The 72089-nt window shown below is 32.4% G+C and overlaps 1 protein-coding gene across 3 annotated transcripts; it reads right to left on the bottom strand.

Moving 5' to 3' along the window:
• Positions 1-30958: 30958 nt before the first annotated feature.
• Positions 30959-58608, bottom strand: JTBR (jumping translocation breakpoint protein JTBR). 3 transcript variants are annotated; one of them, XM_076449156.1, is made up of 4 exons: positions 58262-58608; positions 56319-56481; positions 35277-35359; positions 30959-31951 (listed from the first exon to the last, which is right to left on the bottom strand). In XM_076449156.1, the coding sequence occupies exons 1-4, from the start codon at positions 58315-58317 to the stop codon at positions 31789-31791; spliced, it is 465 nt and encodes a 154-aa protein (XP_076305271.1). In that variant the 5' UTR covers positions 58318-58608; the 3' UTR covers positions 30959-31788. The 3 variants fall into 3 exon arrangements, with proteins under 3 accessions (XP_076305271.1, XP_076305272.1, XP_076305273.1); XM_076449157.1 differs by having other exon boundaries at positions 58289-58588; XM_076449158.1 differs by having other exon boundaries at positions 58243-58582.
• Positions 58609-72089: the final 13481 nt, after the last annotated feature.

Raw genomic sequence — 72089 nt, 5'->3', positions numbered from 1 at the left:
CAACGCTCAAGTCAGGAGTTCGATTCCCCTCGGTGAACTCAGCAGATAGCATAATGTGGCTTTGCTGTAAGAAAAACACACACTTATATAAGCTATTGCATTTTATTGCAAAAGGACCTTGAAATATACACGGGCAGAGAAATCATATTTGCTTAAAGTTTAAAAGTTATTGTTGTTCCGATTTTTTTAGGAAATTGTTTTTTTTTCAATTTCGCGCAAAGGTACACGAGGGCTATCTGTACTAGCCGTCCCTAATTTTGCATTGTAAGACTAGAGGGAAGGCTGCTAGTCATCACCACCCACCGCCAACTCTTGGGCTATTCTTTTACCAACAAATAGTGAGATTAACCGTCACATTATAACGCTCCCACGGCTGCAAGGGCGAGCATGTTTGATGTGACGAGGATTCGACCGCGCGATCCTCGGATTACGAGTCGAGTGCCTTAACCACATCACCATACCGGTCCTTTTTTAGAGAATCGAAGTTCATGCATTATAAATTCTTACCGTTATCAGTTAATTATGAAAAGTACTTCCAAATAAAAACATCCCAAAAGCAAAGGAAAAAGCGCAATAGACCTATGTTTAGCTTCTACCCTAGAATTATAAAACAATTTTGACTAATAGAACACAGAATTAAAAAGTAATTTGTAAATTAATTAATTTAATTATACGTATGTTAAACTGACTGGAATTATTTAATGACATAAACAGATACATAAAAGACCTGTAATTATTAGAATCATCATATAGGTACCCTCGTTGTTAACAAAAAATATGTTCAACCATAATCCCAAATATGTTGACTCTCAATAAAACCATGAAGGTCTAACGCAATGGAAAATATGAGCTTTTTACCAAAAAGCTATAAAGAAATAGTATGTATTCCCAATACACAAAGAAACAATTGTACACCACACGATATTCTACAATATAAAGAAAATGTTTTTTACTGTATTATAGTCTTGTGGCCGCTACAGTCTCGAAGCTTCTCAGAGTATAGTATATTCTGTGATGAGCAAGTAATATCTTCGAAGTGATTCTCGGAACGACACGCCTGGGGTTCAATATTAAGGAACGGATGTAATAAAACCTATACTGATGGGAAATAAAGAGAGCTTTCCAGTAGTTTATTATATTATTAATAACTTCTGGATACAAGGAATCTCTACACCTCGCAACTAAGATGCTACTTTGGATGTTATATTCTCAACCTCAAGTGTTTCTTTATAGTTAGTAAACTACAACCTGACAAATAAAAGTGTTACTGGAAATATAATTTTTATACATGCCTTACATGTTTTCTACTATCGAATTTTTCTTTAGATATAGCGACGTTCTAGTACACTGTAAACGTGTTTCAATCGTTAGCTAACGATTCTTTTTTTACGTATATTCAAGCGTTCAGAGCCGTAATACATTGGATATAAAAGTAACAGCATTTAATTAAGGTAAACTAAATGTGAGTACATTACTGAATTGAACACTGTAGTATTATACGAAGTAAATGTACCATTTTAAATATCATAAACACAAATTAGTTAGTTACATATGCTTTCATACAGACAAAATTCAAACAATCAAGGCTTTCAAAAGTGATAAGAAACATTCTGGGGATTTTGTTATACAAATTGATATTTAGCATGAGTTTTGAACAAACTAAAAATTAACTCTAAACTTTGGTTGAGAGACATCAGATCTATAAAAGTGAAACCATTAAACACGTTAATGCCAACCTCTCGAACACTTACTAACAATATGTACTTCGCTCTAAACTAAAATACGTTCTCGAATAGTTAATAATGTTCAGCAAATACACAGGACTGCGAAGTTAAACTTCATACAAGTTGTTTTTGTTCTAATGACTGATTTTGATTTTCCATAATTCAGTTTTGCAAATTTTGAAAATGATATTATTTATTTTTGCTTTCACGTTTGTTTTGTTTTTTGTTTACAAATTAGGAATAAATAGAACTCTTGCTTAGATCACAATATTATTTCGTTTACCATAGTGAACATTTTATATTATTATGTTTGGGTTCTAAAGCAGTTAATAAGAATCTCACGTCGCGATTGGTCTGAATAAATCTATAATTAATGGTTGTTAACATTTTAAGCATAACAAAATGTAATCCAAGTTCAATGAAATGATTTACTAATGTAAAAATACATATGAGGTTTTGTGAAAAATGTGTACGTTACGGAGAAAAATGGATATAATATTAAAATTTAGCATACATTAATTACTATAAAACATGTAAAATAAATCAAAATAATAAAACCATCGCAGACCTATGTTATTTTCCATTAAAAAATATAACTGTAAAATGAAAGTTTCTTTGGTAAGAAATGTATCTGTATCACCACTGTATAATTATTTAATTTATCTCTCACTTTGCTATCTTAATCAGACACTTGCAGATCGGGTCATTTTGTGAAAGGAGGACCAACCAAACTGATTGATTTGAACAGTTGGGATTCAATAAGATGGTACACACGCTGAGCTTTGTTATGATACAAACAACTACAGGAACTTGAAGAATAATATAAAATATCACACATACGTGGGGAGCCAACGTGTCTCACGTTGCTAGTAAAACTCAGTTTGTTGAAGTCAGGTAAGGCTCTAACAGTTGTAGAGATACAATCGTCACTCATGAACTATACTAACGGTAAGTTGAACTATAATGATAAATGGTGACTACAGATCCAATTATTTTATTTGTGCAGACCTATAAAATACGAAGCGATAAGTTATTATTCCTTTCACTACAATATATAAGATCTTCTATATAAATAAAAATTAAAATAAGGATTTTGGGTTTTTGGTTTTACTTTATTACTTTAGCAAATATATATTGAAAACAGTATTCAAAGGTAACTATATGGCGTATTATCTTATTTCAGCTAGTTTAACGATACTTCACAATAAGTTTAGCTTTCTTGGGATCATATTGCTAAAGTATTTGAGTTAGAAGAAGAAAAAACGTGGCAGATATTTTGATTTAAATATATCTGTCTCTAGAACAGATATAACCGGTGGTGCTCAGAAAGGTTTTCTTTTCACCCGCTTAAGAAATTTGTAAATCCTACATCTGAATTAGAAGTTACCCTAAACACCTTTATACTGGTATGATATTCAATGACTTTAGCATAATTACACGAAAATAAATTAACTATAACATCAGGTGCGTATTACTTGCATGGAAATAAGGTTTTATTCATTTATTACTTGCCATTTATCATGTACTAGTTGCTCGTTAAAAGGCACATTCTGAGATTTCAGAGGAAGTAAATTCGATTTAAGGTAACAATGAAAATAAATCATAATCATATTTTACTTTGTACCCAGGAACTTGTTTGTTTGTTTTTGAATTTTACGCAAAGCTGCACGAAAGCTATTTGCGCTAACCGTCCCTAATTTAGCAGAGTAAGACTAGAAGGAAGACAGCTAGTCATCATCACCCACCGCCAACTCTTGAGATACTCTTTTATCAACGAATAGTGGGATTGATCGTCACATTATAATGCCCTCACGACTGAAAGGGTAAACATGTTTGGTATGACAGGAATTCGAACCCGCGACTCTCAGATTACGAGTCGAGTGTCGTAACCACCTGGCCATGCTGGGCCTAGCCAGAAACTCTATTCAACTGTTTAACACTTGACAAAATCAAAGTAAGAGTGTTTGTCATATAGGCTACATACACTACCAAACCATGTTAAAAATGATGGATAATATAATCATAAGTTTAGGGGGAGTTTGTTTATTTTGGGGGGGTAAAGTACTTACCTCGACAAAAGCTTATAATATAATTTAATATTTTGCTCGTAAAATGCTTGAAACATTTTATTCTTTAAAATATAAATGACTATTACAATGATAGTCAAGGAATGGGAACACATTAGATGATACAAATGACGTTAAAAACCAACTTTGATATAGTTTTAATAAAACGTATCGAGTATGTTTGTCTTGAATTCCGAAATGTACTTTTCAAACTAGAAATTATGAGGATCGAGCCATGCATAGGTACAGACGTAACACGCTATCAATCGAAAAGAAAATTTCTAACTCAAAATCCCATTAGCAAACCTGATCGCTAGCACGTCTAAGGCTTAAGAGTCTCGCCAAAACTCACTATTTTCCGGTTATACGTTTTGAGAGAATTCAGTAACACACAAACAAGCACAAAAATGGGATCAATTACTTAACACATTTCAGGGGGTAGGGAATAAGCAAAGAATGGATACTCCCCACTGTACATTTATCACTCTTATTCTTCGTTTCATTGTCTTCTTTTCCGATTAAATACTCACAAAAAATAAAAAAATACTAATTATCAAAAGTGGCTTCACTTTAAAACTTGAGTTGAAAAACATCTGTAATTCTGCTAGATAGAATTTTTCGGTGTGGTTTATGACATTAAAAAGCTCATTGGCTCATACGCTAATTTAAAAAGACACATAAGCAAATACGTCAGTGTAATTTGTGTTCCAAAAACATATATTCATAATAATGTATTCTTTGTGTACGTGACGTTGTTGTTTTTTACATATATGAATATATTATACCATTGCATTCTTTTACACTAAATAAAATTCACGAAAACAAACTAATACAATTATCTTCCTCTAATGTGTTTTTCTTATTTTGGAATAATTTACATGTTACTTCATTTACAATATATTTCTAAAACTTTACATAAATTTGTTTCTTGGTTGGATGTTACTTGAAATATTTGTTTAAGCAACAGTGAATGTGATACTATATATATATATATTACAACTATAAATGCTAAAGTCAAAACAAAACACATTAAAATTTAAAAAAAAATACCCCGCAACATGGGATTATAAAATGATCGTGAGTTTAGAGGGTGACTGAGAAGTAGGACCCACATTGCTGAGGGGATACACCATCTATCAATATATATATATATTGAACATATTAGAAGTATGCTTGCAGAAGTATCAAATGTAGAAAAGGAACATCAACATACAGTGTTTAATTTCAATGAACATATAACACAAGAATTTCTTTTTATCTATGAAATATAATAAACTCATGTTTGTGTAAACAGAGCATACATAATCTTGTTTGAATAAACGGAACATTTCGGTTGCAGTAGATTTTTCATTGTTATATCTTTATTTACAATAACTAGTTTGAGTTGTTACCGTAAAATCTCATGAGATATGATTAGGATTGCGGCCGAAAATATCGTTAACAGCGAGGGTACACAACTGACGAAACGATGCGTTCTAATCTTTATAAGTAAAAAAAAAAAGGTATATTTAATTAATTATACTGATTACCAATTTGATTTTGAGTTTTGCTCGAAGTATACAGATTACCCTAATAGTAAATTATCATTATCATGAATCAGATAATTTCATGACTGTACTTATTTCTAGTTATGCTCAATTTGTTTTTACTGTTTTCTAAAATAGTTAATCTGTTTCAGTTGTTTCCTGTATTGTCTTAACGAAACTATTATTAAGTATTATGATTTAACATCTTTCACACTATCATTTTTCACTTGTCGTCAAGTGTCATTCTTTATTCACGTTCATGCTCTAGTGAGACTGTTCGATGTAGTTTTGCTTATAAGCCATTCTAAAGTGACTGATTTATTCCTATTTCTCGTGTAAATTTGATACTTCAGTCTCTTCTCAGGAAACGAATTACATTGTTATGTTTAAGATCAATCAAGATTGCTAAAAATTCTTTCTCCACTTCGAATGTTAGTCAACACCAAATCCCTTAATACTAAAAATTTTTTATAAAACTTCCTATACCTAAGAATCTCTTGTGATGAGTGAAGCTTTATAACATTTAGCAAGTGATTGATCAGTTTCTGTCTTCTCCATAATGGAAAGATTCATTACAAAGGTTTGGTTTGGTTTCAATTTGGCGCAAAGGTACACGAGGGCTATCTGCGCTAGCCGTTCCTAATTTACCAGTGTAAAACTAGAGGGAAGGTAGCTAGTTGTCACCTCCCAACTCTTGGGCTACTATTTTACCAACAAATAGTGAGATTGACCGTTACATTATACGCCACCATGGCTGAAAGGGCGAACATGTTTGATGTGACGGGGATTCGAACCCGCGACCCTCAGATTACGTCATTACAAAAAAAATATTGTTATTGAAACTTATTCAAACTATAACTCTAAAGAAAACTCTTCTAGTTGAAGCATTTTTGCAAAGCATTTACCCTAGTGATGAATGAAGTCCAAAACACAACTAGGTTTCATTATACTTATCTAATTTCGACTTCTTTTCAACAAAATTTAATATTAATTCAAATATTCATCTAAAAATAACTATATTAGTGTTTGTATTAATTAATCAAAAATGTAATCTTTAAGCAATGAGTATCAGGTTGCAGAAAACGACCTCTAAGACTGGTATCTCATTATCTGCCCCCAAGTGGATAATCTGTAATGATTCAATAGAACAAATAACATTAAACAAGATAACGTCAAACATGTATACCCAAGAGTGAAATGTCTTCTACTAAACAAAAAGCTGTATATTTCGAATGGCGACAGCTCTATACAATCAGTGTATTGATTTTACTGCACACTGATTCACTAGTAGATGCGACATTATTCAAGTCCTTTCAAGCGTTTTACTTTCCCATGTTTGGCGGTAAATGTTTTAATGACTTAGTTAAACACAATAAACTAAATACGTTAAATTGAAAGCTTGCTCAACATCAGCATTTAGCTATGCAATGTTTTTCTTAACGTTAGGTAAGCCTCATAGGTATTCAAATCAAGACAAATAGCAAAAACAAAAACTCGAATGTTTTAAATAGTTCCCATTTTCAGAGTCCTTAGCTAATATGCAAATTGTTTTATCGAATTACTCTAACATTTTAAATCTTTACCAATATGCTAATGCCATACATATACCATTATTCGCTTTAATGAAGACCACTTAAATATAGTGTCAATGTAAACGTATTGATTCTGATTCGTACTGGACTGAATGACAAACTTTTGTAGATAGAACTCAATATTTTCTTCAAATTCACCCAAGTGATAAAAACTAATTTTTGATATGCATTTCATTTATAATTTACTTCTTTTACATCATTTTGTGGCATAAATATCATGTTATCAAATCACAGTAATGAAGGTATTTATGTAATGTCAGTATCCATCTTTATTTATCAATAACTGTTGAATTTAAAACTCGATTCTTCCATGCATACCATTATATTTGTTTTATTCTTATCGGTTCTTCCATGCATACCATTGTATTTGTTTTATTCTTATCGGTTCTTCCATGCATACCATTATATTTGTTTTATTCTTATCGGTTCTTCCATGCATACCATTGCATTTGTTTTATTCTTGTCGGTTCTTCCATGCATACCATTATTTGTTTTATTTGTTTTATTCTTGTCGGTTCTTCGGTTCTTTCCATGCATACCATTGCATTTGTTTTATTTTGTTTTATTCATTGTATTTGGTCGGTTCTTCCATGCATATTCTTGTCCTTCCATGTATTTGTTTTATTCTTATCGGTTCTTCCATGCATACCATTATATTTGTTTTATTCTTATCGGTTCTTCCATGCATACCATTGCATTTGTTTTATTCTTGTCGGTTCTTCCATGCATACCACTGTATTTGTTTTATTCTTGTCGGTTCTTCCATGCATACCACTGTATTTGTTTTATTCTTGTCGGTTCTTCCATGCATACCATTGTATTTGTTTTATTCTTATCGGTTCTTCCATGCATACCATTATATTTGTTTTATTCTTATCGGTTCTTCCATGCATACCATTGTATTTGTTTTATTCTTGTCGGTTCTTTCATGCATACCATTGTATTTGTTTTATTCTTGTCGGTTCTTCCATGCATGCCATTGTATTTGTTTTATTCTTATAGTTAGTACCGCCATTCTAATACCACATGAATACAAATATCCTAAATTAATTATAAGATTTTCAGGCAATTTTAATATAATGCGCCTCCAGTGGCACAGCGGTATGTCTGAGAATGTACAACGCTAGAATCCGGATTTCGATACCCGTGCTGGACACAACGTAGACAGCTTCATGCTTAATTACAAACAAACGTTTAAAGTTATGTAATAACAAAAAATAATTATTTGGTTAAATCTAAACATTTAATTAAAGTACACCTTCACTTGCGCAATAATTGAAAGTTACACAAGGCACCAAAATTTATAGTTATTATATATTGGTGTTGAACATATTACAACAATAATATTTTTCATTGGCTCATAACAATGCTTCAGAATTATCTGATTTGTTGTAGAGCTAAACAAACCAACGTAATCTACTATTGTGTACTGTTTTAAACATTTGCAGTAAATGATTCCCTGTTTATATACTTCCAAAAACTGATTCTCTGTTTATACATTTCCAGAAACTGATTCCCTGTTTATACATTTCCAGTAACTGATTCCCCGCATCTTGTCTTTTAGATCAGAAAAAGCCCGAGCGAAACCTATGACTTACAGTATGTGACTGCAAATCCAAAGGTCTTGGGTTCGAAACGTGTTACCACCAAAATGAGATTAGCACTTTCTACTGTAAATGCGTTATAAGAGTGACAACCAAGCCCGTTATTCGGTTAAGAGTATGTTTCAACACAAGTACTGTTGACTTATTGCCTTCCTCTGATCTATGTGATAGATTTACTTGTATATCTATTTTAATATCTATTTTTGGTTAAGTTAAGTTTGCACTTAGAAGTTTACATAAGTTAATTTCTACCTATAAACTAAAACTGTAAAAGATTCCCAAGTGTAAGAATCAACGATATATGCGTGTACGTAAACACTGGTTTATCGTCTCTATTGCTGTGCAAGTTAAAATTTCTAAAAACCTCCTCACACCTATAAATGTAACCAATGCTATCAGCGATAACACAGAATATATTATTGGTTTGCTACAGCTGGCACATTATAATAAAGCTATAACTGTGATTAATGCTTATTGATCGGGAATTTCATATATATATGACCAGAGACTTTTATAGGTTTCTAACATTATACACCACTTTACCTCAGCAGGTTCACGCCGGACCTTAGTACTTTTTCAAAGACATTATATAACGTCTGTGGTGACAATCTCGGCGTGTGATCAACGAAGAACGCACAGCTAGCTAGCTCTCTATTAAGAATAATTTGATCAGCTGCAACCCTCGATAACATACCAAGAAAGTTCCAAATCAGACATAGGACTCAATATTGTTTGTAAGTTTCTAAAACTATTGTATGTAGATTATTATTGCTCTTCATTTGTAATTGCCATTATCATAAATTGTGTTATTGTTTGTATATTAAAGTATATTTGTATTTAAAAAAATTGTGTTTGTCAATCTTATTGGCAAGTATCATAAATTGGATACATAACATTTATTTAACTTCTAAATGTAAATTATCCTTTAACTCAATTACAGGCTATTTCAAATTGTAATACGTAACATAATGAACTGGAGGCTCATCCGAGATAAACAGTAAATCGTAACATCTGCAAATCATATTACTATAGCCTGAATCATACGTCTCTTATCTGTTAAGCCCGTTGTGTGCATAAGGAATCATTCACGTGAACAAACAGAACATTTATATCATAAAATATTCAAAGGCTCTTGCATAACACCTTAAAGGGTAGGACGTTTAATTTCCGGATATACCTGGTATATTGTAGTATTATCGTTCACATAATATGAAGAAATAATCTAAAACGTATAATTATAGCCTACTCGGTAGTGGAAGGCGTAAGATATACTGTTTTGTTTGTTTTAGCGCAAAGCTATCTGCAGATAGTCCATTATGTAACTTTGCGCTAAAACACTGTCCACTACTGGGGATCTAACCCAGAATTTTACGATCTTACTATTCAACCACCAGGAGAATTATACCACTTCTTTACCTTGTTCACTTGAGGTTTGTTTCTTCAAAACCAGAATTTTACGATCTTACCATTCAACCACCAGGAGAATTATACCACTTCTTTACCTTGCTCACTTGAGGTTTGTTTCTTCAGACACTACAGAGAATAAGTCAGAAAGAAATGTGTCCATCTTAAGTGCTCCTCTGGTAGCCAACGAAAAGTCTGAAAGTCAATAACGTTGAACAATTGGGCTTTGGATGCCTGTGGTGGGCACAAATAAAAGACCATTTTAAGAGATTCGCTACAAAATAAACGAAACGTTGGGAGAAATTATTTATTACTTATTGTTTTTTTTCTGTTTTACTACAGGCCCAGCATGACCAGGTGGTCAGGGCGCTCGACTCGTAATTTGAAGGTTCGAATCCCCGTCGCACCAAACGTGCTTGCCTTTTCAGCTGTAGGGGCGTTATAATATGACGGTCAATTCTAATATTCATTGGTAAAAGAGTTACGATGGATGGTGATAACTAGCTGCCTTTCCTCTAGTCTTACACTGCTAAATTAGGGATAGGCCAGTGCAGATAGCCCTCGTGTAGCTTTAACCCAAATTCAAAACAAACAAATGTCTCACTAAAGCGATATGTTCTTTTAGTTAAATTATCGTATGGAAAGCTCACAATGTTTTGTTTTTTTAAGCCTCATTGTGCATTACAAAACAAGAACTCGAAGACCTAATAATATTTCTGATAAATAAGAGAAGTTCAAATCTCAGCGACGCAACAAACAAAACAATGCTCAGTCGGTAGCATCTCTTGTTCCATAATCTTATGGAATGGCTTTGAACTGTAACAAAGTTAGAGTGACTTTTTTGTTAATTTAAAATTCCATTCTATGAATAACAAATTATTCATTCAAATCTCAGCTCAATCTTCCTCGTCGTGTTTTCGATTTCCACAGCAAACGTATCTATATAATTCGATGTTCGTGGCGCAACAGAAAAAATAATACGAATTCTGCCAATGCCATTTGTGTTTTATTTGTTTTGTCAAAACATTTTATAAAATGTAACATACGTAAAATACATGACCTTAGGGTTTAGTAAACACCTTTAAACATGTGAAGTATAACTTTAAAACTATTAGCAGTTCATTACATAATCACTTAAGTGGCTCCAGCTGGTGGCTTATAACACAGCACATTGTATAGCTTTACGATTTAAAAACAAACAAACGAACACTTCATTTTCTTAACAGCTTCCAAAAATCATTTGAAAACAGTCAACTTCCTAATTTTTGTTTTCCACATTTTGCTAACTGATATATGAAAACGGACTAAAATCCCTATACAGCCGGAAAGAATGAAGTTTATATCACGAAATAAGAAACCCAAAAGCCCAAGCATTATCGGAAGGTAGATCTTTTTCCCATTGCTTTCCTGTTGAAAAATGGGTTCAGTTTTGAACGTGCTAAGATTGTTTAGTGCTTTATCTTTGTCTGTATTTTTAATCCTGGATGACTTCGTAGTAGCACGAAGTTTATTTCAGGTACTTTAAATGAAACAAATAACTTTGAAATGGTAATTTTTGTAACATATTAAAAAGTACAATTTTAAATATAATTTCATAAAAGGAATATATTTTTAAAGTATTATACACTGCAATAAGGTCTAACTTGTCACTTAATATCTACATCCAAGTTTCTCAATAGTCAAATCCCTTTGTAGTATAAAAAAATCATTTACGAACAAATAAAAACGATAAAGATTTTAATTTGTGTTTATCGTATGGATTTCACACCCACTTACAAAGTTTCAGCCAATTTTTCGACATCAACCTTTTCCACACAACTTACAACATTGAAGAAATTTTATTCCACTAAAACTGTACTATGGATCAGTCACTGATTTTCAATTTGTTCTTGTAATTTGATAAAATTAAGTGTAAAATACTAAAAAATACATTAATCTTCATTACTTTTATTCATATTTTGTTGTAGCTTTTTAATAGCAAGAATCTAAAACATTCGACGTTATATTAGCAATACAAACTTGAAAATGAGCATATAATCTTCGGTTATGCTGTTGTACTCTGAGGGAAATTTAATGTTATTAGATTAACTTCTGAAGCACCTTAACTTGACGTCAAGTTTTACATTTTTTTTATGTTGTGCACTTTAATTGAACGTTTTAATCTCGCTTTACTTGACGTCAAGTTTTACATTTTTTGTTATGTTGTGTAACTTTAATTGAACGTTTTAATCTCGCTTTACTTGACGTCAAGTTTTACATTTTTTGTTATGTTGTGTACTTTAATTGAACGTTTTAATCTAGCTTTACTTGACGTCAAGTTTTACATTTTTTATGTTGTGTACTTTAATTGACGTTTTAATCTCACTTAACTTTCGTCAAGTTTAACATTTTTTGTTATGTTGTGAACTTTAATTGAACGTTTTAATCTTTTTATAGAAAATATATGAATGTTGGAAAATATTCAACCAAACGTAAATTAAATTCCATGTAATACTTTGATTTTAACAAAATACCAATTTAAATATACGACAGTCATTGGTACTTCAGAAAGTAAAACATAAATCCTTTACTATGGACTTCAGATACGACTAGTGGCTATATTGTACACTTTAAGAGCTTTAAGGTATCATGAGAAGTTGCTTAGTTTTTCTGCCTCTTTTTAATACCAATGAAGCAATAATGCAGATACTGATTCTAAGCAGACCCATTATATTCATAATACTTGTGCTTACATTCCCAGGTTAACCATCAAAAACATTATAATAATTAATGTCTCATCAATTTTATTTTTTGTGGTGAAACTGGAAATAAAAATAACAAAGAGATTGGTACAAAATCAATTACTGTTCCGTCTCTTATATCCTTGACATACAATATTGATTTGATATTGTCGCGTTGTCTCTAGACGGTTAAGTAGGTGGATAGAAATGGATTTATGTTTCATGTCTTATATCACAAACGTGTTTAACAAGAACGAATAAAATCACCTTGTGAGTTGTTATTAATAACTAGAAGTATGTCTAGAAGTAACTTAAAACTTACTCAAACTTTCTGTACAAGGTACATATCACGAATGTGAAAAATTCATATTCAATAAAAGTTTTTTCCCTTTATATATTATTCCCGGTACAAATAATTATGTATTTGTTATATTTATTAATATAATCCGCTGTTACAGTTTACATTTAAAACAATGATTATTTTTATATTTATTTATCTCAAAATACCAGTTACAGATAGAGAGGGGCCTGGCATGGTCTAGCGCGTTAAGGCGTGCGCTTCGTAATCTGAGGGTCGCGGGTTCGCGCCCGAGTCGCGCCAAACATGCTCGCCCTCCCAGCCGTGGGGGCGTTATAATGTGACGGTCAATCCCACTTTTCGTTGGTAAAAGAGAAGCCCAAGAGTTGGCGGTGGGTGGTGATGACTAGCTGCCTTCCCTCTAGTCTTACACTGCTAAATTAGGGACGGGTAGCACAGATAGCCCTCGAGTAGCTTTGTGCGAAATTCCAAAAACCAAACCAAACAGATAGAGAGATTAAACTTTGTATATTAGCATAACTCAATGCATAACATTTCTTTCTGTCACTTTTGCAATAATCTGGTGGCTTTTGATTTACGAAAAAAAGCACTGCTGATATTTGATGTAAGTTAGCTACATCATACATTAGAGAGTGCTTTAGCAAACAGCTGAAATCAAGGAGGAACAATTTATTACATGAATCGTGTTATTTCAACGTTACAAGTAAAATGGTGTATTGGTCATTTAAACTATAGCTAGAAATTTGGATTATGTTGTTGATCGCGTGCCATAAAAGTTTTCTAGAAAACGAGACTTTATGAGCTTTCTGATTGGATAATCTCTAAGGAATTTTCGCTGCCTACGTGCTTATGTGAACCATTGGAGCTTTGTTCAAAGCCAGAGGATAAACTAGTTTTATGTAATAGACACCAAGAATATCAGTTTTAAATAAATGACTGAAACGAAATGGTTATTGTTGTTTCCGGTATGGAGAATAATAACTGCATTCTTTAATACTTTCTTCCAAACTAATTAAATAAGCACTTATAGTTAGTTGTAGAACAACACACGAGTCTAGTCATAAGCATATTAACATTCTGATTGGATTCTAAACTCGGAAATTAGATCATATTTCAAACCTCATGACGCTAGCGCTAGCTGTAATAATACATTTGGTAATGTAACATATTTTCTCTTTTGAGGGGTTTGTTTCACGTGAGATATTAAATAAGATTAAAATACTTTCGTCATTTCATTTTCACAAATAAAAATTGTTATATTATTTACTCAGGTAATTTTATATATGTGTATGAGGATTTGGTTCTGAACACCAAATAGAAACAATGATTTACTTGTAAATTTATGTCCGTTTTTTAATTATATATGGAAACATATCAGATATTCATTCAGTAACACAAAAAGCAAATTGAGTAATCATTTGGATATCATGCGAAATTATTGTTTGAGTTTTAAACACATATATATTTGTTTAAGAAATAAATTAAAACATGCTTTCATCTTCTGTTAAGTCCTTTAGACCATACAACACGTTACTATTTATATACGTAATATATATATATGTATATATATATACATAGAAACGTGCACCGTTTTTGAAAGTTACACCGTACGTTTTTGTTGTTTTTTTCACGTAAACCAAAAGAAGAGAGGTAACCACTATTAGTTTATTTGCTCTATGAAAACGAATCACGCGGCCTTTTTCGATTTTTTGTTATGATGTGTTAATACTCATGATTGTATAATCTGTATGTTTTTGTTTGTTTGTTGTTCCCAACAAAGGGTAATCAAAGTACAATATTTTTACGAAAAATATTTTGGCATAATCTACTAATCAAGAGAAAATATATATACAAAGTAAATAGTATTAGTACCACTTCATTATTTCACAGTAAATAATTTTGTTAAAGGTATAACTTATTAATATTAACTAATTAAAAGAAATTCATCAATACATTTTTATCAATATCAATACTCATGGTAAACATTCTACAGATATCCTATTACTTAGCTGTATGTTTAAAATCCAAAAAACAAACTGAAATATATTTGTAGTATACATTAAACTAATAATTATATATTTCAATATAAAAAATATATTAAGTTATATCGTAAAATATATCGGAAATTTATATCTTATTATTACTTAATTGATTTGTAATATAAGTATATAAAGCTGCTAGTTTTAATTCATTTTGTATTCATAAACTTTTGAAGCAGGTATTGTATAAGTGAGTCAGTGAAAATGGTATAGAAGTTTGAATCAAATACTCGAGCAAAAAATCTAAATGATACATTCTTTGAGCTTTCTCTAATTTTGATTACTATGCGTGAGCATTTGTTATAGAGGGGGAAAAAGTTGCTCTTTTTGGTGAGACAATCTTTCATACGCATGGTATGTCTATTCCCTACTTTTAAACTGTTCCGTAATTACTCCATTATCAGCATATAAACCTCTCTTAACAAAAGCGGATGATATTCTATTTATAAGGGTGGATTTCATGTTAATGATGTATTCAAGGTATTTATCTAAATATCCTACAAGAATTGGGAGGAAGGATAGTAATACACTTACGAAGTAATTCCCCGGTATACAGGAAATCATTGTCGGCTATCTTCATAGTCCTTCCGACAATAATACTTTATTCAAAATAATCAGAATTAATTCAGTACCAGTATGTTTGCATATATTCTGATCTCATTTAATAAGCCAAAATCTGATATCAAAGAACCATTGAAAATACTATTATAACGAACTTTGTTCATAAGACTTCTCTTTTTTTGTTTATTTGTTGTTTTCTTGAAGATTCAAAACGAGAACTATTTAGTATTACAAACAACTGCTCTCATAATTTTTCATTTCATTTTCATTTTAACATGTGACACCTATGAAATGGCTCTTTATATTGTTGTAATTGTTTTCTGTTATCCATGCAATATACAACAACTACTTTTTTTTAACTGTCGTATATTTAGCCGTGGCATAGCGACTCATAGAGTTTTGCTCTTGTTTGATTACGCTCAAGATTTCTTAGATGAATTCACTCTATTCTCGCTTAAAACAGTTTCATTTGAGGGTAGGCTAGTAAAGCTCCTGATGAGTTATACGCTTGGTGTTGCTGGTGCACAAACACGTGGCCAATAAAAAGGAAAAAAATGTCTCGTAGATTAATTTATTCTAATCATGCCTGAAACAACTTCAAGTACCACGGCTGTTGAGGATTCCCTCTTGTTTCATTTATTGAACGATAATATGTTGACTTGCAATATCCTGGTTACTTTTTTCAAATTGTAAAGGCCATGCTGCATCCTGTTAAGGAGTATTTAAACAGTAGTTAGACAGTGCACGGTTAATATTAATGGTTGAATTTTTAAATATTTCCATAAAATACGAAGTAATTAAATGCAGAAGCTTTGTTCTTACGGTACAGTGCGTACTTAGAAGCATGCACAACTTGCATATTAAAAATGTATAAGTTAAATAATTAATCTTAATTACTAAAGGGTACAAGAAAGAATTCATAGGACTCCGTTGAAAACACCGTCCTACAGTACATAAAAATTCAAAGTCAGAAATTTAACTGACAAGGTCAGTTTGTATAAAATATAGCAATAATTATTTCAATACGGTTAAGTAACGAAATTCATCCTCAGTTCACGCTAAATAAAAATAAGTAATAAATTTATTGTGATATTTATAACTTAACTGTGGAATCTCCCTGAAGATAGATAATAAGAGACAAAATATAATAAAAAGTTTGTTTTACCGCAAAGCTACACATTGTGCTCTCTGCTTTATATCCACTATAAGATATCGAAACCCGGATTCCAGTTCGCAAATTTACCACTGGCCCATCAAAATGCCTAAGTAAGCTTTTTGAAAGTTTGTCTGCTGTAAGGGCAATCCTGTATAATAAACCATCTATTTCGTGCCCACAACGGGAATCGGAACCTAATGTTTTGTACAATAAGCTCTTAAACGTACGGTTGAGACACGGTGGTGGGCGGAGAGGGCTGTAATGGAAAAAATATCACTTGTTGTCTAGCATTTTCTTAAAACTAAACATCATAAGTTTGAGGAAATTTTTGTTTACATGAACGGTATATTCAAATACATATTTAAATTTATTTTACTTCAAGCTCATTTTTATATGTACCTATGAGCATTTTATCCATAAAAACTGAATATATGAACCAGTATGATTAGTTTGTTGTTACAAGTAAACTATTCAAATGAGCTAAATACAATACTTCTTAGAAGTATGTTGACTGTTGCACTTTAATACATTTGTATGAGATGTATACACTTCTTTCTAAAATTAAATCAGCTGTATGGTCTAATTTGGAACAAAATAAATAAGAAAATAGAAATATCTTGTGAAACGAGAAAATATATTGCTGATAAAACACAGAAGACAGTAATGTACTCGAGAATTCGTTTAACAAATGGGATTAAAACTAGTTCGTCAACTGCTAGTATCACCCAACTGCTCCGTTCATTATTTGAAATAAGGCGGATTATGTGTAAAATCGGTATATATTACGATTTTATCTTCTATTTCATGTCCTGAAGTTATTTCATAAGATCCTAAAGATCTGAAATAAGTGTGCAAAAAATAAATCGAATTTGGAAACTCTTAACAAATGAGTGGATTGATTAATTCATAGCACAAAAAAGCATAGTTTAATCGGTTTGGTTGGTTTTAAGTTAAGCGGAGAGCTAAACAATGGGCTACCTGTGCTCTGCCCACTACGGATATCAAAATTTGGTTTCCAGCGTTCTAAGTCCGAAGAAATACCACAATGTCACTAGAGAACCAACATGTTGGTGTCAAACGATTTTAAAATTGTGAAATATGTTTACTATTCTCTTTCTTTTCATGTTTGCTACTTCTTTTTTATTGTTTGTTTGTTTGTTTGTTTGTTTGAAGTAAACACAAAGCTACACAATGGGCTACTGGGTTATTTTTTGTTTGGATTAAATGCTATTAAAGCTCATTGTGCAACTATGTGCTTATTAGTAAAATCACAAGAAAAATGTTAAGGAAACAGGAAAAATCAATATATCAGGAAAGCAGATGAAGACCGTGATAACAGAAACCGAATTAGTTGATGGAAGACACGATAAAAATAAAAGTATCAGCAGAAATGAGAATCATTGCCCTAATTTAATTTTCATTGGATTGAATTTCAAAATTCAATATATTTTTTGTTTCTAATTTTTAATTATTTCATCATTTTTATCGAAAGTGTGATCTACTTTTGGCTTGTCAGGGCAAACACTACATTAACAATTTCACTTATTACTTAATAATTATATTTGTGGATTATTTTTGATGTTTTGGCCGCTAGAGGACGTTTTAGTATATCACGTCAAAAATTTTCATCAACTTTTCGTGAGGGATAGAAGAAAGAGTAGAATGAGTAGTTAGGGATAGTAAATTCAATCAACAATCAAATTAGTTGATTGAATAGTTAATTAGTCTGTTATAATTTTATCAATCAGTTTCTGAGTGTGTCAGTTACTCAATTATAAATCAAATTGTAGATTTGAGAGGAAATTTACAAGTGAGTGATTTTTCTCCAGTTTCACTTGTGAGTTATTCTTACCAATGAATGTAACCAGAACTTGTGCTTCATAGTCGAAAGAAAACACATTCATTATCATTAAGTGGACTGGACTTAGTATTACGTTTACTAAAGAACGATAGAATTCGTTACAACAATATTACAAATGTGAAGTTATAACTTTCTAACTATTTATTATATAGCTTGCATGTAGCCCATCAAACCTGACGAGACAAGTACTACTATCCCCACCCCATACTCTAACTTCACATTTCATAGCTAACAGAAATATTTTTTTAGAAATAATGCTTGACCAACAAATATGTAGAAAAGTTGTAAAAGTCATACGTCTGTAAATTCTTTTGTGAGCCTAACAAAATTAAGATCATTCATGTAATTAATTTATGGTGTGTTCATATTATAATTAGTAAAAAAAATCGGTTAGATTAACAACTTCTAATACATAGAAGAGCCTGTGCGTTTTAATAACACGACGTTCCAACAATAACTTTTACGTCATGTTGCTTAGCAACAAATATATAACTTAATATTGTTAGTCTATGTACTGAAAGTATAAAATGAAATGCATATACAACAAAACTGGGAAACATTTATTGTTTTGTTGAATAACGAGGTTTGTTTTTATTTAAAGATTGGTTAATATAAAGAAAGTAGCTTAATTAAGAAACAATTTAAGTTTAGAACTAAATATCTTTATTTTAATGATAAAGTTTTAGGCTAGGTGATCCCATATTACGTCTTCACCTTAAGTTTATTATACCAACACTCACTACACTCAGAAAGTTTCCCGACATCACCATAACTCCTTAGAGCCCCACTACAACCCTGCCAATAAAGTCGTAATGGTGAGACAGTAATCGAACTCTTCAATACGGATAAATGCATTTTGGCTTTTGTGATTCCTCCGATTTTAAGAAATGTGTGACGTGACACACGCTAGCTTCTGTATAGGTTGCATGTCAAATGTTTACTGTAGCAAATATTTGATCATTGCATATTTCTCCAAATACCTAATAATCATTATATTATTGATGTAAAATTATATTTACTAATTGCCCAGCAAATTCTGTTACTTAAAATTTCAATATTCATATCGTTCAATAAATGTACAAGTAGTCTCTAGGCTAGTAATAAAAAGTTCCATTTAGCAGTCTGCTATCATAAATTTATATACATTTTTCGATATCAATCGACTATGGACAATGTATTTTTAATCTACAAAATTAATTATGTGCTTTTAAAAATTAACTTAGTTGAGCATACACTAGAAGAATGGTTGTATTTCATAAATGTACGTTTTGCTTAAACTAAAAGTTTCTTAGTTTACTAGTTTTATATAAATTCATTTTTATTCTGGATAAGTAGATATAAGTAAAATGCAAATATGTCATTTATTTTTGATATTTTTAATGTATATATTTTTTTCTGACGTTCAAATGTCACAAGTAGGCTTGGTTTGGTTGGTTTAGAATTCCGCGCAAAGCTACACCAGAGCTATTTGCGCTAGCCGTCCCTAATTTAGCAGTGTAAGACTAGAGGGAAGGTAGCTAGTCATCACCACCCACTGCCAACTCTTGGGCTACTCTTTTACCAACGAATAGTGGTATTGGCCATCACATTATAAAACCCCCCGCGACCCTCGGATTACGAATCGAGTGCCTTAACTACCTGGCTATGCCGGGCCTCACAAGTAGGCAAAACAAATTTTATCCAAAATTAATAGCCTAGGCTGCTCTATTCTAATAAAGGGCATTATTTGTTTGCTTGTTGTTATTAAGCACAAAGATACACAAAGAGCTATCTGTGCCCTGCCCAATACGAGTATCGAAACGTGGTTTCTAGCAGTGTAAATCCCCAAACATACTACAGAGGGCTTGGAATGACCTGTGGTTAAGATGCTCGACGCACAATTTACTAATCGTAGATTCCAATCCCCGCTAAAATTCAATTTAAATTTAAAAATCTAGCGTGGCTGTTCTCTTCTGTTTTGTTTGTTTGTTTTGAATTTCGCACAAAGTTACTCGAGGGCTATCTGTGCTAGCCGTCCCTACTTTTGCAGTGTAAGACTAGAGGGAAATCAGCTAGTCATCACCACCCACCGCCAATTCTTGGGCTACTCTTTTACTAACGAATAGTGGGATTGATCGTAACATTATAACGCCCCCACGGCTGAAAGGGCGAGCATGTGTGGCGCGACGGGGATGCGAACCCGCGATCCTCAGATTACGAGTCGCACGCCTCAACACACTTGGCCATGCCGGGCCGTGGTATGTGCTATATTTCAGCAATCTTTCCATCGAGATAGCACATGTGACACTTGTTGACTGATGTAGTTTTGTGGGCAACTAGGTTAAAAGAACTAAGCATATTTCTTAACCGACTTTTATATTAAGACTCAAAATACTCATTATGCACAAGTATTATGAAAAGTATATGTATCAAATAAGCTAGTTGGGATTGTAATGCATGCATACTTGCTAAAGGGCGTGTCCGTAAAGTTTGGAACGATAAACACTTCAACGAATTTTACTGGATATGTTTTATTCTGTCCTTGTAAATCGAAATAAGTTTGGCTTAACTCGACCTTCTCATGCTTTGACTGCGCCTTAATTAATCACGTATCTGAAATTAAGAAAAGCTACAAATCATTTGTGGTTTCAGACTTTTCGGTTACTATATGTCGATCTGTTTGGAGTTTCAAAAACGTTATTGTATAATTATATGGTACTTTACACGTTTACTATAATCATTAGTTTGGACTAAATATTTAAAAGTTTTGCTCTTCAGGATTAATCATGTCTAAAATCTTCAATGGTTTGCTAATAAATCGCGATCTTTGAGTGTGTTTTCGGATTTCTTTTATTAACGGAATTACGAGCTAGTTGTTAAAAAATCTATGCTTTCCTTCCCTTTGCAACGTCATTTAAAAATTATTTTTATTGCTCGATCACATTATATTCAAAACACGGACCGCCTCTCTTCTCCAATTAAAGCGATCAGAAACAAAGTCTTGATATAAATTATATTTTCATACAACTAATATTTTTCTTTAAATACACGTGCAGTCGGAAACAAGGAAATACGTCCGTTATTATCATTACTTTACTGTAATTTTTTATTTGAAATTAAGCACAAAGCTACACAATGGGATATTTGTACTCCGCTCACCAAGGATATTGAAACCACGTTCCTAGCATTGTAAGTCCGCAAACATACCGCCGTGCAACTGGGGGTCATTTACTGTAACACAGCTATTAAACAAATAAATGAATAACTCAAAGCCCCCTGAACAGTAAGTACGCAAGTTCACAATACTAGGGGCCTGGCATGGCCTAGCGCGTTAAGGCGTGCGCTTCGTAATCTGAGGGTCGCGGGTTCGCGCCCGAGTCGCGCCAAACATGCTCGCCCTCCCAGCCGTGGGGGCGTTATAATGTGACGGTCAATCCCACTATTCGTTGGTAAAAGAGTAGCCCAAGAGTTGGCGGTGGGTGGTGATGACTAGCTGCCTTCCCTCTAGTCTTACACTGCTAAATTAGGGACGGCTAGCACAGATAGCCCTCGAGTAGCTTTGTGCGAAATTCAAAAACAAACACACAATCACAATACTAAAATGCGGGTCTCAATACTTATTGCAAGCAAAAAAAAAACACTGATAGCTTTATGGTTTACAACAGGGGTGTGCAACAGGCGGCCCGCGGGCCACAACCCGGCCCGCCAAGCCATTTAGTGTGGCCCTAGTTGTTGTAATCTAACCATGTGGCCTGATCTGTAATCCAACGCAAATGGAATATTTTAAAAGCATCGATCCTACGGGATTCCCAGGCTTCGACTCGACAAACTTCCAAAATTATCTTTGCTAGAGAGGAGCAGGCCGAATTCGATTGGTCGGCCTCCTTAGAGCATGAATAGGTGACGTGCACTAGCACTATTGTCTACGACTCAACGTCATGTCCTGAACCTCGCCTTCGCCCGCTGGCGACAATTTTCCCTAACCTCTGCTGTCCGTCATTCATTATTGGTGAAAATTTTATTACCTTTTACAGTTACTACAAGAGATTGAAGGTAAATTGATTATTATTTAGCATATTGTTGTGACTTTACTGAATTTATTAAAATTTTTGCTTTCAGATGCATCTGATTCTATGTACAGTGTGACCTCGTTATTCGCGGGGTTACGTTCTTTACCCTCCCGCGAATAGCGAAAACCGCGAATATTGGACGCAGTTTTAAAACGTATATGTATGCGATTATATACTATATGAAATGCTTCCCAAACACTAATGATACTTATACTCATTGATGCAGTAATAATGTAGCAATATTGCATACTGTTATGTATTTCACTAAATTGCTGTGCTTTGCCGTTTGCGTTGTTGGGGAAGCTGAGGCAGTCAGCCAATAGCAGTCCAATCTTGTTTGGTGAAGACGACAATTGATAAAAACGGCTTGATTGAGTAAATACAACAGAAATCTCCTCGAAAAGCCCTTTCAGTCTCTGTGACCTACAAAAACGCAGTTCGCGCATAACCCGCGAATATGCGGGGCCGCGAATGGCGAACCGCGAATAGGCGAGGTCACACTGTATTTTGCTATTCTCAATTAATTTAAGTACCGGAAGGCTATGATCGGGATGCCAATTTAGAAACATGTGTTTCTGTCCATAAGAGGTTCCATGTGTAAATAAATTCTATGTTTTTTTCTACTTTGCTATTTTCGTGAGAATAATTTTGTTTTGATTTCAGGGCTAGTAAAATGTCAGCAGTTAAGAAACGAAAAATTGATGATGAGGGAAGGTTATTCAACAGTGAATGGTGCACAAAATATCTTGTTGTCCCACATAATCAAGGTGTTGTCTGCCTCGTCTGTCAAACTACAATTGCAGTCATGAAAGAGTACAATATTAAGCGACATTACGCAACTAAGCACTCCTCCCAGTTTGATGAAATTGTTGGTCAGGCACGAAAGGACAAAATTGAACATTTAAAAACATCCATTGAAAAGCAACAAGGTATTTTTACCACTTTCAAGAAAAATTCAGAACTGGTGACAAAACTGAGTTTTAAGCTTTGTGAATGTATGGCAGAAAAGGGAAAGCCTTTCAGTGATGGAGAATTTATTAAAAATTGTTTAACAATATTCACAGAATATGCATGTCCAGAGAAAAAATATTTGGTGGAGCAAACTAGCCTTTCCCGCTTTACTGTCTCACGCAGGACAAAAGATCTTTCAGAGGACATCAAAGAAACTTTGAAAGAGAGATTGAATTCGTGTGAAGCTTTCAGTCTGGCTTTGGATGAAAGCACCGATATCAATGACACATCCCAACTTGTCATTTTCATCAGAGCTGTTACTGCAGGCTTTGATGTTTTCGAAGAGTTTTTAGATATGGCAAGCCTTTCCTCCAAAACCACAGGACAGGATATTTGTGAACAAGTGCTTAAGGTTGTAGAAAAGTTTGAACTGAATCCTTATAAATTATGTGGTGTTACAACAGATGGTGCTCCTTCCATGACAGGTAGGACAAATGGATTCACCAAGAAATTTCTAACTGCAATTGGAGCACAAGACGTAGTTGTAAGCCATTGCATTATTCACCAAGAGAGCTTGTGCACCAAAGTTCTGGATTTTGCAGAAGTCATGAAAAATGTCGTCCAATGCGTAAATTATATTCGAACACGAGGATTAAATCATCGACAATTTAAAACTTTTAGATGAGCTGGACAGTGAGTATTCAGATGTTTTGTACTTCTCTGCTGTACGTTGGCTTAGTAGAGCTGCTACTTTGAAGAGATTCTGGAATCTGCGAGAGGAGATTAAGTTCTTCATGGAGAGCAAACGTCAGAATGTGGACTTCTTGAGCAATGAGAACTGGCTGAATGACTTAGCATTCCTCACAGACATTACACAGCATCTGTCTGATTTAAACTTAAAACTACAAGGGAAAAGTCAACTTGTGAATAAGTTGTTTGAGCATATTTGTGCTTTTGAGAAGAAATTGGAACTTTTCCAGGTTCAGTTGAGAAGAGCCATATTGACCCATTTTACATGTCTTGCAACCAGGAAACTGGAATTTCCTAATCTGGATTGCACCAAATATGGAACCAGTGTACAAAAGCTGCGTGATGAGTTTGCAAACAGATTTCCAGATTTCAGACAAACTGAAATTAGATTGAAATTGTTCGCTCAACCTTTGATTTGGCAGTGGAAGACAGTCCTGATGATTGCCAAATGGAACTCATTGAACTGCAGGCTGACATGGACACTAAAAGGAAATTCTCTGAAAACAGTTTGCTAGACTTTTACAAACTCTGTGTACGTGAAAAGTTTCCCAATTTGTCCCGTCATGCACAAAGAATTGCCTCCCTTTTTGGTAGCACCTACTGCTGTGAGCAATTTTTCTCCAAAATGAAGCTCATCAAAACCAAATGTAGAAGTCAGCTGACTGATGAACATTTGACCAGTCAGTTAAGAGTGGCAACCACTTCTGTCAAAGCTGATATTGACAAGCTCTGCAAGGACTCTAAATTTCAAGTGTCGCACTAAAATGATCACTCATGCAAAAAATATAAAATATTATTGCTTGCATTTTGAGAATTATTTTAATTTATTGTGAATGTACCCGAATAAGCTTGTTTTTTAAGTGGCCCCGCTTGATTGATGAAGTTGGTTATATGGCCCACCGACGAAAAATGTTGCACACCCCTGGTTTACAACAACCAAACGAATCACGTAAATGATGTACTATCTTTTGACTGTATCTTTTGTGTGAAATCCAAAGTGTGTTTAAACTCTTAACGTATATATTTTAATGATGTTTTCGTAATCACATATATATATTATAATTTTAGGTTTTTCTAAAACAAATTATGGTAATGTCTGCATAAAAGCGTCTTAAAGTTGAGAAATTGCACACAATAAAAACTGAAAAATGTTAAGATGTGTATATTTTCGCTGCTCTTTGTTGGTTTTTTAATCCACAGCACAGCCACATCGGGCTACCTGTTGAGTCCACCGAAGGGAATCGAACCCCTGATTTCAGTATTGCAAATCCGTAGACTTACCACTGTATCAGCAGGGAACCCTTCAACTGCCGTTGACATCATATGATGCAAGCATTTTGCGCGCAACATTTTGAATGACCCACCGCAAAACTTTGTGTATGCAAATTTACAGGAGTCGCAACAATTAATGGCAACAACAGTAAAGTTGTAGGATGTAAACGAAACGATTGTTTCTATTTGACCACAGTTTCTTAATAGTTTCCGTATTTTCCTTACATTTATAATAAAGCTAATCTGTTGTAGTACTTATTTTCTACTTCGAGAAATAATCTCTTCAATGATATACGGAAGAGTATCTTCGATGAGCATTGTTCGTGAAGACTAAACGTTCCTGTTCAAAAACCTTGTTATGTTTAAACTTTGCACGGTATCGACTAAACTTGCTTGAAAGCGCATACAAAAATCATGATTAATAAACTAAGTAAACACATATATAGATGACGCGTTACCATCCAACACACGTACTTTACGCTGGCTTAAGCTTGCTGTTTGCTGTAAAAGCTTTCGCGTTACGTAACTGCTTAGCAAGCAAAGTCATACTATCGTTTGGCAGTAGTGATAGAGTACATAAGCAAAATAATGTAACCAGTTTCATGCGAAAATGGGAAATAGTTGTACGTATGCCACAAAGTACGAAATGATACATTGAAATGGTCTCAAAAATCGAGTACAATTCTGTAAAGATGACGTGTTTTTTTTTAACCTTTCAATAAAATACTTTCTTTACACCTAGCGCCGTAGCTGCTTAAATTTAAAAATAAGTTTCCTACTTTTTATAATTCATTTCGTGTATATCAACACTTCTCTAAAAAAATTATTGTACGAGTAAATATTTCTAAATTATTTTGGCCACAATCCAAGAACAGCTTTACATGACAGTTAACTGGTCCAGTCTTTATGGGTAAACGTCAAACTCACGCTATTACTCAAGTAAATGATGATGGTTGATGTGAGCTTTTAGCTACGTTTAGGAAAGAATAAACCAACTTTCCTGTTTTTGACAGCAGCGTGAGCTTTTTCGTTCTCTTCTTTCATAACTTACAATCGTTCTCGTTATTACTAATTATTTTCTTTTCCTTTTTCTTCCGTATACATGCGCGAGGTACGTGCATTTACTTATTTTTCTATCGGTACTTTATTTAAGTTTCCTAATTATAGTTGTGAATATAAATATGTATATTCCTTTTTTTATAATATTGAATCATGTAATATTTACATTTTATTTTTTTAAGCACATTTTTTTTAATTAGTTAACATGTTTATTAGTCTCAAGTAAGTGTGTAGTCATGAATAAAAATATAAATGCACTGAATGTTTTTAGCTAACTTTTTTCTCTCTCTCTTTTTCAATAGTACTAATTATAAGTATGGTTGAATAGGTTTTCAACAAACATACACAGATGGCGCCTATGAAGTATAAAGCCAAGGCTTCAAATCCGTAAACACCACCACACATGAAAAGTGTCAGATTTAAATCTGTAAAATTGCGATTACATTTGAATATTATAAAAGATTACTTTCGGAAACATTTCATTAAACAATTGTATTTTCGCAGACAAATGTAAAAAGAAAATGTCAGTACGATAATTAGTATTATATATCTGAAGATGACCTTAAAAGGTCGAAACGTTTTCTGCTTTATTAGTTTGGTTTGTTTTGAATTTCGCGCAAAGCTACACAAGAGCTATCTGCGCTACCCGTCCCTAATTTAGCAGTGCAAGACTAAAGAAAAGGCAGCTAGTCATCATCACCCACCGCCAATTCTTGGGCTACTCTTTTACCAAAGAATAGTGGTATTGGCCATCGCATTATACCATCCCCATAGCTGAGAGGGCGAGCATGTATGGTGCGACGGGGATTGGAACTCCTGACCCTTGGATTACGAGTCTAGTGCCTTAACCACCTGGCCATGCCGGGCCTGCTTTATTAGTAAAAGTAAACATCCAAACCAGTCGTCTTGAAGTACATTTTTACTTCAAAGTGGGTTTCTCATCATCACGAATTAGTTAGTATTAGATATTTTTTAGTAACGTCTAAGATCAACCAATTTGTAGTTATTACATTATGATAACTAATAAATAATTAGATTTGGGTGATCTTAGACGTTTTCAGGAATATACTGAAAAGAACTGTGTATGGTAGAAATAACAGATATTCGATCCTATGATTTCTTAGTTCGAAAACCACTTATGTTATTCAAGCCTATGGGTTCTGATATTACTGGGAATCAACTATTTGAATGTTATCCAGGTTTTATTGACTTGTTTATGGATAACTGACAGTTCATTTTATTCAATTTTAATACAAGACAGTCTTCTCTGATACACTATTGCAGGTAAATCGCTATTACATAGTATAGTATGTCTACAGTATTCCCGTTTTCTTTCTTATCATTTTTTGTTCGTCAAACACAATGTGGTCCAACTTCACGAGGAACGTTATAAATCGTGTTTTTACCCTCCCTTGAGTCATTAGTTAGATTAGTGTGCATCAAGCACAATATATTTATTATGTTTTGGCTTCAGAAGGCACTTCTAACGCTATGATGTTGTAATATTTTTATACATTTAAGAGATTTTGACATAAAGGGATACGAATATAATTCACTTTGGTCTATTCTTCGTATTTATATTTATCAGGAGTGCAGATGTCATCAAAAGGTGGATCATGCTGATGTATTTTCCGTAATTCTTATTAACATTTGTTGGTGGTATACTATTAGTTAACTATTCACGACTCTTATGCTCTTATTTTTTCTTTAGATTCTTAATGAAATGTTTTTTAAAAAACTCCAAACATTAAAGATGGCCACTATAATGATATTTAAGTCTTACTCTACAATAACAAGGAGAAAATACAAACAAAGAGACAACAATATACTATAACATTGTCTTGTGTGTTTTTAGTCAAGATGAAGTTCCCAAGTAAGGCTACCCTTAGATAACTATTTTGTAAATATTATTATACAGGAACGTTTGAATTTCGCGCGAAGCTACACGAGGGCTATCTGCGCTAGCCGTCCCTAATTTAGCAGAACTAGAGGAAAGGCAGCTAGTCATCACTACCCACCGCCAACTTTTGGGTTACTCTTTTACCAACGGATATTGGGATAGATTGTCGCGTTATATCGAGTCTACAGCTGAAAGAGCGAACACGTCTATTGCGACCTGGATTCGAACCCTAGATTATGAGTCGAGTGCCTTAACCATCTGGCCAGGACGTGCCCATTGGCCAGTAAAACATGTTAAAAATTCAATCGACTTTATACAGTTTATAAAAATAAGCATAATAATTAATCTCACAAGACACACAACTATATAGTAACTTACAGATAATCGCACTTCGTCAACAGATGCAAAAAGAACTCTCAAAGGTCCTATCTATTTGAGAATTTCCAACACGATAACAGAACTAGCCAATTTCTATATTAATACAACTTATTTCCAATATGAAGAAGAACATTACCAACAACAAGGCTTACCCTTACCATTTCGAATATATCGCCCTAAAACCCGTCCCAGATATTGGTTCAGGCACCCAGATAATACTTCATAATTCATCACCCACGTGCACATAAAGGATCCAGCGATACAAGTTGGCAATATAACAAACTTATTCTTAAACATAAAGACCAACAAAACACTCATCTGTTACACCACCTGAGTTTACAGAAAATCTACAGATCCGAATAAATACGACGACTATGGATGAAACAACCCGAAACGCGTAAAGACGAGCATCATAGACTGATCTCTGGAGTGAACAAGATTTATAACACAGCTGATGCTAAGAACACTTTACTGTGACTACCCCTTAACAACGGACACACTGAACACTACATACAGAACAAATAAAGAAAATAAAAGTAATAAGTGGGAAAAAAACATTAGACACAGCCTCATTCTTCTATTTCAAAGGTTTCTGTGGAAACGTGTAAATCATACGAATGCAGCGTGAAATTGGAATCATGTTTAGAGGCCGAAATACAATAAGATAAACGTTATTGTAACAGCCTATCATGTCAAAGAATTGTAATTTAATGGTACTCTCATCTTCTTACAATAAAAATTGTAGTTTCGGTCACCAGACTGAACATAACAATATATTCAAAATGGTTCCAGAAGTCCTAAAACATTGTTATTGCAGTCAAAGTAAGATTAACCTGAGCATTACGTACATAATGTTGGTTAATGTTGCACATTTTAATTGAAACTTGTAATACTTCTGTCAAGGAAACTTGGAATTTAGGCCTAATGTCAAAAAAGAAGCTATACTATTAACAGTTAATTTATCTTGAAACATTACAAATGTCAGAGTAAACGTGTGGATCTGTATTATTATTTACGTTTAACTTAAACTACTTATTAGTTTATGGTGTTTCATCTAAACGATCTATAGAAACGTGCAGTTTTAAAATATGAATTTATCTTCCTCGTCCTTCCTTTGGTTATTTTCACAAGTTCCTCATAGAATGACCAGGTGGTTAAGGCACTGACTCGTAATCCGAGGGTCGCGGGTCCGAATCCTCGTCACAGAAAACATACTCGCCCTTCCAACCGTGAAAGCGTTATAATGACCGGTCAATCCCATTATTCGTTGGTAAAACGAGTAGCCCAAGAGTTGGCGGTGATAACTAGCTGCCTTCCCTGTAGTCTTAAATTAAATTAGGGACGGCTAGCGCATATAGCACTCGTGTAGCTTTGCGCGAAATTCAAAAATAAACACTGAAACAATTTCTTTTCTTGTTTTTTGTAAAAGTGCCAATATATTTGTTATTAAGTAACGATTTTGTAGATTTTGAACATACTGATGTGATATGGGTTGTACAAAAGGTGAATCGGAAATACTGTATATTGCCAATACGTCTAAGAAAGTTGTCTTTAGTTCTTTGAATGATGTCTGTTCTACCCAATTTGTCCCTGAATATGAACGAGTCCACCTATCGAAAGCGTTCGCATGATAGTTTTTATCAATTTTTTATCAAGATTTCTTGAACCTAAGTGTTTTTCGAACATCGTTAATTTTTTCTACCCTATAATTTGTCTCATTATTTACTAATTTTCTTAGTCTAATTTGCTCGTGGAGATAGTTTCATAATGCTTGTTTACGTCATTCTCATATAGACTTGATGAATTCAGAGCTTCTAATAAAAAACAAAATAGCATTTGGTATGACTCTCTGTACGTTATACAAAAAAATTTAAATATAAAAAATCAGAGTTATTTAATCCAAGAAGATGCAATATTAATGAAAACATGGTTAAATATATATACATCGTGATTTTTCACGCTTACATACATGTAATTTTATTTCTCACTCGTTTGGCTGTAAGATCCGCCATCTACAGAGTAGATTCCAAACTAAAATATTATTTATTGAAAACTGGTGACACACTCGTATACACGCACACAATTTACACAATTTAAAACATTGAGAAGCATTATTTTGAAATTTTGTTTAATAACAGATTTCCATAACTGTTACTCAACAACTTTAATAATGTCATTTCCTAAATAATCCACTAATCAGGTTTCAACTTTAGCTAAACTAAAATAAGAAAACTTTATTTCAAACACACGTTCCACATCGTCGGTCTAAATCCATTAGGTATGAAAAGTTGAACAGCAGTGTTATGGTACTTTAATCAATATCGTTTAATTACACCATAATTTTACAGCAATACTAAATTCAGTTGCAGTATGAATAATAAATTATTTAATAATTTATAAATACACAAGAAAACCTAACAATCAGTCCACTTGTAACATTTACACACATTGTCATGTATGAATATTACGGATCCCCTTACACAATAACTGTGGTGTTTTTTCATTGTATTCTTAAACTTCTAAATGGTAGCATAGTTTTGTTTCTCATCTTATCTTATAAACAGCTCACAACTGATAAATATTATTATACTGAAACTTTACAAGTAAACCTACTTATTGTATTTTTATATTATGGGCTCAGAAAAGTCTCCAGATACATTGAGAAATAACACAATATGCAATCATTCAGTTTAATCTGAATACGAACAAGACGTAACTGCTGCCTATGACAGTCCAATAAATAAGCCAGTATTAACAAATAAACTTTTAACACCAGCTAAGAATGAGTTCTTCACAAAATACCTGGTACTATCAAGTCCACTTGCCTGTGACAAACAAAAAAAATCATAAGAATGTATCAAACACCTGCAGAAACCTGTTTTTGAATTCTTTCAATCATTTTCCTGTCCAACTGTTTTTGACGCAATATAACAGTGGCAGCACTAAGAAAACCTACAGCAAGCATAGTGCCTTCAAATATCCAAAAATTTCTTTCTTCAATCCAGGGTACTCTGTCACAGCTATAATTAAAACTATATATTAGACTTTAACCATTAAATTAATCATCAGATGTCTCCATTTATCTATCAGACACACACACATACCCATAATATTCCAATCCTACTGGATTCAATAAAGTTATATTTTTACCACAGTTAGCCACTGGGAACAAAACTTGTACTTTGAAAGAATTAATGGAGGGATTCAGCATATACTGATTTTACTAATTTAACACTTATGTTTCATTTTATTACTTCTCAACATAAATATTAAGTTACTGATGAAAAATTACATATGAATATTTATAAATCTAGGAGTATTCTAATTCTAATGATTACACATTTAATATACCCAATACAAGAATAACAGGTGAACATTGTTTTGTGAGGTTATACATCTGAGATCATCTCTGTAAACCAGTATTCAATAATACTGTTTAAATGGCGTTACAAGAGAAAATGTCAAGTTTAGGGAAGTAACAAAATGTGGTTGACTGGGTACTGACAATCAATTTCTTTCATATTGTATTTATTTTTACACAAAACTGGGGAATTTAATAAATTACATGATTTAGTGTCATGTAAACCAATCAAAACTACAATTAAATTAGTGTTTCATATACTGCTTTTTCATTGTGCCAATAAGCACTTAATCAAACCTATGATAAAATTGAATGTTAAGAAAATATTCAACTAATCCACACTATTTTCCATTTATTACCTTTATATTATTCCAACAAATGATTAATTGAAATTCTGAATAAATAAATCATGAAAATAATAAAAAAATCAAAATTAGTTTCCAGTTTTTATTGTTTTCAATTATTCCAACAAGTGAATGATCAAAACTATTAAACTGTCACAAAAATAATCAATTATTCCAACTGATCAAAATATTACTATTACATTTGTTGTTAAGCACAAGTCTACATAATAGACTATCTGTATTCTGCCCAAGTTTAATCCTACAAGTTTGTTCAGTTTTGGAGACAGTGTTGAGGGTATTCAGTTCACTTCTTATTGACACCATATTTTCTTGCCTACTTTTTGTTGTGACAAGGCTACTAAAGTTAGCTGGCACTATCATTAATTTTAAGTTGCTGACTAGAGGGAAAGTAATTGGCTGGTACCAACTGTTTTCTTGTTGGAATGTTGAGTAGAAGGAAAGCATTGTATTTTTTACCTTGTAAGATGCTACATCATGAAAGACACACCCTAATTTTAGAAAGACAATTATAAAAAAAAATATTTAGACTCAGCAACCAACACCTTGATGTAGCCTTGACTTTTTTCAACCTACTGAGTAAATACAGTTAAATATATCGTAGTCTTCAAAGTATATCGAAAATACTCATAAATGGTATGTAATGAGATTATGATCTGTCTGAGAGACTGTTTTGACTAGATCCTAAGCTAACCTCTTGTCCTTAACTCATCACCTTTTGTCTTGAAAGATGTATGGGGACTTTTCAAGATATCTTTAAAGAAAAAGTGTCTTACAGGCATAAAATATTGTAATTGGTTGGTGCCAACTGTTTTCTTTTCAGACTGTTGAGTAGAGGGAAAGCAACTGTTAGGCAGAGCTCACCATAATTTATAAAAACTATGGTTTGAGGAACTCTGCAGTAAATGACTACTGGGGTAATCAATCAGTCAGTGAATACAGCTAACTGCCAAGCTCTATTTATACATACACATAAATAGATTAGATTTCTGATAAGAATGCACCATAAACATTTTATCTTATGGCAACATTGAGTACTTAAATCACAAAAATAGGACAAGGATTTTTGTGGTGAATTATCTCCGTCTTAATTCTCTGTTCATCATGGTTGCATTTTTTCTCCATTTTTTATATATAGACACACGTATACCTAGTCCTTTGACTGACTTATCTTTGAAACATTATACTGTGCTTTCAGAAATACATTCCCTACTTAGTTTTAGATCTAGGTTTTATGCTTAACAAATTTATAACGTGACATTAAATGCAACTATCATGGAAGCATTAAACATTACGATATATGAGGAAAAAAACTTTTCATAACTTAACATACATACATAATGTTCAGTAATACCAAGGGACCTCTTAGTCCATCTCGGCTGTTCCATCCTCCAAGTAAAACTAAGACTAATAAAAAAATTTTAAAGCAGTCCTTATTACTACACTACCAGGTATAGTGTTAACCAATTACTACTAGTATTTCTGAAACAATTTAGCCTTGTTTTGTTGCTAGTGTTAATCCTTTCTGCCCAGGCATCCTTTATTACATGTCATGAGGGCTTTTGGTGTAACATGGCATAAAATATTGGTTAATAATCCATATTTTAATAACATGTTTCAAGTTTTGAGTTTTATATTTTTACTGAGTATAAGAAACATGGCATTTTTTCTCTATGCATCCCCTCTTATTTAATTTGTTCACCACCCCTCCAATAAATAGGAAAATTAACATAAATTACTCACTATAGTATGGTCATCACTCTGACAAAATATATTTCTTATTAGCCTTCAATCTTGCTTGGCCATAAATTTCATTCCAATGGGAAATATATCACATGGTCGGTCAATTCAGCCAACCCTGCACTACCTTACCAGGCACAGTATTCCCCAATTACTGTAGTATACTGTACTATCAACTTGTATGAAACAACATGCCTTGTCAAGATGGCAGAATATATAAATACATTGTGTTTCTCACATTTTGTACCATACACTGTATTTGAAAAAGTCATGTTACTAGCTTTAAAGTAATTCAAGAGAGGACTAAAATTTTTCAGGAACACTGCTCCCTATAACATGCTTGAAGATTGTGTTGTCTAACATTGTTTCAGATGTACATCTACTTTTCAGGAATGCATCATGACAAATAATAAGGACCCTCTGTACTGATGAAAATTTCAAGATTGAAACACTGTTTGGGGAAATATTTTCATGAAATAAAAATCCAAAATGTAATTATGTTAAAGCTCACTTGAGCAAAATTTTATGATAATTACCGTACAAACTCTTGAACTAAAAATTATCAATCAAACCTTGTAACCTTCTAAGACATAATTCAATTGCACTTGTAGTTTCCCAATAGCGCAATACAGACTAAACCATTATGGTTCACATTATAAAATGAAACTTCATGTTTGATGAGGACCATTATGTTTACTCAAATTTTTGCTACATGTTGCTGAAATAAAATAAAAAACAATGAACGTTACCTACTGAAAACTGAGGTTTATAGCATAAGCCACAGAATTCTAGTAAAATGTAGTAATGGAACATGAAAAATGGGTAACATTACATAAATCCAAGATAAATGATATATGTATGCAACTGGAGATAAGATGTTACCTTCTATAATACTTCCCACTTGATTTGCATGATATAAGCTCTTTGAAGCCTGATTGAGCACATGCTGGTATATTTCCACTGACCTATATATATAAAAAGACAAACCAAAACTTTATTATATTTAGAAAATGTGCATCATAATCTTCAAATTTAGTTTTCTACATAGATTATAATCTTTGTCAAAAGTGTATATAAATATACAGTAAAGTAGAGCAACATTTAGCAAAAACAGATGTAAATACATACTAAATTCAAGATAAAATTCTTAAACAATTTTCAAAAGCTTTAAATTTTAGCAATGAATACTTTATATTACCACTTTTTTTAAATAAAGAACTGAAAGAAATTATGTTTTCACTGTCAGTCTTTATTTATAAATGCTGTAAAATTCTGTAAAAACACAGAAATCTGTGTTTTGAACAACACAAAGAAACAGAAAACATCTTCTTAGTATTCAAGAATACACCAAAAAAATATTCTAAAACAATAGGAACATAAAAGTGAGTGTCCATGAGTATTAAAAGTAATGAACAGGGAAAAAAAAAGCTTGAAGAAATATGGGTACAAATTTTCAAATAAACTATGTGAATTGAAAAGTAGTTACAATAGTGGCTAATTCTGGTTACTACAAGAAAGTTTCCAGAGCAAAGTTTAAAAAAACACAAACTTCAAAGACAATGAAGATATACATTCCAGCATGTAAATACCTATCCAAAATGGTAGTAGTGATTTTACAAATAAATAATAAATGGCATTATAATTCGAAAAACAAAATAAAAAAAAACTAGGCTTAGAAGATGTTAACTGTTTCATCTTAGTTCAAACTACACAGAAAATGGTAACTGAAATAAAAAACGAATGAAAGGTTAAGAAATCAAATTTTACAAAGAAATACTAGGTTGGTACCCACTTACAAAAAATTTACAATAGTTCAAGTTCAAAAAAAAAATCCACTACAGTTATGTAAAATCAGTGTACAGGATAGAAAATAACTCTCCTTCGAAGGTTATCAAACTAATACAAAATACAACTGATAAAAGTTTCTACTTCAACTAATGTCAAACTTAAAAAGGAGAATGGTATGAAGTACATCTTCATTATTTTAAAAGTTCTGTATAATGTTAAATAGATAAAATCCAGCAGCATAACTCCAAAAGATGGGTTCAATTAAATACAAAGGTTGTACATACAGTCATAGATTTCAGTTAGCACATCCAACATTTTACAATTTTATTTTTATATTTAAAAATGAATAGTGTAAACTGGAGAATATACTGAATATATTGATCTGACAGTTGCTTAACAAGCTAGGTTGCACAGACCATTTAAATCCAAATACACCTATGGATCTTGTACTCTAAGTAGAACAAATATCCTGAATTTTTCAAACCTATCTCTGATCAAAATATGTTAATCCCTAACCATTTGATCTATGTTTCTAATGTATTATTGAACTATTACTTATAACAAAATGTGAAATTACAACATATTACTGATATACTGTTTAATAAAAACAATACAAGCTGCATGTTAAGTCATATCATAATCTGCTTAATGTCATCTTGCAAAGTTTCAGTATAATCAGTCACACTGTTCTCAAATTATTTACAGTTTAACAAAGTATACACAGTACACATAATTTATCCATTTGTTTATGATAGCACATACCAATCACAGTGTTCAGTACTGTAACATGAAGTATTATTTGAAAAGTATACTTGTCACATATCAGATATTTATCAAAATATTTATTTTCTGATGTAAATCATTTTTTGTCAATTTATTCTTGTTTTAGTACAATGCATTTCCATACACAAGTGCAGAGGTAGTGATATTACAAATAGTATTAACACCACTCAAGCATCAAATTTTTCATTTTGTTACCCATTATTTTAAATACAAATTTCTCATTAACTGAAACTTTTTCTAAAAGTACTCACATCACACTTATTCTGGTTATGGTCCTAAAACTTGAACACAATGAAAAGCACTAAGCCATCACCCATACTTTAACATGTTAACACTAAACATCTCATTCTCATGAGTCCATGGTTTCAAAACAATAATAAAACTTTTAATCCAATTCTGTCAAGCTGTGTATACTCACCTTCACCCTCAAACTGTATTCTTTCCTGTCCTTAGCATGTTATTTGTTACTTTATAAACATAACTTTTTAGGGATCTTTCTGAGTAAAACTTAAGAAAAAAATTAATAATTCTATGTGAGGCAAAGTGATCCAAGAACCAAAAGCAGTTACCTTCTAAAGTGTATAGGAGCATGCTTACTCATAAATTTTAATTCAATGAATCATAATGGTGCAACATAATGTTACATTTGACTTGGATGTAACTGGTCAATGAAATACATTTATAGAAAGCTGCTAATTTAATCAAATTAGTAAGTGTTTTTACAAATGTGTGTGAACATGAAATCAGACACAGAAGCCCAAGACAACATGCAAGCATTGGTGGCATTGAAAATGGAAATGTTTTTTGCTGCATTACTCAGATAAATGATACACACAAATTATTAACTCTTTCAGCATGAGCTGAGTCCCTAAGACTGACATTGTAACCAGTTTGTACTTGTAATAGTTTTCATGCTATAACTTTTAAATTAATATGCATATGTTAACAAAATCTGGCATATTATCAGAAAATACTACAATACTTTCATACTCAAAACATCAATTTTGTATTAAGTCTTGAGGGTTTTTTAAGGAATTTTTCTTTTGCTTTTTTTATTTTTGCATGTTGGATACACAGCATGCAAAGTAATTTTCAGTTAACTTTAAAATATTTTGAAAAATTTTTAACTTTCACATGCATTATCTTTATAATGTCCAGATAGTTGTCAAACATTTCATATTTCATCTGTTATTTTCACTAATTAATCTCTGTAAAGGTTTGGTAGGTTTGACTAATCTCGTAAGCACCATAAAAAAAAAGTTAGGAAATAGATATGTTATGCTTCTTTCATTCTAGAATTACATGAGATTATAACATGAAAACATAAATGTTTTGACTAAATATCTTAAATCTCATAACATTATATACTTATATGTATTTATTATTTTTATTATACTGACCTTCCAGCCATGTCCAGCTAACAATACACAAATTAGAATAACAAAGCAAACATGCACTCATGCTACCGTATCCAGTAATATAAAACTCCCCTTCAGTCTTTATAAAGTCTTGGCAGTATTTTACTAGATGAGTACTTTGTAATATACACATTATATAAGTTATTAAATTTATATTTCTTGAAGTAGAACAGTAAATACAGAACTAAAGCAAAAAATCATCTCTTCTAGCAATAACCTTTCTACTTTTTGCTGCTTGATGTAATTTAGTAAGTTTTTTAACACTCCTACGAAAAGACGTTTCTAGTCCTGATTTCTTCAAGCCCGTTCCCCTGGCTGTAGTTTTGCTAGATAGTAGATAGGGACAGTGGGAATCTCGTTAATCCATTCATTAATGGATTTAAATGGCAATTTCATTTAAATACAAAATTATTAGCCTAATATTAATAACCTTTCAAGTTGCTCTGGGGCCTATTAGGCCCCACTTTTCATAGGAGTGTTAAAATTTTGCACATGAAGAACATGAAACAAAATAATTTTTTTACATCTTATATATGCAGTTGAATAACCAAAAAAATAAATTACTATATTGATACCACAGAATTCTACTGTAATTTATCAAGCTTAGTAATTAAGCTGTATTAAGTCTAAACAAATATGAAATTTTGAGCAAACTAGACACAACATATCTCCTTATAATCTTTGTTCAGAAGAACAAGGTAGCTTTCTAATACATTAAAAGGGTTAATAAAATTACTAAGGAAACATTCTCAGCTGTTAATTATTGAAGTAAATGTATATAAAGGACCACTTCCAAAAATAGACAGAGGGGAGTGAGGCCACTTTGTTTGATTTATTACCTAAGCAATATCTCAGCAAAATGAAAATATATGAAGTTCTTATATTATACATTGTCAATATTGGTAATCTGAGTCCCTAACTGATACAAAACTACAGACTTAGAATTTTGACACCACAAAAACGTAATTTGAACCATTTGTATTCAGCATACCATTCTACACACAAAAATTGATGTTTAACTGTTTTTCTTTACATTTACTTTTGAATTACAAAACTGAATAATATAAAATACTAAACTTGAATTATAATCTACAGTTTGAAACTAAACTTAGACAAATTCATGAAATAGTAGTTCATTAAAATGCTGAATGCAAGTTGACAAATGTGATGACATGGCCTTTGACCTATGACTCATCTGGAAAGGGTTAAGTAAGCAGGATGTATTCAGTTACACACAGAAGCAAATTTAACTGTTTTCAATAAAGATTCATGAATAATTAAAAAGGTCAAATAAAACATGCTTTGCCACTCAATCCAAAATGGCCAATTTAAATAAACAGAAAAACAGAGAAAAATTGAAAACTTCCTACACAAATGCTTAGGATCTACAAAAAGTTATCTTCATGCCAAATCTCATTTAAATTGGTTAAAATATGACAGAGTAATTGATCAAAACCCACAGAACTGTTGGTTTGTTTTTTTGTGAGCTTTGATCCCTCCTAAAAAACACTAAAACCTAACTCGTATGCCACTGTGTTGGGTGCATGAACATTTGTATTCAAGCATAATTTTATCTTAATCTATATAAATGATTGCACAAGAGCCCAAAATGCACATTTTTGGGTTAACATTTGACCTTATAAAATTCTTAAAAAGGCCTAAATCAAAAAAAAGAAAGGTGTCTGGGTGTATTGAATCAAGGTATAATCCTACCAGGTTTCATGTCAATCCACCATGAAATAAATGAATGTCAATCAATTCAAATTGTTTGAAAGGAGGAGAAGAGGGGAGAGTAGTGTCTCTGTAAACACCAAACTGTACTTTGTTATTGAAAACCCTTATATCTATTATGTCACACTTACTGTTAATGAAACATTCTACGCTGAAATATTTTTCTAAACTTGACTTTTTCCTTAAACTTTTCTCCAGTTATTATACATTTCCATCCATATTCTGCTTTATAAAGGTTTTTTTCTTAACTGTCACTGGTGAATTTCTACTATTCCCATAGAATCAACACATGCCAACAACATCAGTCCCAGCTGTATTTCTGTGATAAATGAGAATATTGTGCGTTTCCTACCCTCTTTAGTGTTACAGATATTTTTAGAATCTTCTGCTGTTGAGTTCCTGCACTGTACTGATGGCTAAACAACATCTAAAAACCTCAAAGATTACCTTGTCCTAGTCACTTCATTTCTCTGTACTTTATTGAAATATTGCAGTAATATGTATAATATCTGGGTTAAAAAGATTGGTATTATTATATCTTTTGCTGGCCAGTTATGCAACAGCTAATCAATGCTGTGAGAGAACACAGGCTGATAGGTGATGCTGCTAACTGGACAGATAAAACAGGTTTACCTGTTATGATACTTTCAATGACCAAATCTTAGACATATGGGGTCATCTAGCAAATCCAGCTGAGAAACACTGTTCTATAAGGTACCAGTGCCATGTTGTGCTCAGGAAAAACAAAATTAGTAGATTCTTAAACACTAATGTTTTCATTTGGACCACAATGAAATTGACACAAAGTAAAAATTGAACATTGCAAAAACATTTTGGTATAAAATTAAATAAAGCTCTTTTTGTGTAATAAAATTAAATTCCAAAGAATTTTGCACAAATGTGTAGAAGAATGACAATGAAATGCAAGATTTAACCACCATTTCAATTTATTTTTAATATTCTTATCTGCAAGTTCTGGACAAAAGGTTTGGTGAATCACATTGCTAGAAAGAGCAATTTCTTCCTCTTCAGATAATACACTGATTTCTTAATTAATGTTTGGCATGCTACTTACAAATCCTATTTTATAAAGCAATTAATGACAGTCACTGTTACACAATTCCAATCATCTACGTGCAAGCTACTTTATAAACATTAATTTTCTCATGAACTTACCAGTTGACACCTAATTTTGGTCAATGACTGTAATAACTTTTTCCTGCATATCCCTTTGGTTCAAAATTTTCATAATTTTGATCATAACCCTTATTAAAAGGCTGGATTACTGCTTTTGTAATTGAAGACAAATAAATGTACAACTGTAAAGAATGAGTGCAATGGGTACTACTAGTTCAGGAAATTCAAATTACTAGTTACTAGTCACATTTCTGCTTAATAATAAATTATACACATATTTTGGAACCTGATGGAATGTTTTTGTGGTTCCAAAACATGTGTGCTAGTCATATATGCTCTTGTATGGAATAAGGCCTCATGAAATAAACTACTAGATCCTATATGTATTGAAAGATTGTTACAAGATTATTTCATAATAAGATCTTAAAAAATAATCTTATAAGCTAGGATCCTCATCAAAGACATAGAATCTAGTATATATAGTACATAATATATAGGATCTACTTATGTAACTTTAATTGTAGTAAACCAGAAAGGGTGAATAAATTTAGTTTTTGCTCTTATTTAAGCACATTGGGAACACATGTAGACATTTTCATATCAAAGAAAATAGGAAATAACTGGTGGTTTTCTTTCAACTATACTAAGTATCAAGTTCTTTGAAAAGAGCTGTTTGCCTCTCTTCATGTAGACAAACATCAAGTTTTCATTTAAAGTTAAACAAATACACATCACCCAATTACCTACAATGTATACAGTAATAATTTGTATAAAAATAGTTTAAACTATTGGGCTTGTGCCTACAAATCAGGTAAGCCTTTAATTACAAAAAGATACTTTTCATGGATTTGACCCTATGCACGAGATGGTCAGAGTGCAAGTAAGAATCATTTTTTTCATAGAATTACACGCTAACTTTAATTAAACTACTTTTCTATCAGTGGCCTTAATAAACTTGGCATCAAACATTATTTTATTATCACATTTTTTATATTATCTAAGTTTTAATCTTTTGAAGTTAAAAGATTAAAAATTCTCAATTGGTTCTTGTATGTCACATGACATGGAAACACCATGACATTTACAATATTTTTATATCAATTTGAATGGTTGTAGATTATTTATACAATTAGAAATATGTATTATACATTCTGAAAACCCAGAATATAAAATTTAAACTTCATATCTTTACTGAAATATCACCAAATTTGTTAACTCACACTGACAACCCCTTCAATATCCATCTTTTCAGAAATGTTACAGTTCTCTCTAACATTGGTATTGGATACTTTTATAACCAGCAGTAAGAACAAATTCCATACTACATAAATCAGGTAACTGTGTTTTGATTTAATAGTAAAAGCCACTACATTTTTATGAAAACTTGATGTTGTTTTGAGTAGTATGTGTATTTTTTGTATATGTTAATTATGAAGTAAGGTAAATAAGAGAATTTTGGGGAAATTTTCTATGATCTTGTATATTTTTGTGTTCTAAAATAAATATCTGAAGAATAGATGAAGTACTTTTGGACAACCAACAAGATAAAATAAATAGGTTTACTAAACAACACAACTGAGTGCAAAGTCTCAAGGCTAAAATGCATTTTGTGTGTGTGCATGTCTGTATCTTGTCTGCTACGAAAATAAACTGAAAACCTAGACCAATAACTGTAATGTGATATATCTTATTTTCTGTTATATAATAATTGAAATAAAAATTAGATACTTATCAAGTGAAATAAGAAAGCTTAAATGAAAACATTTCTCTTCACACAGACATACTGCCATCATGTTTAACAATTTATTTCTTTGTTATGCTAGTAACACATGGTTTAAAAACAGTAAAACAATTAAATTATGGTAGATATGACACTGTTAGGAGCATTTTGTTTTTTGGGATAAAAAACTGTAGCTTCTTATTACAGTTAGTCATTTTGGAATAAAAAAGTTATAATCTTCCTATACTGAAAATATACCTCCCTTACATAAATAGCTATTCTCATTCAGTGTTGCCCTCAATATGTAAAAAGGTTTTTGCATGCCCTATCAATGTGGTCCAACTGCATCTTGCATATAAATCATCATGCAATAACTCTTCATCAATAGGAGTGTGACACACTTTCTGGACATGTGACTCTATTTAATTCTACCAAACGTCAATTTAAGTTTCAGCAGAAAATAGAAGCACCAGTTTTCAGTGGCAAGGAAGGATGGGAAGTGAGAAAAAAGTACCAATCTGAAATACATTTTCACTTTGGCAGAAGTATAACTTCCAATATGGTACATTACCTCTACTCATGTAAATAACTATAATACCACACTGAAGAGGTGAAGAAACTGGTGTGAGGGAAAAAAAAACATCCTTCAAAGGTGTCTAAACTACATCCTAAAAGAGTAGATCCTTACAGTAGAGACCATACTACTTATGTACCAGATATATTCTTTATCCAGTGTAGAAATTGGGAGGAACACATCTAAATAAGAGAGAATAATGGTTGGATAGCAGGCTGAACCACATAATATTGGAATTTTAATCACAAATAGTACATCAATGTGGGTGAATAAAATAATTTACCTTTAGGTGCAGAGCAGCTAGGGCACACTGGATTGTGCATGACAAATTAACTGCAAAACCCATCTACTGGGAACCAATATCCATGTGGAGGTAGGAAGAAGGATCATACCTTCATGATGACAATAAACCCACTTGAAGTAAAAATGTATTCTCAAGACAGCTGGTATGGGTATTAGCACTTTAATTAAAATAAAGTACAGAACAACATTCTAGGGAGGTTTTGGGATTTACAATTATCATATGGTTTAAAATGGCAAGATCAATATTAAACCTTAATACAACTCATACATATGCAAGAAGTGAAACCAACTTAATCTAAAAAGAGCTTAAAATTGTGTATTTGAATTTACAATAATGCAAAGTTGCCAACTCTGATCTACAAGGTGCTGGAGAACCTAGGGCTGTTTTAAGATCAAAAGGACTTGATTGTTTACAAAAAAGCAAAACAAATAAAAGTTTGTTTGTTATACCAATTTAATAAAACCATGACCCTTTACTTATATGAGGTGACAACCTGTGTAGCTACCCTGAACTTGGCACAAGTCAATCATGTTCATAATAATTTATGACCTTTTTTGTTTAATCATTGTTTTCCTCAGCAGAGTTTCACTTTGTTTGAATTTAACACAAAGGTAAATCAAGGCTATCTGCACTAGCTATCTCAGGGTCACATGGTGTGAAGGCAATATAATGTAAAGGTCAATCTCACTGTTTCTTGGTAAAAGAGTAGCCCAAGAGATTATGAATTGTGTATCCTAACCACTTAGGTATGCGAGGCCTTCAGGAGAATAGAAAAACATTAACCCTTTACACTTATACAGTTACTGACTAATTCAGTTAGCTTACCAATGTCAAAATAAAGCCCTAAACACCTTCATCAACATACTATTGAATAAACTCCTCTTCTGACTAAACAAATTGTACCAATACATTTTCTACAGTTCCTTTTATAACTTCAACAAAAGCTAAATAATACATTTAATTCATTGTAATACTTTACAAAGCCAAATGTCTACCCTTTTCATCAGTGAACTGTACTCTACCTTAATTCCTTTTGTGCAACTTTTCTTATGAAAAATGGTCTCAAATGGAAATGTGAATTGATATTATAAACATTACTGAATATAACTGTTTTAGATTTAGTTATTCATAGGTAACATCATCATGATATTTAGTTTTGTATAAGCATTAGTATTTAGTTTATAGCTAACCTCAATAACATAATATTCCACAACATACTACTACTACTACTGATTCATCTGATTTATCAAGTCTTCCCATATCGACAGTATCACTTTCCTACTAAACTGTGATCAAAGAATGTTAGCATAAGGAAATCACACTAAGTGTAAAAAACAGAGTGAGAAAAAGCAGAAGGTTGGCATTACTTTAATAGCAAGTAACTGTGATAGCTGTTAATTAAGTCATAATGATGAATGATTTTAATTTCATGCACATAGACTGGGAAATTCTGGTCAAGCCATGAGGTAAAAAGGTGTTTTGAAAACTGTTCAAGGTGGCTTTCTTTAACAATTGTTAAAGGAGCTTAATAGAAACAATGCTATTTTAGATTTATTTTTAATTTCAAATACAGAAATGATTGAGAGGGTAAAAAAGGAGGAACATTGGGGTACAAGTGATCACTGCTCTATTAGTTTCAATGTTTTGCTGCACATGGAGACCAGTAATAATATATTGATTACAACTTTTGAAAAAGTAAATTTTGATGAGATGTGACAAGAATTATCTGTTGTGAATTTGGCAGCCCAGTTATTTGAGGTAAACATACTTCGTATAGAAAGGAAAGGGTCACTAGAAGTAAAAAACCAGGTTGGATGACAAAGAGTATATATATATAAAGGATAAAATTGAAGAAAGCATAAAATAATTAACCAATTATAACTGATTGTTATGATAGAAGATTTAGAAGATTACTGAAGATCAGGAAAGACAGTGAAACAGGAAATTAAGACATCAAAAAAAGATGTATAAGAAAAGGATGGATGAAAATGTAAAAATTAACAGTAAGGATTTCTTTGAACATAAGGGTAAACAAAATGTTAGCATGGAGATACGACCTTTGAGGAATAAAAAAGCAAGGCTTACATCTGATACGTATTAGATGGCTGGGTTATTAAATAATGCTTATTCTTTTGTTTTCACTCATGAAGATTTAAGTACTCCACATATTGAACAGTTGATAAATGGAAACAAAATAAAAAAAGATGAGTTGTAAAGTCATTTAACGAAGTTCAGAATTATAATCTTTATAAGTTTAAAGATAATAAAAATATATTTAATTATTTATATGAACGGCCAGATTGATTTTAATATTTCTGCTCTAAGTGATTGGATACAAATATATAGTCTGCATTTTGTCCAAATGGATGTATTCTATATATAAGCCATAATAAACTCACGAAGAATGTACAGATCCACAAATTTCATTTTAATATGTCTCAACTGCAATATTAATGCAAAACTGTTGGTCACGAAAAGTGTGAAGAATTTTGTTCCATGTTTGAGGCTGAACTGCTCTTTTTGGTTAGTTTTAACCTCTAAATATATACAGGGCATTCAGAAAGTCACTGTGCACTTATATATTTATTAACAGACATGTTTCAATATAGAATACAGGAGGTAAATATGAATGACAATTATAAACAATGTTGAAACTGACCCCCGTTGGCATCAATACAGGCTTGGATCCTTCTTATTTTCTTTCTAAACACAGCTATCAGTTGCTGGCTTGAAATAGACTGAATGAATGCTGTTAAAATATGATTACAAAATAGCACAGTGACTTTCCAAACACCCTGTATATGAAACATGTTCATGCCACAAAAAAAGTATTACAGAAAAACTGAATTTCAATGGCATTTGAGACAAACTGTTTTTAAGAGACTGGTTCAAACACAACTTAAGTTGTTTTTTTTGTAGTTTTTTTGTTTCAGAATGCAATCTGACAACAGATTATCTTATTAACCAGTTAAACAATTGTTTTGTTTTGCTACAAGTTAAAATTAAGTTGTGCTACTGAATGCCTACATCATAAAATATTATTTAGTAAACAATTTCACAAAATTGTGAATAAGAAAATCATAAATCAAAAATGTAAAATAGAAACCCTATAAGCTGAGTACTTTCAAAAGGTGGACCTTTCTTCTTCAGGGGTAAACTGGGAGTGGTCGTGTATTTGAACAAGTGATATATATACATAGTGTGTTTAGTGACATCATTGGGGCCATCCAGTTTTCCAGTATTTGTGTATTTCTCTGTGTATTGGTGTAAGTGTCTCATTTCTGGTGCAATGTAGCTGATGGCAAATGTACATGTGAAAAGTTGTTAGTGATATTTTAATTTTGAAATGGCTAAATGTGTGTGTATATATAAACAAATGTGCTTAGATGTTTAAATAAAATAAAATATAGATAACACCCAAAGAGTGATTGAAAAAGATATGTTGTACTAATCATTTAGTATATTTCATATTTCATGAAAAAATAAGTGAAGAATAAAGTTATTTTTCTGACAGAGTTGAAACTAACGACCAGAGATCACTGATTCCTGGATCCAGATTAAATCCAAAAGGTTGAAGTGTTTGGATTGCACTGTTTTTATTTCTCTATCTGTTTTAGTTTTGAATTCTTATATGCAAAAACGGCTCGTTTGGGTTGAGAAAATATTTTACATAGAAGAGCGAACAACGTTTCGATCTTCTTCGGTCATCGTCAGGTTCACAAAGAAAGAGGTAACTGACCCAAATGAGCCGTTTTTGCATATAAATTTCTCAACAAGTAGTTTTGAATTCTATTTCAATGCCAGTGAGAGTTAACATCATTAACGAAGTGGCCATGTTGGTTGAAGTGTTGAGCAACAGGAAGATCTTTTTCAGTGTTGATAGAAGATTTATGATTGTTAAAACGTTCTCTTAGAGTTGTTTGTGTATGACCTTACATATTGATGATTGCTTTTTTTACACTATACAAGTTAAGTGGTGTTTTTTGTTTCATAAGTGATTTCTTCACATATTTTATAAAATTTCTTGGGTTGTGCTTGTAGGAAAATGAGTCAGTGGTTTTTATGAATTTGCAGGTTTGACAATTACATGGACAACAACCATTTTGGGGTGGGATGTAATTTATTTGTGTGTGAACATTTTTTATGTGGAATGTGGGTGTAAAGGGAAAAAGAATCCATCATGCAAAGAAGACTATTTAGTGGTAACTGTCTGTCAGTATTTATATCTTCTATAGTGTTAAGAAAGTGGGTAGTATCCTTTATGTAAGAGGGTACAGGGGATACATTTTACAAGTTGGTCAACAAAAGCAGACAGGATTGCAGTAGCCATAGTTACAGGGTTTCTATTTCATTTGTATTAAGACTTTTTGGGCCTACGTGTTTTTAGAACATAATGAATCAAGAATGTTTCATTATCATTAAGTTAAAAATAAAATTTCAAAAATGCTATGACAAGTTTGACAAAGCCATAAAAATTTAATTTCAGGCCAATACATTTTACAATTTCAATCTTTGAGAATAACTGAAAACTCTTCTGTTTCAGGAGATTTTATTCTTATCTAAGAGAAAGACTAAATATATTTTATCAATATTTTAAACTGCTGCCATTCACCTAGGTCTAACCATTTATTGTTTGTAAATCATATTAACATTATTCAAACTTTAGTACTTTTGAAAAATGAAATAGATATGTTCAATGTATTTATTTAGATTTTAACAACAGAATAAAAAATGTTCAAAAATTACATTTTGTTTGGTGTTTGTTCTTAAGCACAAGGTCATAAAAAATGACTTTTTGTGCTGGTCATACCAATTACTGCTGAGATTCATAACTGATGTGTGATGTCCCACTAAGAAATAGTTTTTGAAGCAGTTTGTAATAATAATCACTGAATCCTCAACATGGACCAACATTACAGGCTGAACACTATATGTATTTGTTGTGCAAATGCCAAGAATAAATGCAATTTATTTTTTTATTAAACTTAAATTTATACAATTATGGCTACTATTCATTCAAGAATTTCTGTTCAACATGTAATTTACAGATGAATTTGTGACACCACAGATACAATTTTGCTTTTGTTTATACTTATGGAATATTTTCTGTTCTCAACATGTTGCACATAAAGAAAACAGTAGCTCACCCTGATGATTTTTTTTTTCATAAACATAATTTTATGTTCATGCAATGCCCTAAAGTAGACTCAGTTTAATCATTCAGAATCTGTTACAAATAGTTTTACAGTAGGTAGGTCTCATGAAAACATTTCACAATTGAATACTTAAATACTTTTGAGACATGATTTATGACAGCAGCTCTAAAACTACACACTTTACTGTCACATGAACATGATATTTCACCAGTTTTTTCTGAATAACTGGCAGGCAGGGTAATTTAAGAAAATAATAATATATGGTGTTAAAATAAATACTATGATGCTAAAAACCTTAAACTTAATTCTGATGTGTTTCAACAAAACATTGATAAATATTACTCTCCAATAACTTTAATTCAAACCAAAACAATTGCTGTCAAGTTTTACTCTTAACAGAAACAAAAATTTATCTGAAAACATCTATCATGTTTTTACCATTAACAGTGGACCATAATTTACCACCATTTATAATAACTGTACATTCAGCATTCTAGATTTGAAATGTGTATTTGTTTTTGCATTGTCAACTAGCAGAAAGTGGGATTTAGCTGTTCCATGTCAGCAGAGGTCAAAGATTATTTTTATTAACAGTTAAGCATATTCTTAGTAATGTCCAATCAGCAATGAGAGATATATTTTATGTAAATAAGAAACAAGTACTGACCATCACTAAACTTAAGAAAAATAATAAACATCCATTGTTTAGCTAGAAATAATGGTTGAAAAAGGTAACTAGTTTGACCAAGTGTTATCCAAGTCATCCTTCAATATTCGTTGGATGTCCATTCATGAGCATAAATTAAACAAAACCAAAGTAAAGAAAAAATACTTTTACACCTGAGCATGAAGACAAACTACATAAACAAGTAACTACAGGTCTGATTCCTCATTAAAATATAGCAACTCTGTGGTAAACATTTCTGTATATTTAAACAAATTTTAATAAGTATTTTGGATATTTATAAATTAATACACATTTATTTTCTTAATCACAATCCTCAAGTTTTACTTTTCTTTAATTTTAATATTTTGTACTCCTTTATTACATAGTTATTTCATTACAACAACTGGTAATGCTGATGGCAATTAAAAGAACTATTTGCTATTCATGTTTTGGTTTCTTTGAGTTAATTACATTATCTAAATGATAGAAATAACCATTAATTATAATAAGCATATCATTTAACCATTTCACTGTGGCTGGAATGTATATTTCCTAGTGCTCCCATCCTCCCACACCAAAACTAAGATAAGTGTTTCCCACTCCATCTCAGAATGGCTGGTATAGGTATTAACACTTTTACTGATAAGGAGAGAACATCCTTTTAACCTTCCTAGGTCAACTCAGATTAAGAAAGAGAGAGTTTGAATGTGACAGTTGACGAACACATCTTAGGGGTGAGAGTATAAACGAGTACGAGATTGTAGGGTTTGATTTGTAGTGTTAAAAAAATGTGCAAAGGTATTTTTTTGTGTTTTATGAATCTACTTTCCATTTTTCTGCTTGTTTCTCCAATATAGAAGTTGTGGCAGTTCTTGCATTGTATTTTATAAATTATGTTGGTGTTGTGTTTGTGAGTGTATTTTTTACATAGTATGGACATTAGTTTTGTACCTGGTTTTTGAATAAACTTGGTGTTTACTGGAATGTTGGGTTTTGTTACAAGTTTTTTCCAAATATTGGTAATTTTTTGCTGATGTCGGAAAGATATAGTGTGTAGCAGTATAAGATTTTGTAGTTTGTTGTATCTTGGGATTTATTGTTGGTCTCCGTGTGTACGTATAGTTTTTCCACATTTTTTTAGGAAGTTTTTGATCTTGATGAAGTGTTGTTTTATTTTGTTGATTTCATTGTTAATTTTATTGGGTGATCATAGCTTTGTGGCAGTGTTTATTTGGTTTCTTAATATGAGTTTTTGTTTTGTTTCTGTGCTGAGTCCCAGTGAATGTATTGTCCAATGTGGGTGATTGTTCTGTGGATTTCTGTTTTGAATTGTGTATCAGTTCTAGTGACTTTGAGGTTAAGAAATGCTATTTGGTTAGCTTTTTACTGTTCACAAGTGAACTTAATGTTGGGGTGTATCTAATAAACGTGATTGAAAAAAACTAAGTATGTGTTCTGTAGATGTAAATCCAGAAATCGTATCATCAACATACCTGTACCAGTATAGTGGTGGGTGTAAGGCTGAATTGATCACTTGAGATTCAATCTGTGTAATAAAAATGTTAGGTAGAACTGGTGGCACGAGATTCTCCATACTTAGGCCATTTATTTGTAGGTAGTTTTTGGTTATTGAATATAAAGTCAGTTTTGGTGGTACTGAATTCTAAAAGGATTGCTAATTGATTGCTGTGGATGTGTATCAATAGGTTGGGGTCTTGGATGTTAAGTTGTAAAGCTATCTTGCAGACTTCAATCATTGGGATTTCTGTAAAGAAGGAGATTACATCAAAACTGGCCATTAAGGCTTTATGATTTAGTTGATTAAGAATATATTTAATGTTGAAAGAGTCTTTGAAAAAGAAGCCAGCTGATGATATATATTTACCGAAGTTGTAGATAAATGATTTGTAGGTCGAAATTATGGGTCGTAGTGGACAATCAGGTTTGTGAGGTTTGGGTGTGCCATATAGTTGTGGTGTGCATGAGTCAGTCTTCCATAGGTAAGAATAAATGTTTTCTGAGATTTTGTTGGTTTTTTCATTTATAGTAGTATTTTGTTTACTGGTTTTCATAGGTTTTTGTTGGATTTGTGGTTAGTAGTTTAAATTTGTTTGTATCTGACAAAATGTTGTTCATCATTTGAATGTATTCATTTGTGTTCATTATAACTATAGCATTGCTATAGAAACTAGATAAATTAAGGTGCCAACAACAAGAAACTAAGGTGCTGCCAACAACAAGAAACTAAGATGCCAACTACAAAAAAGATGCCAACACAACAAACCACCAACAAACCTCATAATTAACAGATCTGACCAAAAATTAAGCAATGAAGAAATACATCTACTCAACAAAGGACTCAACTTCACAGTGACACCTAGAAATATTCCATCCATTGAAAGGAAAGCCTGCCTGGAAAACCAAGCTACAAGACTGGTGATTCACTCTCCACAAACTGAAAACACCAGCAAAACAACTAAAAACAACCACCAGAAAGAAGATAACTCCAACAACAATTCCACCAACAACATCTATTTCTATGAAACACCTCAAAACAGTATTTTAAACAACTGTTTCGAAGAAATTTCACACAAAACTCTCAACATAATTTCACAGAAAAGAAATCTAAAAAACAACCTCACACAAAAAGATATTAATTATATAAACAACTTAAAACAAGACTACAACATCAAAATTCTTAAAGCAGATAAAGGCGATGCTACAGTTATAATGAACACAAATGAATACATTCAAAAAATGAATATCTTGTCAGATACAAACAAATTTAAACTACTAAACACACATCCAACAAAAGCACATAAAAACAAGTTGAACAAAACAGTACTACAAAAATAAAAAAACAACACAATCTCAGAAAATATTTTTTACCAACAAAAGACCAACTCATGCACACCACAACTATATGGCACACCCAAACCTCACAAATCTGATTGTCCACTACAACCCATAATGTCGACCTACAAATCATTTATCTACAACCTCGATAAATATATAGTGTGGGCATTTTCTAAATATGTAACATCAGCTGGCTTCTTTTTCAAAGACTCTTTTAACTTTAAATATATTCTCAATAAACTAAATAATAAAGCCTTAATGGCCAGTTTTGATGTAATATCCTTCTTCACGGAAGTCCCAACAACTGAAGCCTGCAAGACAGCTTTAAAACTTTATATCCAAGACCCCAACCCATTGATACACATCCACAGCAATCAACTAACAACCCTTATAGAATTCAGTACCACCAAAACTAACTTTATGTTCAATAACCAAAACTACCTACAAAATGGCCTAAGTACTGGCAATCCCATGTCACCAGTTCTAGCTAACGTTTTTATGACACATATTGAAACACAAGCAATCAATTCAGCCTTACACCCACCACTATACTAGTACAGATATGTTGATGATACAATTGCTGGATTCACATCTACAGAACACACATTTAGTTTTTTCAATCATGTTAACTTGATACACCATAACACTAAGTTCACCTATGAAGAGGAAAAGGCGAACCAAATAGCATTTCTTAACCTCAAAGTCACTAGAACTGATACACAATTCAAAACAGAAATCCACAGAACAATCACACATACTGGATTATACATTTCCTGAAACCCAACACATGAAACAAAACAAAAACTCAACATATTAAGAAACCAAATAAACACTGCCACAAAACTATGATCACCCAATAAAATTAATGATGAAATCAACAAAATAAAGCAACACTTCATCAACAAATTTCCTCAAAAAAACATGGAAAAAAACTATATGCACACATCTAGACCAACAATAAATCCCAAGATATAACAAACTAAAAAACCTTATACTGCTGCACACCGTATGTTCTCAACATCAGCAAAAAAATGACCAACATTTGGAAAAAAACTTGTAACAAAACACGACATTCCAGTAAACACTAAATTTATCCAAAAACCAGGTACAAAACTAAAGTCCATACTATGTAAAAACTACACTCACAAACACAACACCAATATAATTTATAAAATACAATGCAACAACTGCCACAACTTCTATATTGGAGAAACAAGCAGAAAAATGAAAACTAGATTCAAAGAACACAAAAAAAACACCTTCACACATTTTTAAACACTACAGATCAAATAAACACAACCATAGAAAACACCTAGATATCAAGTAGGGAAACAAATATAAACAAATGCAAAATCAAAGACCTATTATACAGCAACTAAAACCAAAATTAAACCAATATAAAGGAATGCTTTTATAGCTATACTAATTAATAACATAACATCCACCTGCAATGCCCCCTAGAATCCCATACCTGTTTATACTTTCGTCCCTTGGACATATCCGTCAACGATCACATCCAAACTCTCTCTTTCTTTACCTGAAGATGACCTAGGAAGTTTGAAACATTGTTCTCTCCTTATCAATAAAAGTGTTAATACTCACACCAACCTGTCTGAGATGCATTTTTGTGGGTTTCTTGTTATCAAGAAATGTTTCCCTCTGTTATTCAAAATTGCCGCATGACGTATGGGAGTAAAGTGAGTAGGAAAGTATTTATTGGCATCTCAACTAATGCTGATATGTGGTTTCTCCTTAGGTTTTTCACTCAGGCCTTTAATAATCAACAAAATGTACATCAGCTATGTGCCCATATCACCAAGAGTGGCAAGGAATAACCCTAATTAATGTGTAAATATGCATGCTGTGCTCAACTCAGATAGCTTAGAAGATAATGAAAATGAGTCAGGTGGTGTTCAAATGCATAAATGATGAAGAGACAATGAGACAAGATGATGCTAACTCTCCATCTAGTATGATAGTGAAGATAATGAACATAGACCCACCAAAAAAGATGTAAACAGCACCAACAATGGGAAACATTTGTCCCAGTTGCAGTATGAGGGTGTGAGAACACTGGAAAATATACTTCCCAGTCACAGTGAATGGGTTAAGTGAAACAGTGGGCTATCTCATCCATTTAGTTAAAACTTAACAAAAAACATGAGTTTAAAGTCAACCCTTGGCATTCAAATATTCATCGAGCCTTTCTTTGAACGTCCTTAAATATAACATGTCCACATCTGAAGCAACTCTTTTCAATGTTAGTTTAGTAAAAACGCTTAAGCTGAAAGTGACTTGTACCCTGCAAAAATGTGTTTCCTCTGTTCCCAACATTCTTTCATTAAGCAGAAAAACAAATTATGCATCAACACCATAATTGTTTTAATCAATTAGAAACACCCTAATCATATCCCCTCAAATTCTTTTTTTAAGAGAAAACAATTTCAGATATTTTAACCTGTCCTCATATGACAATAGTTGAATTCCAAGTATTATCTTAGTAACCCGCCCTCTGAACCATTTTCAACAATTCATTGTCCTTCCCATGATAAACACAATATGCCAAATATGGCCCTACCAGTATCCTATGCAATAAAATGTACCCTCTTTAGACTTGTATCCAATATTTCTGTAAATATAACCTAAACTCTTTATTGGTGTTACAACTAGTAACAGCACACTGGTTGGAAGGAAGAGTGGTCAACCTGGACATCAAGATTGTTTACTTCCATAATACTGTTTACATTATTCCCATCAAATATTTATGCTTGTAATTCAAACCCTGATAATTCACATATATAACCTTGTATTTATTATAATTAAAAACCATTCACATAATTTATTGAACATTTCATCTCCTATATCACTGATGTAAATCAAAAAGAGCAAAGGTTTAAGTGCTAAGCTCTCATAATACATCATTTATTACATTAAACTAGTTTGACTGAACTCCATTTATACCAGTCCTCTGCTTTCTTCCAATTTAGTAGAATATCAAACATAAACTTAACAAGATACACAATATCTCCAAAGAAAAGGTTGAATCACTTCCTAATTTGCTTAAATCCATAAAACTATTTTAAATATCTGTAACTTACCATGCTACAGAGACTACAAACTACTCTCTATGTGAGCTGTTAACTAACCATTGTTCCTATGGTTAGATGAAGACATCCTGTAAGTAATATAGTGTGTGTGTGTTTTCTTATAGCAAAGCCACCTTGGGCTATCTGCTGAGTCTACTGAGGGGAATCAAACCCCTGATTTTAGTGTTGTAAATCCTAAGACTTATCACTGTACCAGCAGGGTACAAGTAATATAGTAAAACATTGTTTATCATTAAATAGCTACAAAACAGAAATAACTATAAAAGATGATATTATCCAGAAACTTTGATTTCAGAAATCCACCTTAGGAAATTTCCTACGAGCAAGTACAATTAATTTACTTTCACAAAAGGTAGCTGAATACCACCTACAGAGATCACCTTGTTTAATCACTCACACTATGATACAATAGTATTTTCTGTCAATTAGCTACTAGATACTAAAATAAGTATACATAAGGGAATATTAACATTATAATTTGTGCTGTTATGGAGTATAATGTGGGGATGCCATGAATCACGATAAGAATTATGCATTTTGGGAGCTACAACACAACATGACATATAAACTTCAAAACCAAAAAATAAAAATATTTGTTACTCCTAAATTTGGTTTTATTCATTCATGAAACAGAACACTTTCAGGGACCCTGCAAATGTGCATCAGGTAACATTATAACTTACTTTTTCAAATTCAGTACAAGGTGTGCATTCTTCTTTCACTTCAAATTCTTCAGTTTGCCAACAAGTTGACAAAGAATTGTTAATTTCTTTGTGAAGATTTCTTTGTCTTTTCTTATAGTCTGGTGTTAACATGCTTTCCAAAGCTAAGATCAGAATGCAAGAACTAAGAAAGAAATATAACAAAAAATTGATATAGTGCAACATGAAAAGAAAAAGTATATTATGCATATCTTTACATACTTATTAAGCTTTTAAAATTGTGGAAAATGTATCTCTATTCTTAAAAAAAATTAATTTAGCATTATACTATGACAATATTGTTGCCTATGTTATTTGGTTTTACAAAACAAATTTTACATAAATATTGTATAAAATGCAAAATTTCAGTACAAAAAAAAAACTTTTAACAGCCAACATTTTATAATTTATTAGTATTATTTTATAATGCATGTGTATGACTTACAAGTTTTTAGTCTGATTTTAATAATCAAGCTGTAGTTTATAAATATTAGATTACAAAAAGACTAACCTTATTTAATAAAGTGAAGCCTAAAGCAATTATTATAATAAAAAGTAAACCTCATATAAAACATATAAACAATTAAATTGGCAATTTAAAAATGCTTATCACATACTCCAATACTTTACGTATACACCTCCTTTTACCACATAACTATCAAAAGTAATTTGTTACTCAGAGTTAACTTTTACACTAACTCTAGGATTATGCCTAATAGTAATGGATCCAGAACATCTCACCTTCATGATTATTATAGCTTTAAAACAAACTATTTTTTGATGTTGCATTCCAATTCATAAACACAGTTTTATTTATGCTAAACATGAATAACAATAAATAAACAACACAATCTCAGAAAATATTTATTTTTACCAACAAAAGACCAACTCATGCACACCACAACTATATTAAAACATTAAAATGTTTTAATTTTCACATGCATACTTTGTGAAAAATTATAAGATTTGAATATAGTTATCAGATGAAATCAAGCACCAAAATGTTTCTAATTTTTATAAATATTTAAGATATTTTCTGAATGATGTTTCAATTGTGGGGAATTGCTCAAAGTTTTTCTTTACACTAATTGAATTGTCATATTTTTTGTGTTCAGACAAAATTGTTTTATTTTTCATACATGTATGTCTTTTGTATTTCCCAATCATTTTTTGAATTTGTTTAGTCTCTTGTATTAAACTGATAAACATGTTTGTTAATTGTTTTATTAAAGTGAGATGCAACAAAGTGCCAAATGTTTTTGCAACAATATGTAATTTCTCATCTTGAAAAATACAAGCTATAACCAACAAATTACCTACCTAATTAACTTTGAAAAAAACAAACCTAAAATTGTAAACAAACTTTCAAGATGTCTTTAAAAAAAGTAAGAAAAAGGCAGACTATATAAAAAATACTTGGAAAAAACAGTCCTTTTTTTCCAAAACCTCATTGTCATATACTAATAGTAATATCTAAAATAAAAGCAGATACTCAACGAAAAACAAAACATTCAACACTAAAAGAAACATTACAGACGAATGTCACAGCAGTAAAATAAAACTTTTGCTCAGTAGTAAGTAGATAAATTGTTGCTTTGTACTGATACTATAGCTAATACTAATAACAGTACTACAGCTAAAGTTATTTTTCAAGAAAAAATGATAAAACTAATGGCCAGAGATCACTGATTCCTGGATCTAGACTAATTCCAAAATATGAAGAGTACTACAGCTAAGTTATTAGTATAGCCCAATACTTTTATTTCATACAGTATTTGCACCACTAATCCTAACCCTATAACAACAAATACCACACACACTTCCCATTAAGTTTAATGTGCAAGATTACTAAAACTAGAGTACGAGTACAAAATGAATTTCAGACAAGTACAAGCTGAAGCACTACCTAACGATTAGGAACTAACCATACTAATATAACAATGGACACTAGCATTTGCCGAAAAGTGAAAAGTTCAATCATCTTTTTCTCTTCCAAATCTTCGGTTTTCCTTCTTTCCACTCTTTGAATTTAACGATGGGATAACAAAAATGTATTTGGCAATTACACCAAGCAGTTAATGTTACGCCCTCTTTGCGGTTTTAAAGCTTTACGTAACATATGTTCCAAAATTAATAAATGGTAACCATGTTAAGATTATCACAATTACCGAACTATTTCAATAAGAATGTAAAGGTTTTCCAGTGTGCAGTTGATCACAAATGTGCACCTGTAAAAATAATTTTGCAGTTCCAACAGATAAATATAAAAAAAACACTATCCCAGACACAGATAGCTCCTTTTGTAGCGTTGTGCTTAATTAGAAGCAAACAAATAAATTATAAATTAAAATATAATCGCTCTACTAAAAATATTCTGAGGAAATGTTCTGCAAAAAAGGATAATTATAAAAGCTTGCACCTTAATTTGTTTCAGAAACTTTTAATTGATACTTAAAGTACAGTAAATGTTTGCATTTGTTTGTAATTAAAGCACAAAGCTGCAAAATGTGCTCTGCCCATCACAAGTATCGAAACCCGATTTCTAGCGTTGTACATCTGCAGACATACCTCTCTGTCACTGAGGAGCTTATTCATATGATGGTCCACTTGAAATACACTGCTGGCCAAAATCTTTAGGCCAATGAACATAAAGAAAAAATATGCATTTTGCGTTGTTAGACTCAACCACTTATTTGAGTAGAGCTTCGAAAGATGAAAATAAGAAAAACGTAAATAAAAATAAAAAAACTTTTTTAGTATTTAATAGGGAAAATGTGAACACTATGAAATTAGCCTAAATACTAGCTGGTCAAAAGTTTAAGATCATACGAAAAAGAAGATCTAAACAAAGTAGGAAATGCCTAACAAGAGTTCTCAGTAGCGAGTTGCACGGCCGTCATTGGGAATAACTGCAAACATTCGCTTTGGCATGATCGATAGAAGCGTTTGCAGAAGGCTGGTTGGAATGTTATTCCAAGTGCTGAAGACGGCTTCACGAAAATCATGCACTGTTTGGAATTGACGTCCATTTCTAAAGACTTCTCTTGCCATCCACCCCCAAACATTTTTAATGGGGTTCAGTTCGATCGAACACGCTGGATGGTTCAAAAGAATCACTTTATTCGCCATGAAAAAGTCCTTTGTCAGCGTTGTCCTGCTGAAAGATCTAGTCATTTCTACACGAACGAGGGCCTTCAGTCAATAAGGATGCTCTCTCCAACATGCCAATTTAGCCAGCCGCTGTTTGACGCCCCTATATAACCTGAAACTCCATTGTTCCATGCAAGAAGAAAGCACCCCAGTGTGCCGTGTAGAAAATGTCTCCGCTGGGATATCCTTATCGTGCCAGTAACGTTGGAAACCATCTGGACCATCCAGGTTAAATTTTTTCTCATCAAAAAGAAAACATTCGTCCACTTTCTACGTCCCATATTTGGGGCTTCTCAACAAAGTTTACCCGAGCTGTTTTGTGGTGTGTAAGGAGGCGTGGCCTTTGAAGACTTTACGGCTTTTAAAGCCTTTCTCTCGTTAATGCCGTCTTATTGTTTTTGAGCTGCATTCTGCGTCCGTAAGGGCCTTAATGTGGTTCGACGATCGGCTGGTATCTTCCCGGACAACCCGTCGAATCCTTCTGCTCAACGCCGGCGAAAGTTTCTTGGGCCGACCACTTGAAATTCTCGTTCCGTATTCCTCATGGTCTTTTAATAAATTTCCAACAGCAGTTTTACTACGCCCAATCTCACCAGCAATGGCACGTTGAGAGAGACCTTGCTTTTGCAGCTCGACAATTCTGGCACGTTCAAACTCTGTCAACGTTTTAGCCTTTGCCATGTTTTTAACCAATGTAACACAGGAGATGTCAGTGGAAGATGTTGACAACGCTAATGCTTGAGCACAAATGACTAAATTACGTGTTTACCGATTAACGCTTCGTTTCAGTATGGTCTTAAACTTTTGACCAGCTAGTATTTAGGCTAATTTCATTGTGTTCACATTTTCCCTATTAAATGCTGAAAAAGTTTGTTTGTTTTTTCATTTACGCTTTTCTTATTTTCATCTTTCGAAGCTCTACTCAAATAAGTGGTTGAGTCTAGCAACGCAAAATGCATATTTTTTCTTTATGTTCATTGGCCTTAAGATTTTGGCCAGCAGTGTATGTTTAATGACATTCTACAAACATTGTTCCAACAGAACTAGTCACATATAACATCAAAAGAAGCATATTTGTATGAAGTAGTTCATTTTTAATAACTTACTTTTACTGTGAATGAATTTATTATTTCTCTTAAGACGTTAAGAATTTCTACACTCACTATCATTGATTGTGTGTGTGTGTAAATTTTGAAGTTAATTTTCCTATCAACATGAAAATTATTGAAGTTATGTTCACATGATGGTGCCGTGCTTGGCACAGCAAGAAAAATAAAAAGAACATCTCGGCTATGTAATCATTTCAGTGTTACATCGTTAACACCAACTGGCGAGAAGTGAATTTGTCTTTCTAAAAGTAAGAATTTAAAACAAAATTATAATGTGTTTTTCTTGTAGCAAAGCCACAACGGGTTATCTGCTCAGCCCACCGAGGGGAATCAAACCGCTGATTTTAGCGTTGTAAATCCGGAGACATACCGCTGTACTAGCGAAGGGCCGCAAAATTATAAAAAACTGTTATTTTATAAAGGAGGAATAAGGATTGTTAAAGAAATAAAAACAACATGGCTTGTTTTAAGTTTGTTTGTTTGGATTTCACGCAACTTTGAAAAAAGGTGAGAATTTTCGTATTATACAGGAGAAATAACTGCAACAGGATAATCTGATAACAATGAAATGTCATAAACAATTGTATCTGTTTATCTATCGAAATTTCACATCGAAATATAAAAGAAAAAATAGCTTTCCGAATTCTCAGATAGATCTAGTGAAGCATCACTAATAAAGCAAATTGGTATCAAAAACTGGGAGAACTGTAAGTTTAATATCCATTACGTAATTTGTGACAAAAAACTTGGCATTTAAAACAAAGACAACTGAAATACAAATAAATGGTCTTCTTCTGAATACCTCATGAATCGTTCTGGAAATAATCAAGGATTTGATCTTTCAGAAATATAAATGCAACTATGCATGTATCCGACGACCTACATGCAGTTGATGTTCGTTACAATGGAGATGTGTGGCATGGCTAAATACAAGAAATGTTAGCTACGGAGGAAAACAAATTCATGTATCTTCCTCTGAAGACGACGCATTATACACATAATTTATTAACATCGTGAAAAGAGACTTGGGAAAGATTTGGTCTTCCATTGAATTGGAAGAAATATATACAGTGCTCGGTGAGACTACGCATGTCCAAAAGTCTTTACTGATAAACATTACCAATAATAAATTTATAAAAGATATATAGTGTGCAAAACCTTCGTACAATAATTTATAAACTGGGAGAATAAGATACATAGAACAGTATTTAATATTAAAATCGATGAGGCCATACTTAAGTATCGGTAATTTTGAATATGCAAAATATAATTCAAAAACAAAAATAATGATCTCATCTAAAACACCGAGTTAAAATGGTTGCATAACTTTTAATTGTGACATAGATTTTGAATAGTTCCCCAATGGGTCAGCTGTCAGTTTACGCAAAAATCCGCAAACTGATTTCCTCAGTGGTTAAAACACAGCGGTAAGTACGGATTTACAACGCTAAAATCAGGGGTTGGATTTCCCTCGGTGGACTCAGCAGATAGCCCGATCTGGCTTTGTTATAAGAAAAAAAAACACACACACACACTGAAACACTAAGGATACAAAACCAGAATTTAGGAAACAAATTAGTTTTTTCTCCAAAAATAGAATATTTTTGATACAGCAATAAAATAATCAAGTTTGGTTAGTCGGTGTAATACTAGCACAAGCTTTAAGTATTGCTATTTTTGTAAAATATTCTTTAGACATGTCAAAAGAAAGAAATAATCAGATTCGATGTATACATGATGGTATCTGTTGCTCGAGTTTCAGTTATAGTCTTATCTTTTCACAATCGTCCAGGTAAATGTTGTTTCATATTACGATTTTAAATAGCTTAAAACTGAGTTAAACTGTAATTTGGATTTAGAAGTTAATTAAATGTCGAGATGTATTAAATCTATGATATTTGCCGACAGGATTGATATACACGGTTTTCTTATTTGACACAATTTCATTTTAATATACGAACAATAACACAATTTATAATAATGAATATTACAAACAGATATTATAAACAATAATTTATAAGTAAAAGGTTTACAAACATACAAACAATATTGGGTCTTCTATCCGATCCGGAGCTTTTTTTATATCTTTACGAAGGTTTAGAACAAACAAATTAATTCTGTATTGATACAGACAAATTTTGCTTAACGAGAAGCTAGCTTTTCACTGATCACACGTGAGTTTTTCGCAGCTAAAGTTACTTTTAAGTCTTTGTAAAAATACGAACTTCCGATGTTAATCAACTGAAGTTAAACGGTTTGCAATGTTCGAAATCTATAAATGTTCCTAGTTAAATATTTGTAGTTTCCCTATTAATAAGCATTAAATTAATCACAGTTATAACTTCCGAGGTTTATATTACACCAACTGCAGCAAACTAACAATGTATACACTGGCTTTTGGATCGTCGATTTATAAACGTTAGGCGAGGTTCTTGAAATTTCAGTTGGCAATAATGCCAGGAATTAACTAGTATTTACATACACACACGTTACAGTTTTTTATTCTTATGCTCTAGAATCTTCTACAGCTTTGGTGACAAAGCAGAAATGTCGCGATATCAATTTAACAGTGCAAGTTACATGCATTTCTAAGTATATATTTGACAGAAACAAATAGCAATATTAAAATAAATATATAATATTAAATCCATTACGCCTCTTCCTTAGTGAATTAAAAATCAGCGTTAGGCAATTTTAAACTGAGATGTTATACATGTATATTCATTGCGAAGAATACGTTAAATATAATACATTGTGAAATAATTATACTACTTTAATAATCATAACAGTATATGGCACAGGTGATGAAAATAATCTTTATGATCAAAAACTTGTATAGCACGTAAAAATGAATTAGCGCAAATATTATTTTTTTGTTAAAGGCCCCACACAATAAAAAAATCACACGACTGAGAAGTTCTTCGGAAGCTGGGATAGGTTTCAAAGAAGCAACAGGAATGTTCTGATTAGGTTTCCAGCCGATTGATATGTATGATAAGTTTTACAAAACTGAGAAACATTTTGCCTAATTCTCGGCCGAAAAGCCCCCCGCTAGTACAGTGGTATGTCTATGGATTTACAACGCTAAAATGAGGGGTTCGATTCCCCTCGGTGGGCTCAGCAGATAGCCCGATGTGGCTTTGCCCTAAAAAAAACACACATACACACACAATGGGCCAGAAAATTGTCTCATAATTTTGTCACATATCTTGTTGACACCTAAGGGACTTCTCATTGGGAGTAAATGGGCAACTTTCAATACTTCAGCAGAATATGCTTTTGGAACAGCGATTTGATAAACTACAGCCCAGTCTTCTGAAGTCTAGTGGTCTTCATTTCCTCAAAAGCACATCATTTTTGAAAAAAATATCTATTTGCAGTTTTCTTCTTTTCAACTTTTCGGAGTGCATATTTAAATACTGAAGAGATCTGCGGATACTGTTTTGCATGGCGATCAGTTTACTTTTAGCAAATGAAACCTCACCAGCTGAACCAAATCTCTCACGTCCACCATTATCACTCACCAATTATATAATTACTTGTCAGTAGGATAATTATTTACAATATATCTGTCGGACCCAAAAATAATGTCTAAGAAATCTATAATATCATCCTTTGAATACATGTCTATCACTTGGTTTTGACTTAATTTCTTGGCTTGAACTCGAATCATAGCACCCGAGGGAAACACAAACACGCAGAACCAACAAACATAAAATGTCAAAATTCCTCCCTAACTACATACGTGAACATGAACGCAGTGGGTTTTACTTCCTTTTCTTTTTCCAACACAAATAATCAGACATAAAATGACCAGGTCTTTTACAATAATTACATATAGACCTTAACTGTTTTGAAGTTTTATCCTGACAGTCTGAAGGTTTCGGACTAGAGGAGCTGGATATTAGTGGATTAAACAGTTACAGGTTATTGCTGAGATGACAATAATTTCTGTTTATTAAAAGTGTTTTTACGTGTTAAAGTGCGATCATCAGAAAGAAAAGCTGCTTTCTGTAGTGTTTTGACCTTCTTTTCATCCAAGTAAGTTTCACAATCGTCACTTGTACAGTGTTTAAATTCGTCGATTAAACATAATTGTCTTAGTTTGTCAAAACTGCTGCGAATATGAATATAATTACATCATAGATCAAAATAAATACCTTTTTCGTGGGCGAATTCCATGTAAATTAGACTGCCCTGGCTACGATAACCTCAAATCTTTTGGGAATAAACCTCCAGTACAAACTTTTAGCCTTTGAGAATAGCTGCTTTAACCTCATCATAATCCATATAATCTTTTAGAGAAAGAGTGGCATAGGCTTCTTGAAATAAAAAAAATAACTATTTGTCAATGGATCATACCATGGTTTGGGCAACCTTCTCAAAATGTTGGAAATACTTATCAACCACATTTTTCATTTGCCCCCCGCCAGTACAGCGGTAAGTGTACGGATTTGTATCGCTAAAATCAGGGGTTCGATTCCCCTTGGTGGGCTCAGCAGATAGTCCGATATGGCTTTGCTATAAGAAACCACACAAACACACACATATTTATTCAATAGTGATACTTTAACATATATATGAAATTCAAAGTTGCCATTCTCTCTTGGTCTATTGGAGTTTAGTGTAATTTTTTTTTCCTTTAGCCTAATTTTTTTCTCGGCTTCGACACAAACCTCTTCGTTCACACACACTTTCTCGGCTTTGACACGAACCTCTTCGTTTCTTTTCAACTTCGATTCGAGCTTTTCCAAGCTCGATGTGTTTGAGTCTTAGCTGTATTTCTAACTTATTTTGTTACTCAACTCTGATTGGTTAGTGGAAATAACAGAGCATTCCCCTAATGCATCCTCAGATAAAAATTATTGTAGACTAGTATTTCAGTAATATGGATATTTTTAGTTTATTTTTTCTCTTTGATTTCTTAACCTCTAATTCTAAAACGTCGAAAAATCAACTTTTGTTATATCTTTCTACTTGTTCAAGAGAAGGTAATTCAAGAAAATCTTGATAATCAGATATGATGAACTTATGTTACAACTCCTAAATATAAATTGAATTGTGATTTAAATTTGAATTTAGATTGAATTCTGTAAATGATTCAGATCTTGGACACAAGCCCCCAGTTTATTATGTTACGTATTACGATTTCATACAGTTAAATTCTAATTTTAATTTAGCAATAAATTACACGTAGAGATGTATCAAATTTATGATTTTTCCAACGAGATTGACATACACAGTTTTCTTTCTTAATACAAATATATTCTAGTATAAAAACAATAACACTATGTATAATAGCGATTACTACAAATAGTTATTACAAATAATGATCTATACACAAACAATAATGAGCCTTCTATCTCATCTGGAACTTCCTTGATATCTTATCTAGGGATCACGACGAGCGAATTAATTCTGAAATGATATAGGTTTAATTCACGCTAATTAACGGGGAGCAGCTAGTTCTTCGCTGATCACACGCGAGATTTTTACCACTAAATCTATGTAATATCTTGGTAAAAATACTAATTTTCAATATTAATCTGCTGAGGTTAAATGGCTTATAATATTCGAAATCTATAAACGTTCCTGGTCAAATCTCTGTAGTTTCCTGATTAATAAGCGTTAACTACAGTTATAGCTTTTGAGTTTTATAACATACCAACTGTAATAAACCAATAATATATACCGTCTCTACACGCTTTGCATTAGTTACCTTCTATAAGCTTGAGAGGAGAGTTTATAGAAATTTCAGCTAAGATGAATTTTTTGGCAATCACTAGTATTTTGTACACACATAGTAATTACATTGTTGATTCTTACACTCGAGAATCATCTACAAATTTAGGAAATAGGCGGGAATTTCGCAATAGATATTTAACAGTATAAGTTACACATATTTCTAAATATATACTTAACATAGATATTAAAATCAATGCATAATAGCAAATCTGCCACGATATAAATAAAAATGTATATAATTTAAAGGTTTGGGATCTTGATGTATAGAATTGCAACCTATATTACAAAAGAAACATCAAACAGTGAATACCCAGAGCAATATTTTAAAAATATGAATAAGACTTGTTTTTCTGCTTTTGTTATTAACATTTTACCATTATAAGCTGGAATGACTCCTTGATTTATTGCACCAGACGTTAGGAGTGAGAAATATGAAGTAAAAGTGTATTCTATTGACGGCTGCTATGGACATTAAAACTTTAATTAAAATAAAGTACAGAACAACGTTTCGCCTGGCCAGGTGGTTAAGGCACTCGGCTCGTAATCCGAGGGTCGCGAGTTCAAATCCCCGTCACACCAAACAATATCGCCATTTCAGCCGTGGCGGATTATAATATGACGGTCAATCCCACTATTCGTGGGTAAAAGAGTAGCCCAAGAGTTAGCGGTGGGTGGTGATGATTAGTTGCTTTCTCTCTAGTCTTACACTGCTAAATTAGGGAAGACTAGTGCAGATAGCCCTCTTGTAGCTTTGCGCGAAATTCAAAATAAGCCAAACAAACCAGGTTAACAAAAATAATTTGCAATTGACCATTACTGAGCACATGTCTTAGGGGCAAAAGTGTAAATGGGTACGAGATTGTATGAGGCGTTGCATATAGGTGTTAAATTATTAATTGATGTATATATAAAGATGTTCCTTTTTATTGGTTTAATTTAGGTTGGAGCTCTTGTACCTGTAGTGCTTCTTCAATTTTATGTTTGTTTGTATACGTTCCCCTACTAAGAATGTTGATCTTTCTATGGTTATGTTTTGTTTATTTGAGTCGCAATGATGAAAAACATGAGAAGGTGTTTTCTTGTGTTCTTTGAATCCGGTTTCCATTTCTCTGCTTGTTTCTCCGATATAGAAGTCGTGGCAGTTGTATTGTATTTTATAAATAATGTTGATGCTATGTTTGTCAGTGTAGGTTGACATATTGGCTATGTTGGATAATATATTCTTCATCTAAATCTATAATGTTAGAAGGAAGAAAGTAGAGTATAAGATAATTTCCTTAATGACTCTTTTGTGTACAGTAATTTTTGTGTTTGTCTTGTTTATTTAATATAATTTTTAATTCGTTTATTTTAGTACTTTGATTATTTCCAACAAGTGTGATATGCATAAATAACATGTGTTTCATACCTCTTCAAATGATACAGAATTTTTTATTAAATACTTCTTCGGCGATATAGTAGTGACAGTCAGACATTCCATTATTCGGTTCAAAGAGTCAGAAAGCCCTTGTGACGGCAAGCGGTAGTTCCTTGTTATCTTTACCCTCTTTGCTGAAAAACTAGAGGTATTTCGTCCAAAATTCTAGTTTCGAGTTTTATGTGTTACAACTCTCCTGTCCATCTGTTCTTCGATATTTCTGAAATAGTAGCAACATACAAACCGTTTGCACAAGCAACATTTTAAAATAGCGTTTGAAAATATATTTAAAAAATATTAATTGAATAAAAAAAGTCAAACATCAAAATTCAATACAAAAGTTTTAATTCAGAGATAAAAACAACGAAATTACTGGAATATATTGTACGCCTGGAAGCCACCAGATGTTTAATCGAATTGAGTATGGAATAATTAAAACAGACACATAACACTTAAACTACCTTTTCTGTAAAAAAATTCATTATGATCTTTTATGAGAAAAATGATTTATGTTTTTCTTGAATAACGTAATGAGTTCAGCAATTGTATGAATTATTTTAGAAAATGTTATCATTTATGTAAAACAATATTACACTGATCTGTATAATACTGATTTTATGCTTTTATTTTTTTTTAAAGTCATTTAGTAATTAATTAATACATAACTGATATTTTTATGTCCTCCTCCCAGATGGCTTATCAGTAAGTCAATGGGCTTACAGAACGCTAAAAATCGAGTTTCAATTCCACAGTAGACAGAGCACACACAGCCCATTGTGTACCTTGTGCTTTACTAGCAACCAAGGAATATAATTTTATTGGCTTAACTAATTTTATCTAATGAGTTGTTAAACGCCAAAAATAAATTGAACAATAAGTTTTACGAGGGATGTTCTAATCTATTTAACTTTATTAGTTATTAGTCAATATTAGTCATTTCTGTAGAAAATGATAATATAACTCTTGCTGCTTCCGTCTTTTGATAACTAATGTTAATTCTGCTGGTTTAAATAAAACTTTTGATTTTGGCTAAGATGTTTATTTGTTTGTTTTTGAATTTAGTGCAAAGCTACACGAGGGCTATCTGCGCTGGTCGTCCCTAATTTAGCAGTGTAAGACTAGAGCAGCTAGTCATCAGCACCCACCGCCAACTCTTGAGTTACTCTTTTACCAACGAATAGTGGTATTGGCCATCACATTATAATACCCCCACGGCTGAAAGGGCGAGCATGTTTAGTGCGACGGAGATTCGAACCCGCGACACTCAGATTGCATGTCGCATGCCTTAACCACCCGACCATGGGCTTATTGGTAAGAGCACATTAATTTCGACACTGGCAAGATGGTAATTTATATCATAAAGATATTCTGTGCCAAGTTATTTGTTTTATAAATAAATAAGTCGCATATTGGTGTACTGTATCTTGAATAGTGAACAGTCAATCATATACTTCAGTATGTTGTATATAATCAAGCTTTCATATGCAGTGTAATCAGAAGTAATTTTGTAAAATGTTGTGGGTCAGAAGTTTATTTGAAGTAAAGCACTTTCTCACCATTGATCAACTTCACACAGTTTCTACTTCAATCAGTAAGAGTTCATGATTTTTTAGTTCAAACATTTTTCGGTTTTAGTGCGTGTTATATATTTGACACTTGAACAAAATATTATGAAAACAGTGAGCTACACGGCCAGGTAAGATACCCTTATGTACAAGACATACAGTTTCTAATATTGTCGGCCTGGCATGGCCTAGCGCGTTAAGGCGTGCGCTTCGTAATCTGTGGGTCGCGGGTTCGCGCCAAATATGCTCGCCCTCCCAGCCGTGGGGGCGTTATAATGTGACGGTCAATCCCACTTTTCGTTGGTAAAAGAGTAGCCCAAGAGTTGGTGGTGGGTGGTGATGACTAGCTGCCTTCCCTCTGGTCTTACACTGCTAAATTAGGGACGGCTAGCACAGATAGCCCTCGAGTATCTTTGTGTGAAATTCCAAAACAAACAATTCTAATATTGTTTTCGGCTACGAATCAAACAGGAGGCAACCAGACGAAGGTATTCACAACCTAAGCTAGTTAATTTTAACTGAATGCCGGGATTAACTGTTACTTTTATAATGTGCTAACATTTGAAAGTGTGAAATGTACTTGGTAGCACGCGCTCTCTTTCTAATGTTGTTGTAAATATCACTTCGACAGAAATTTTAAAATTTCCTCATTAGAAATATTCAGAGCTTGTATGATTATTTGGATAGTATTGGTTTATGGCAATGGTTTATAGATATTTTCATGACCACATCTATTTTACTGTCACAGGTAGATATATAACGAGTATTGTAACAAAATATAAAGTGTTTTAGCTGAAATAAAAAAAATATATATGCACACCTTGTAATACTCAGTACCATCCACTGTTTCTATCACATGTACCAGTTAAAACAGATTTTTCTTTCAAAGAACCTAATAGTTTTTATGAAAAAATTAAAAAATCATATTTATAGGTTAAAAACGTGTAATATTTAGCTTTAAAAATATTTATAAGGTAATTTTGATGAAGTGTGTTTTAATATTAAATTTCATTTTTTATTCTGCTTGATATATGTGTATATATATATATATATATCTGTGTGTGTGTGTATGTACAATTACCTCAAAAGCGTTATAACTTATTTTACCTAAGACATTCTATAAAATTATAATATTTTTTCTGTATAATAATCATTCTACGTGGTTATTTTGATGTACTATAACTAAGGCTGCCTGTATGGTCCATTGTTTGTTTGTTGTTGTGTTTTTAATTTCGCACAAGCTACTCGAGGGCTATCTGTGCGAGCCGTCCCTAATTTAGCAGTGTAAGACTAGAGAGAAGGCAGCTAGTCATCATCACCCACCGCCAACTCTTGGGATACTCTTTTACCAACGAATAGTGGGATTGACCGTCACATTATAACCCCCCCACACGGCTAAAAGGGCGAGCATGTTTGGCGCGACTGGGGTGCGAACCTGCAACACTCAGATTACGAGTCGCACGCCTAAACGTGCTTGGCCATGCCGAGCCGTATGGTCCATTAGAGTGGATATTTGGTTGGTTTTCGATAACTGAATTACATAGGGAAGAAACTCCCGTTCAAAAAATGTCTAGGTTATTATGGATTTAATTATAGAATTTTAAACGTACTAATTCGTTGTTTAGCAGTGTTCCTTCCCATATCAGTGTATAACTGAGGAGGTGGACTCTCTTCAATATCATTTGAATGCCAGTAGGTAGTAAAACAACATTCATAACTATGTAGGTTTTTGAATTTCTTTTTGCATGCTTTGCCCTTGCATGTTTCTGGATTACATTTTAAAACATTTTCACTTTACTGATTTTTTTTGGTTAGTGTAGAGTTTTCCTCACTTGAATATATTGACGTTCTGATTTTGTAACTGAATATCGGTTAACAACAACTTCATTGAGTAGAAGTCGAGTATTTTAAAGTTTACATTGTCCAAGGTTAAAATATTTGTACCATTTAATCGTCTGTTTTTTAAGGTGCTAGTATACATATACATAATTTTACCTTGCAACACAGAGTGACATTCGTAGCTACTGATGCAATATAAACATGAGAAAAACACATTTGTTTATTCGTTTTTACAAGGACTTTAGATTTTTTTTACACATGTTTTCAGCTATAGAAACTATAACAAACAACAGAAGAAAACTTTGCACAAACAATAAACTCTGATTTAGAGAGATAGCAAACTAAAGGACTTAAAGTGCCCTTATCCATTACGTGCAACGAGTGGAGCATTGTGGTGAATACAGAAGCCTGGATACTAAATATAACACGACTTTGAATATGAGCCAGTAAGTCACGTCACAACCATAGCCAGAAAGTTACGGTAGAACGAAATGTATCGGATATTTTTTTTAAAATTACTTGGCTCATGAAAGGTTGTCTGATGTCACCGAAAATTGATCGCTTATGGGAAATGTATGCAAAATCCATTTCCGACGTAAAATATACATACACTCAGATCATAAAGATGTGTTTATATCGTGGGTTTAGAATTTCCAAGACAGGTATATCGTTCATATACAATGGTATCGAAAAACACGTGGATATGAATCATCTAACGTAACAGATCCATCCAGAAAAGACGAGCAACAAATCGTTGTAAACACATTGATGTGTCTTGTATTCAGCTGAAGTACAGGAATACAAAAGTAGTTATAAAAACAGTCTATGTAGCCCAGGTAACAGTGTAACATAATAAAAAAGGATCTCCACATGTACAAGAAACATAAGTTACGTGTCCATAAGTTGTTTCCATGACATATCATTTCTA

The sequence above is a fragment of the Tachypleus tridentatus genome, chromosome 8, assembly GCF_004210375.1.
Source record: "Tachypleus tridentatus isolate NWPU-2018 chromosome 8, ASM421037v1, whole genome shotgun sequence".
NCBI classification, from domain to species: Eukaryota; Metazoa; Arthropoda; class Merostomata; order Xiphosura; family Limulidae; genus Tachypleus; species Tachypleus tridentatus.
This window is presented reverse-complemented; position numbering and strand designations above follow the sequence as displayed.

What these genes read in the sequence shown, in the direction of transcription:
- JTBR (XM_076449156.1), bottom strand. Translation starts at nt 58,317, where the DNA reads ATGATTGAACTTTTCACTTTTCGGCAAATGCTAGTGTCCATTGTTATA. An exon ending in TCCATTGTTATATTAGTATG is followed by an intron (nt 56,482 to 58,261) that starts GTTAGTTCCTAA and finishes TTTCTTTCTTAG; the next exon opens with TTCTTGCATTCTGATCTTAG. An exon ending in AGTGGGAAGTATTATAGAAG is followed by an intron (nt 31,952 to 35,276) that starts GTAACATCTTAT and finishes TTTTAATTATAG; the next exon opens with CTGTGACAGAGTACCCTGGA.